The sequence below is a fragment of the Bactrocera tryoni genome, chromosome 4 (genome assembly GCF_016617805.1).
Source record: "Bactrocera tryoni isolate S06 chromosome 4, CSIRO_BtryS06_freeze2, whole genome shotgun sequence".
Classification (NCBI taxonomy): Eukaryota; Metazoa; Arthropoda; class Insecta; order Diptera; family Tephritidae; genus Bactrocera; species Bactrocera tryoni.
Window position 1 is genome coordinate 40,665,192 of NC_052502.1, and position 71,644 is coordinate 40,736,835.

General features: G+C 35.7%; 6 protein-coding genes and 1 long non-coding RNA gene across 24 annotated transcripts in view; 3 read left to right on the top strand and 4 right to left on the bottom strand.

Moving 5' to 3' along the window:
- LOC120775878 (extensin-2-like) overlaps nt 1–11,970 on the bottom strand; it is an 11,978-nt gene extending 8 nt beyond the window's left edge. Inside the window, exons 1-6 of one of the 5 annotated variants that reach the window (XM_040106254.1) lie at nt 11,860–11,970; nt 9,865–10,132; nt 7,852–8,020; nt 6,605–6,774; nt 1,895–2,918; nt 1–1,157 (exon numbers count right to left, since the gene is read on the bottom strand). The exon at nt 1–1,157 is cut by the window's left edge and continues 8 nt beyond it. In XM_040106254.1, the coding sequence (XP_039962188.1) occupies nt 274–1,157; nt 1,895–2,918; nt 6,605–6,774; nt 7,852–8,020; nt 9,865–9,888 (2,271 nt within the window). In that variant the 5' untranslated portion in view covers nt 9,889–10,132; nt 11,860–11,970 and the 3' untranslated portion in view covers nt 1–273. Of the gene's footprint in view, nt 1,158–1,894; nt 2,919–6,604; nt 6,775–7,851; nt 8,021–9,864; nt 10,307–11,614 lie in introns of those variants that run through there. The other 4 variants (XM_040106251.1, XM_040106255.1, XM_040106250.1 and 1 more) reach the window with 4 other exon arrangements.
- Nucleotides 11,971–18,256: 6,286 nt separating this feature from the next.
- Nucleotides 18,257–18,719, bottom strand: LOC120776113. Its single transcript, XM_040106615.1, has one exon. The coding sequence runs from the start codon at nt 18,629–18,631 to the stop codon at nt 18,350–18,352; it is 282 nt and encodes a 93-aa protein (XP_039962549.1). The 5' UTR covers nt 18,632–18,719; the 3' UTR covers nt 18,257–18,349.
- A 6,591-nt stretch (nt 18,720–25,310) lies between these two features.
- Nucleotides 25,311–30,351, top strand: LOC120776112 (odorant receptor 2a-like). 2 transcript variants are annotated; one of them, XM_040106614.1, is made up of 4 exons: nt 25,311–25,445; nt 25,527–26,120; nt 26,205–26,565; nt 30,023–30,351. In XM_040106614.1, the coding sequence occupies exons 1-4, from the start codon at nt 25,351–25,353 to the stop codon at nt 30,071–30,073; spliced, it is 1,101 nt and encodes a 366-aa protein (XP_039962548.1). In that variant the 5' UTR covers nt 25,311–25,350; the 3' UTR covers nt 30,074–30,351. The 2 variants fall into 2 exon arrangements, with proteins under 2 accessions (XP_039962548.1, XP_039962547.1); XM_040106613.1 differs by having other exon boundaries at nt 25,311–26,120.
- LOC120776110 (DNA-binding protein Ewg) lies at nt 30,125–48,764 on the bottom strand. Of its 10 annotated transcripts, none has more exons than XM_040106612.1 (8): nt 47,950–48,764; nt 36,703–37,706; nt 36,426–36,632; nt 35,867–36,154; nt 35,403–35,534; nt 35,191–35,335; nt 34,921–35,048; nt 30,125–31,634 (listed from the first exon to the last, which is right to left on the bottom strand). In XM_040106612.1, exons 2-8 carry the CDS (start codon nt 37,477–37,479, stop codon nt 31,437–31,439), a joined length of 1,875 nt encoding a protein of 624 aa, XP_039962546.1. In that variant the 5' UTR covers nt 37,480–37,706; nt 47,950–48,764; the 3' UTR covers nt 30,125–31,436. The 10 variants fall into 10 exon arrangements, with proteins under 10 accessions (XP_039962546.1, XP_039962542.1, XP_039962545.1 ...); XM_040106608.1 differs by having other exon boundaries at nt 36,697–37,706; XM_040106611.1 differs by lacking the exon at nt 35,867–36,154 and having other exon boundaries at nt 31,437–31,634.
- Nucleotides 48,765–49,824: 1,060 nt separating this feature from the next.
- LOC120776114 lies at nt 49,825–53,443 on the top strand. 3 transcript variants are annotated; one of them, XR_005705387.1, is made up of 5 exons: nt 49,825–50,155; nt 50,210–50,660; nt 50,727–50,959; nt 52,574–52,744; nt 52,811–53,443. It is a non-coding gene; the product is annotated as an uncharacterized LOC120776114 (long non-coding RNA). The 3 variants fall into 3 exon arrangements; XR_005705388.1 differs by having other exon boundaries at nt 52,829–53,443; XR_005705389.1 differs by having other exon boundaries at nt 50,272–50,660.
- Nucleotides 53,444–61,985: 8,542 nt separating this feature from the next.
- On the bottom strand, nt 61,986–65,229 carry LOC120775544 (cell cycle control protein 50A). The gene is made up of 7 exons (XM_040105769.1): nt 65,023–65,229; nt 64,564–64,832; nt 63,238–63,439; nt 62,970–63,169; nt 62,780–62,915; nt 62,536–62,701; nt 61,986–62,379 (listed from the first exon to the last, which is right to left on the bottom strand). The coding sequence occupies exons 1-7, from the start codon at nt 65,075–65,077 to the stop codon at nt 62,334–62,336; spliced, it is 1,074 nt and encodes a 357-aa protein (XP_039961703.1). The 5' UTR covers nt 65,078–65,229; the 3' UTR covers nt 61,986–62,333.
- A 1,106-nt stretch (nt 65,230–66,335) lies between these two features.
- Nucleotides 66,336–71,644, top strand: part of LOC120774321 (REST corepressor) — a 7,146-nt gene continuing 1,837 nt past the window's right edge. The window contains exons 1-8 of one of the 2 annotated variants that reach the window (XM_040103862.1): nt 66,336–66,724; nt 67,065–67,345; nt 67,420–67,467; nt 67,532–67,666; nt 67,995–68,209; nt 68,291–68,458; nt 70,163–70,572; nt 70,709–70,910. In XM_040103862.1, coding sequence (XP_039959796.1) covers nt 67,162–67,345; nt 67,420–67,467; nt 67,532–67,666; nt 67,995–68,209; nt 68,291–68,458; nt 70,163–70,572; nt 70,709–70,910 — 1,362 coding nt within the window. In that variant the 5' untranslated portion in view covers nt 66,336–66,724; nt 67,065–67,161. The remainder of the gene's footprint in view (nt 66,725–67,064; nt 67,346–67,419; nt 67,468–67,531; nt 67,667–67,994; nt 68,210–68,290; nt 68,459–70,162; nt 70,573–70,708; nt 70,911–71,644) is intronic. The other variant, XM_040103863.1, reaches the window with a different exon arrangement.

Genomic DNA, 71,644 nt, shown 5'->3' on the forward strand with positions numbered 1-71,644 from the left:
CACATTTACTTTATTTTCGAAATAATAAATCTTGTACGATCTCTAAAACACTAGGTCATTTATATATAGATTATAGAGTTGTGTGAGCAAATAAATAACGGTATGAATGTTATACTGAAAGGATGAGAGGTGAGTGGAAAAACATAATTTGAATAGTCCTGTTACGATCGAATTGCGATGGAATAGCAGGCAGCATCACCGTGGCAACGTAACAAAATTTCTCTGTTCTCGCCCCATTTTTCATGATCTCAACACCCTAACCTCTCTACTACCTTAAGGGTACTTAACAATGGCATTATTGTCGTCATTACCGCCACTTGTCGCTGTTGAACCTAATTGTTGTTGCTGTTGCTTCCGATCCGGTTCCGGTCGCAAATGTTGTTGATGTTGTTGCTGCTGATTATCGACATCAGCATTTGCTACATTTTCCAGCAGCTTTTGTGTTACCAAGGGTGTGCCGGGGTTATATAGGTGCGTTCCATAGTGCACACCCGCCGGATGTATAAAGTAAGGCAATCCCCCACCTGACCAAGGCACCCCGCCGATGCTGTCGACGGCATCCTGCGGTGCCACATAGACTGCAGGCCGGCCACTGAATGCCGGCAATGCTGGTGGTGGATGTTGAAGCGAAGACTGCTGCAACTGAAGAGGTGCTTTTGCAACTAAGAGGCTTTGTGGGCTTAATGCTGCTGCAAACGGTGACGGTCCACTGGGTGGTGACTGAATGTGGTAGTAGGGAGGTGCAAGAGCAGTCTGTGGCGCAAGCACTGCACTCGGCGATGACAATTTGACTAATGTTGCTGCATGCGGCGCTGGTCCGAGTTGTCCTTGAAAGTAACTGGCATAGGGAGATGGTGGTAGTGAATGCTGCTCGGGCTGCGGTGGTTGCACAAAGGTGGGGCCATAGAACAATACCGGTGGTGCTATGGGCAATGGCGATTGTATCGGCAATGCAGTCGTCAGTTGCGGTAGGGCAGGAGGTGGTGAAGCTGGAGAAGTTGCTGCGGGGGGTGGAGGTGATGACGCCTGACTCACTTTTGGTTTCGGACCGCCACGAGGCGTCCCTGGATGTGGATGTTGTTGTGGTTGCGAAGGTTTTGATAGCTGCGTGTTGCGCTCTTCGATGGCATGCGGCTGCTGTTGATCCGATGCATGACCTGCAATTGATAATTAATGAGTTTAAATTTCAGTTTTTTGACTTAAAAAAATATATATGTACGTTCATACACACGTAGCGTTAGCTGAACATAGTACACATATACAAACTCTATAAACAGAGGTAGTACTTGATAAAGCATCTTAGCAACGCGAAAGGTTTGTTTTGAAAAATTTTTTTCGAAACATGAAACGGTCTTAAATATTTTACGAATTTTCAATATTGCAACTGTACATAGGTCCGACGGCCGCCGTGGGTAGTGATTTTAGATGCGTGCTGGCGTACGCAGGGCATTTTAACGTCGGAAATACTCCTTTTGGCTTGATATTGCCAGCTGAAAACGGACCATTGTTAGAAAACAAACTTTTCAATAATTTTCAGTTTATAGTGCTCAAGTCAAGAGCACTTTATAAAAATACCAAACTAAGTCCTCAATCTTATCATACCACGTAAAATATTGCTGTAAAGGAGGCAAAGTAAAAACAAAGACACGAAACTGGAACTCCCACTGATGGGGCTTGGCTTGATCTTTCCAGATTATCTCGGATAGCCAACTTCAAATACGATTACCTAAAAGTATTTGCGGCCAATGCGAAAAAGATTTCCCCTATAATTATGTGCATATGAATGTATAATTCAGTTTACTATCGCGGAATGTCAATGCCGCGCTTCCATCTCTTTCGGATATTATGATAATGACGGAAGGCGAATATTTGAGCGGCAATGCATTTTAATTACCGTAATGTGGCAAGTGATGAGGTTGTTTGACCTGAAGTTGCAGCTGCTGCTGCTGCTGTGGTGCATGGCGAATAAGTTGCGGCTGCACGTACAACAACTGCGAAGCCGGGTACACTGCCGGTCGAGGTCGCGCCAATGCTGAAAGGACCAAATTCATCGGATAAGGCAATTGTTGTGGCGTCAACGCCGGCGGCGATTGAACATGTGGACCGGCTGCAGGGTTAACCGGCGCCGGCGCATGTGACACATAATGAATGGGCTGCTGTGTGCGATAGAGTTCGCGACTTAATGAACTGCCACTGCCGCCGCCTCCGCCTCCGCTTCCAACTGGTTGCAAAACAATGAGTGGGGGTTGGGGGGCACGCGGTGCCGCTAAGGGCACTGGCGCTGACGGCGGTGCTTGTTGTTGGAGCTGAGACAGGGGCGTTGCTCCATGCTGTGCTGCTAATTGATATTGCAGCTGTCGCACATACGATAACGGAATGGCAATGATGTAATGGATCTGTTGGCGTGAAGGTTGCTGATATTGTTGTTGTTGATGCTGTTGGGATTGTTGTTGTTGTTGCTGCTGAGACTGTTGCGGCTGCGGTTGTTTTTCTATAGCAACATATGGCTGTTGTTGTTGTTGTGAATGTTTTTGAATCACTGGTTGTTGTTGTTGAATTTGTTGACTGTGGTGTTCATTCGATTGTTGTTGTTGTGTGTGCGTGTGTTGTCGCCTGTAATGTTGCGGTGGTTGCTCCTGCTGCAAGTGCCGATCCGACGGTATAAAACCTCCTTCGGCATAACTCAGATTCGGCGGTAGCTTTGCCGCCTGTTGGTTATACTGGTGTTTAAGCTGGTACTGTTGTTGTTGTTGATGCAGTGACTGCGGTGGTGGTAGCTCAAGGTGCTGCTGATAAGGCCCTCGAAAGGAATGTATAGGTGTGCCATAATGAATGTTGTCATCAACATAATTAGAAAATTTTCCACCATTTGAGGGTCCGGAGACTGGACGACTGTTTGGAGGCCTGTCATAATATACCTGAAATGAAATTAATTTAGATCTTTTGTAATGTTGTAACTAATCATCAACAATCAACTTAAATACAAATGAAATCATAACGGCATAAGACAAATACTAGTGCGCATCTCAGGGTTAAGCAGACATACCAATATTTTACATGGGAATGATAAAATCATTTTAAGGGGGTATTCCGGTCTAGAAGCATGAATTTCAGGTAATTTTTAAAGTGTAGTAAAAAATTAATATTTTACCATCCATTTTTTTATTAGTTATTTGTTAATTTTAGAAGAGTACAGAAAAAAATTAAAAAGTAAAAAATTTCAAAAATTATGAGCTGTGAGAAAAGTGGGAAAAATTTTTTTCACAAAATGGCGACTGCCTGAAAAAAAAAGTTGTTTTGGATCACTTTTTCTGATTATTTCGAATTTTTAAAAAATAATAAAAATAAAAATTAAGAGATGGGGCTAGTTCCAACCATAGACAAGCCTATAAGGAAGACTCTATAAAAATTTGAAGTAAATCGGTCCAGTAGAACTTGAGAAATCGTGGGTATCGTTCCGAAAAAGTCAGTTTTGAGAAAAACGCGTTTAAAGTTTTGCGTAAAGTCTTTTGTTCGATAAGTTTCGGCCGAACCAGTTTGGATGCCGGGTCAAAAAAATGCCTATATCTCCGAAAATAATTTGAATTTTGAAAAATCCTCTTATACACATATTCTTGAATAGTTAAACTTTGAAAATATAAAAAAAATCGATTTATTTTAATTTCTAGACCAGAATACCCTCTTAAGGAACAGTAAAAGAGAGTAGACGAGAGCAAATCTCACAAAAGCATTGATAGTTTTATTCACTTAACAATGGTTTGTATCACCTGAAAATTATAGAGTTAGATATAAGGTTATATGTATATAACGGGTGATCCAAGTAGATGCACTTTTTTCAAGAGCCTTTTTTGAAAGGTCACACGTTAGTCGTGTTAAGCAGTCATGTTATTTTTCTACAGTATTGTTTGGTATTTCATCTTGGAAAGACTTACGCCTGAACAACGTTAACAAATCGTTCAACTTTATTACGAAAATTCACGTTCTGTGAAGAATATGACTGTTTGCAATAATAGCATTCATTATTGAATAATATTCGACAAAATGGACCACTTCCAGCAGCAGTGAAGAAAATATAGCAACCGTAGCTGAGAGTGTACACGAAAACCGTGGATAGTCGATTCGACGCCGTTCGCAGCAACTCGGAATGACGTATGGAACGACTTGGCGCATTTCACGTCGATATCATAAATTGATAGCGTTCAAAATACAGCTTGTGCGAGAACTGCAGCCGCTCGACCTTCCCAAACGGCATTGCTTTGCTCTATAAGCTCTTGAAAAGTTCCAAAAAGATCCGACGTTTTCGAGCCAAATTTTGTTCAGCGATGAGGCCCATTTCTTGCTCATGTAAACAAACAAGATTGACGCATGTGGGACTAAGAGCATTCAAGAGCTACCATGTCAGCCAGAAAAAAACAACTTTTTGGTGTGGTTTGTCGGCCATATATCTTCAAAAATGATGCCGGTGAGAACGTAACCGTCAATGGCCATGATAACCGACTAATTGATGCCTGAAATTGAAGCTCGTGATCTCGGCGACAATTAGTTTCAAAAGGATGGCGACACTTCCCACACATCGAACAAGTTCGAAGATGAGTTAACCGACCACTGCCACGCCCACAAATGGCCGTTAGCAAATGCCTATAAAATGCCATAACTAAGCACTAAATTAAGATATAGAACTGTAATTTGCCACGGGGGATCGCAGTAGCAAGAGGTACTTCAGAGCTAAAACTTTAATGTACATACATATCTCTTAAACTCTTTCCTAAATTTGTCCGAATCGAACAAGAACTGTACCTAGGTACCGAAAATGTGGACTCCAATATATTCAGTTCACTTTTTACCGAAAATATTAGTCGATGGATGAGATATATAAGGGAAATTCAAAGAAAATCCGTTCCTCATAATAGCAATTATCTGTATTAAAAATGGGCTGAATGGCGTCAATACTTCCCTGAGCCCTCATTTATCTCATATAAAGATTTTCAACCTTCCATGTGACTTGTACCGCATATATCGGCCAATATGTGAGTAATCTTAATAATACGAGAGCATGCTTTACTTATAACGGTGTATTTTTATACCTAAAATGGATAAATTTAGTAAACATTTCATTGGAATGTGGCATGCTGATACTAGAAGATATGTCTAAAAGTATATAAGTTTTATTAGTAGATATGTATATTCAAAAATTTCTTGAAACTACGTTGTCCAGTATACCTGAGCCAAAACACCCCAATAACCGTTCAAGTTGGTCTAAATATGATGTTTAAAGAAACTAAATTGAAAAGTTTCTTAAAAATTGTGTGGTTTTGCGCTGAATAAAGATGGTATTGGTCAACACTTTAGTCAAAACCTCATATCCTTAATACTTGTTTAAAGAATTTCGATTGGTTGACGTTTACGGCTCCTACTGCGTCGATACTGCGCTAGCAGCGCGATTTCCAAGCATGGCGTCACGGAAGCCATTCTCCGGAATAGTCATGAGAGTCGAGGTCGAATTTTCTTAGCACTCTTCAACTCGCCGCAATTTCTGGTCGTCAGTGAGCACTTTTGGGACCATCTTCGCGCACACCTTGCGCATATTAAAGTGCCCCGTCACAATGTCATGAACTACAGATTTTGATAAATTTAACATCTGGGCAATTAAACAAATACTTCGTCGATCGTCGGTCTGAGTTCAAAACTTTGCGCACACGAGTCTGTGTTTGTCGAAGTCACAGGTCTCCCAGCACGATCTTCATCAGCGACCTCTTCCCGGCCCTTCAAAAAGGTCTGGTGCACCGAAACACACCACTTCCTGCTAAAGAAACATCTGGGTCAAACAGGCTTAGATCATATCAAACGTCTCTGTTGCAGATTTACCAAGTTTCACCCAGAATTTAATCGCGTACCTCTGCTCTAACGAACGCTGCTTTTTCGGCTTACAGCTCTCACAGAAAAACGGCGCTCGAACACGTTTTCCTGACTCTGCAGGTGTTCGGAGACAACTGACCAGCCTCTCGTTCGTTAGCTAGGAACGCCCTTTACCGCATCCAGGCGGTGCGCGAAGTACACACCGAAGTACAGTCGCGGCGGAAGAAAATCAGTCCTATTGATGGAATTTTAAGTTATATGGGAAGCGCGTGTGTTTGTTGTCCGATTTTTTACAGTACATAATAATAATGGTTGGCTACCACATACTAATTGAGATATAGGACTTCAAAATAGGGCGGTGCCACGCCTATTGCGTAGTATCAGCTAAAGAACTATTTGAAGTTACGTCGCTATAACCAAAATAAATCGTAAATTTTCTGCTGTATTGTGTGAATAATGAAATGGTTGTGATTACCACTGTTTTATTCGATATGTTAATTCGAAAATGTTTCTTAATTTCTCTGTTAAACTATAAAATCAATAATATTTAAGTAAGCCAGTTTTTAAAGTGATATTATATATTATGGTCGACGATTTCAAAAAAAAATTCAGGAACTGGTTTTGCTCCTTCTGAACATTTGTCATTTTCGGTATTTTGTAACACTTTTGTAGGTAGTGTACGATATCCATTTTATACATATGTATGTATATCGTATTATCGAAAAAATATTTCGGGCTATCGACTTACCTGTGGAGCTGCCTCTTCGCCTATATAACGTACGGTTGTTGGTTGAAAACTAATTGGAGAAGGAGCAGGGGAGGATTGGAATGGCTGCGGCTGAGGAGGCAATTGTTGATAACTTCCACTAGTTACGGGTCTGAAAGGAGCAGCTTCTTTGTTTGTGAATGCTGTTGGCCCTGCAAATATTACAAAATTAAAGTATGTGTATTGCTTCAGTACGCTGGAATGGTGTATTCTTAGGATAACAACTAAAGTTAATTCAGGATTAACCGAACATTTCATACTCTTGCAACTTGCCAGGGAAATATTTTAAGGTGCATAAGATTTGTAAGTTATACGGTTACCATTTCAGGTACAAAGACACACTGTTATCAATAAAACACGTTCTCTCATTTTCCTGGAGATAACTCACATCTTGGCCGATATATGCGGAATAATGTCACCTCGAAGTTCGTTGTATTTGGTATATGGAAGCTAAGGGAAGTATTGACCAGATTCAACACATTTCTAACACACAGACATACTATTGTCAGGGAAGGATTATACCTGAATTTCATTTATATATTTAACACATTGACCGATATTTGCGGTAAAAAGTCAAGGACTCCAAATATTCGGTACCAAGTGGCTTGAACAGGTTTTATTGGCTTTGAAAAATGTTTTAGGCATAAGGTTTAAAACTGTGTTCATATGAAAAGATGCAACCATAAATATATTTACAAGGTCTTACACGAATATTTTCTTGTCTGAATGTCACGTACCAAATTTTGTTGAAATCGGTCTCTTTTTTTCCTAGGGAATACCTGTGTCAAGTTTCTTCAAGACATCTCAGTTTTTGCTTAAGTTACAGCTTGCACGGACGGACGAACAGACCGGTAGTCACTCGGATTTCCCTTCACCTCATCATCCTGATCATATACAAGTATAGTATATAGGGCCAAAAAGATTTGTCTTGAGCGAATTTTTCTAGCTTTAGTGCTTCAGAAGATATGTATATTCAACCTATTAGAGGGCGACGCCACACCCACTTTTACATTATTTATAACTATCTGTTGCATTAAACACTGCGTTGTTAAAAACACTTTAATATTGATAGAACTGCTGTTTACTTATTTTCGACGCTCACAGTATCTATCTCGATTACTTTTGGGTGAGACAATCAACCGTTAGGTGTATAAATCTTTTACACCACAAGCAACATGTTGCAAGAGTATAACAACAAGTCAGCCAACCAAAGCTACCACCACACTCACCAACTTGATCTGAAGAGTCGCGTTTTTCTGTTTTACTCTTTGTTGCAGGTGCTATGCTCGATGTTACTTTCACTGTGTCGACTGTTGTTTCCACCGCTAGGCTATCACTTATGTTCGCAACATTTTCGGCGAAAACGCTCGTAGAACATACAAGAAGCAGCCAAAATATCTGCGAAAAAGAAAAGGTAGAGGAACTTACAATTGAGTTATTAGATTTAACAACACATGACAATCAATATAATGTAATGTGTGGAATGGGATCATCATTAATCAAATTAGTTGTATATGTGTTCGTGCTACTATGAAAGACACAATGCATGTTGAAACTTTGAGTATCGCAAAAACAATTTATTCAATATTGTTAAAATAAAACAAAATTCAACATAAATGCAATGTATTGAAATCTAAATATCCTCTTCAATACACCAGTTGATGTAACAGTTACTTAAGCCAGCTAATGGTAGGCCCAGCAGACGTAGAGGTCAGATAATAGGAAAAGATGTGTTGGAAAAGTATTCTTAAGAGAGCATGCGAGAAAGTGGTTAGTATCATGCGAGAGTGGTTATTATCATGCAGAGACTCGACCTAATCCCGTTCTTAAACAGTGCGTCATCATAAGTCTTGCTAATGGCAATAATGACGCCGATAGTTCCGATTTAGTCTACTAGACCTTGATTTAAAATAATTTGACGGCGTCATAACCGTCACCCATCCATATGGGTGAACTTTGCTGCCGATAACCTTTATGTTCTGCCATTGACTCCGCACAGGTTTAGCTCAATTATACGCTTGTAAAGTCATAATTTCCTTATTTATAATTATCATTGTATCCTAAACGCCTAAGTAATCAAGTACCCATTTGACCATCGACTTGCATAAAATTACTAACTGGTTATATAAAAGACTTACATCCAGCGTTTTTTTATACGGATATTAACAGTTATTTTGGTTGCCTTAAGCGATTCGGTTGAGTTTAGAATAACATTCAAACATTTCTTCATTTTTCGCGTGAAACCACCAGCTTTCCCGCTTTAAATTTTCAAAGCAGATGATACCATTTCTTTTCTACCACCAAAAAATTAATTCGTTGAAAGTTCTCGGGGCAATCGCATGTGGTTAATGACTGTTGTTGTTATAAAGATTATATGGCTCAACGCTTCTTCTTAACATTTCCTTTAAAATCTCTTTAACACTTCCCTTAAAGACGTAAATATTGCATAGTGCCCACATTTTTGTGTTTTATATTTGAAGTTGTTTTTTTTTTTTTAAATAGAGCGATTTCATACCATTTTAAGGTTATGGCTGTCAACTTTACAATGTGGTAACCCAAACACTAGTGTTTTAATTTATAATTGATGACACCCAATATTTGTCTTATTCTCATCTCATCTTTGATATCGTCTCTTTAGGTTTGGTGTTCATTTTATTTCCTTTAAAAGTTTCACTTCTTTTGTGGTGTTTAACTTTCTTTATTAGGCCGACTGTCGATGATGCCAACCTTTTATTTATCAAGACTCAATCAATGCTCTGGTCAAGTCACTTTCGAAAGCGTGTTTTATAGTTTTTTTCACAAGGCTTATAGTGTATAACACAGCTCTTCTTAAACTTTTTTCCTACATTTCTAAAAGCTAGATTTCTAAAGCTTTCTTAGAGATGCTGAATATATTATGTTAGATTCAGGATTGGATTGAGTATAGCTTTGGTATTTCATCTGCATTTTCATTCATTCTTCTTCAAATTCTTTAACATATTTATCTAGAGCTCATATTCTTTATCAATAGGTAGTCCTCTCTAAATTCGTTTCTAATGAATTCAACTTTTGCATTTTTATTTACACAATTACAAGGCTAAACATGGCAGTGCAATCCATCATTGCTTTAAAAAAACACATTGTTTGAAAAAAAGGTGAAAAAAGATCACGCCCATTATTAGTTTACATTAATACAGTGACAATTGAGTACAAGCTCCAATTATGTTTGATTTTAGTATCAAAAGCAGTTAATAAATATTTACCCGTAAATAATATGTTTTGCCCATGTTTGTTCGTTACACAAAAATTTGTTCTTGTATTTGTATGCTTGTCGCGTTTGTTGTTGATTTGGACCGTTATCTCGATATATCGATTGTGGCAATACGAATATTAAATATTTCGAAAGCTTTGCCGTACCTAAAACATTTTTACTTCATCCGCTAATTTGCATATACACGTGTATTTTGTTGTTTATTCAGTTGTTGTTGTTATTATTGTTTCATTTATTGTAATGTTGTCGAATTCAATTAACTGTACAAAATTAAATTATCGCACGCCCGTTGAAACTTGTTAATTGAACACATGTACATGTCTACACATAAAGGACGAGGACGAACCACAAAACAGAAAACGAGTGGGAATAAAACATGCTAATAAGCAGAAAAAAAACCATCGATTATCCGCGTCGAACATTTATTATGTTCGAAGCGTGTTGCTCGCAAATCAACTCTAAATATTGCTAGGCCAGTGACAGAGTAAGCTCGCAGGATTATGGCATATAAAGTATGTACATATATCTATAGATTTATATGTATGTATGTATGCTTTCAACAGTGTATACAATTGAATTATTTTGGGAAGTGAATATTTGAAAAACTGTGTTTAATAAAAACCCAGAAGAATTTCACAATTATCACAGTTTTCGTCCTCGACAGTTTTCGTTTCGACAAGCTAACCAATACACTCTTTCAGATCTTCTTAAGCACACAAAATAAATTGAGAAATGTGATAGAAGAAGCAATTCGAAAATCTAACGGCCTCAACTCGGTTTTCGCATTGCATTTGCCTTTCTTCTTCTTCTTTTAAAAATACGACGAAGACCAAAACATTTCATACCTACACAAATACATAGTTCATATCAGTTTTATACCCTAGCCACCTATTGCACAGAATATAATCGTCTTTTAAGAGGATATTTTCATTTTAGAGTTGCTTTAGCCTTGGCGCGAAATCTTTATCAGTATTATATGCAAAAAGTATTTGAATGCAGCTAAAAGGTACAATGGAGGACTTAGTAGTCCCCGCTTTATTTTGGGACGCCCTTAAAATAAATATAGTATATTACATACTATATATCGTTACCTAAAGCAAAATAACGAAACAACACTTTTCATAACAAAATACAGGCGAATGAAAAACGATATAATAGAAACCACTCATATTGAAACAAATTTGAGTTTTAGTTATAAAATGGTTATACTATATGTGACCTGGTCTACGGAAAGGGAGCTAACGTGCGAAAACTAGTTTTCTGGGAAAAGCTGTTAAAAATAATCGTCAGTTTCTCGTTATCTCATTAATTGTTCTCCTTTTTTTTGACACTAAGCCCCCTTTCCGTAGACCAGGTCACATATATTGGCTAAACAAAAACTGTAATTGAAAATAGTTTTGTCCGAGCTCTAACTTCTCCAAAAAAAAAGAGAACCAAACAAACAATGTTTGCCTCACGCAACCGTAACGGATCCGATTTTCTAACCGGCGCTATCCAACATCTTCATCAATGTAAATTGAAAATAGATAAAGGCATAGAACGTCACCTCGCTAAAGCTGGTAAGGTGAGTGAAAGATGAAATTGCGAAAGCTTAGAGTGACTTGACATTTCAATTGTCGTCAGCGCCATAAAATAATTTGTACGTTGAAAATATATGATCCATAATTCCAGGTCATTAGAACACTACAGAAACTATTTTTAACACTACAATAGCCACTATTATTATTTCACTATTCTAACACCTTAATTTGCTTCCTGCCTATGGCTGAAGCATGCAACATATTTACACAAGTTCAATGTCACTGCCACACAATGGGAAGCAAAAATCGCGATCGCTGCCTTTCAACACGCCACAGCGCACAATTCGGCTCACTCATAGCCGGTGGCTGGTACCCATGCCCATAGGTATACACCTGCTCCTCGCCCTCTTACAAATGTATTTCATGAGCTGACTTTGGCAGCTTTTCCGCGTTTACACACGCGATACCTTTTAAACGCCCGCTAATCGTTTAACTTGGCGTTGCGCGCTGAGGCGTGCGGATTACTAAACCGTTTGCTGTACAAACTGCAGAGCCACTTATATAGTTGCCGCGTTCGCGTGCCGAGTACTTCGATGAAAGTGAAACTGAGGCCGCCTCTGGTATGGATTTTATACTCACTGCCAAGTGGTTTCGCTGCAGCGCCGGCATGGTCCGACAGCCAAACTCGTACATACCTAATGGGTGCACGGTGTGCGCTAAATACGACATGCGGCACACGAGCGCTTGGTTCAATCAACTACAACACAGTTTGAGTCGTTTTTCCTTAGGCTTACTTGCACAAATAATGCAGCGATTTGCCGCCTTGTCGCTTCCAAGAAGGAAGTGTGCGAATGACGAAGTTTTTTATATATTTGTTTAGTTTTAATTACATATTTTACTTTACGAGCTGTGTAAACAAATACATTTCCCTTAAAAGGTGGTAAGTAGCTTCCACCTTTTTTCTTCTTAATAGACCGAACCACTTAACGTTCTTGGGCTTTTCGCAGTTCCAACTACAGACAAATTTTTCTTGGAGCTTTTTTTGGGCAACATACAAAATCGTTATTATTCAATCAGTTTTCTTTCCTCTGAAAACCATTTTTTATACTGTGAACATTAATAAATCTATAAACTCATTTAAATTCATTGTCAAAATAACATTTGACTGTATATTTCTAATGACAGTCTGTCTTTGGATACAATTGGGTGAATACCTAATCACCACAGCTCTCATATACCTAATATGAATGTATGGATTTCCGAAATTTCAGTTGATTCTATACCATATACAATATCGTTCAATCTATGAGGTATGTTAATAAAACTCTCTGAGCATATTTTTCTGGTCTTGAGTATGTTGTGTTAATACTTATAAGAATTTTAGATTTCAGGTCCATATTTTAAATATCTTAGCAAACCAAAGAGAGCGTATTGTATAGTATTCTACATATGGTAATATATTTTAATGTCGAATATGTGTGAAATCGGTCTACGAATTGATCCATCTCCCATATTCCACCTTCGCAACTTAACACCAATTTTTGGCCAAGATGGCATTTTACTTGTATTCTCGAAAAAAGTGTGGAGAACCCTTAACATGACCGGAAATATAAATTGTATTTTTTATCTTGCAGAAAATGATGAAAACGTGGTCTTTTAGAAAACCAAGAGAAGCTTTTACTTATTCTTTATTAGTTCATTTGATTTTGATTTATTACAATCACACTCCTCCCAAAATAAGGAATTGACACTTCCAGGTGAGGAAACCATCTAGACGAGAATGGAAAAGAGGTTCAATAGGGGAGGAGAATACTATCTCAGTCTATACCGACGGGTCCAAAATGGACTGCGGAGTAGGCACGGGGATGTTCTCCGCTGATCTAGGCACATCTCTCTCTATGCGTCTACCGAACTCGGCTGGCATCTTCCAAGCTGCATAGAAAAAGCCTGCGAAGTTCTATTGGAAAACCACGAGTATATACATATAGCAACTATATTTACGGATAGCCAGGCGTCGCTCCTGGCCTTGTCTTCGCCCATGAAGAATTCCAGTATAGTCCACAACTGCAAGAAAGCACTAAGCTCAATAAAAGACAAGCTCCAACTGGACTTGATCTGGGTTCCCGGTCCCAGGAACATTTTCGGTAACGAAAAAGCAGACGAGTTGGCAGATGCAGGAGCTTTCCTTAACAAATCCGAGGCGGAGCTAATACCAAGCCCGCTAGAATCGATCAAAAGAGAGATCAATAGACAAATTCAACAAGTTGCAAATAACAGATGGAAAATTATTACAAAATGCATTATAACTAAACAATTATGGCCAACATATGACAAGAAAAGAACCAACGACTTATTAAATAGGTCAAGAAAAAGTATCTACAGAGTAACAGCTACCACAACAGGGTACTGGCCATTTAAGGAACATGCGTCCAAAATGGGTATGCCCTACAACAACATCTGCCGAGGCTGCGGAATAGCAGGGAACAAGGACACAATTTTCCACTTTCTCTGTGAATGCCCAGTCCTAGCAAAGATCCGACACAAAGCACTTGGAATCCATCAAGCACCAAACCTTGAATGTTTTTTACTAACAGACATAAGTTGCTTCATCGAAACCTCAAAATGATTTGAGAGAGAAGGTGAAACGTGATAGCAGATACAGAAGTTTCTACGAATAGTGTATCAAAATGGCACATCAAGTGCTAATTGAGCCCGATAAACAACAGGGCTGCACTCCTACCTACCTGCCTACCTCCCAAAAAGTGTCATAATTACCAAAGTTTAACTGGTAACTAGATTTTAGCTCTACAAGTATTTTTCGTGTGTCCCGGCAATGGTTCGAAAACGTGTGGATCAAGTAACTATGTCTTAAGTTTTAGTTAAGTTATATTTTGCATGAACCGATGGACGGATTATATTATAAAATATTACCGAAACAGGTGGTAGCCTGGAGTAGTAAGTGCACGCATAACTTCACAACACTGTTTTTACCAGCGTTGAAACATTAGGCAAATCGTTGTCATGATAGAAAATTATCGCCTCCTGTCTACTGGTAAAAACAGATGCATAACGGATATTTTGTTTTACCGTTGATTTTGTTAATGAATCTTTTTTCATCACCAGTCACAATCTGATGCAAAAAATACTTTTTTGTCAATTCAGATGGCACCCGATTTCTTATCTTTTAAATGTATCCGATTACTTTTAAAAGTTTTGAAATGATTTGATGAGAGACTCACACGGATTTCCGGATCCCTTCCTGTCTTCGGCAACTATCTTCATTGGTGTTTCCAATTCCTTATATACAAACTTTCTTGGTCCAAGATATTCTTCGTCTTCGAAGCCAAAATCGCTACTTTTGAACCGTGCAAACCACTTTTGGCATGACCGCCGATCTAGAGTATGTTCCCCATAAACCTCCTGCAAATACCAAACCGAAAGATTTCCGACGCAAGTCCGGGATTTTCGAACAATGGAATAATCGCCACCTTCCTCCTTCTCTTGACAAGCCACACAAATAGACCCAATGTAAATTAAAAATAATAATTAGCAAAATAAATAGAAACAAGCAAGGGTTAAGTTCGGGTGCAACGAACATTTTATACTCACGCAACTTGCAAAAATCAAAGTTTGGGAAAAACATTTCGAATTTGAAAAAGTTGACCAACACTTTCAGTAAAAAGTTCGCAATATAAACACGGGTCCATATATTCGGTATTCTGGATTGAAAAGATTCAGGTGGAATTTAAAAAGTGTTATATGGGAAACAGGCGTAGTTGTAGCCCAATTTCGTCCATATTCCTGTAGAAATGTCTCATAATACTATATTACTTACTAAATTTGGTTGCAATCGGTGGAGTAGGTTTTGAAATAGGAATTAGCCCTTAATTTGGACAGTGCCACGCCCATCGTCCAAATGTGACCCCGGTTCCTGTAAAGCCCTTTGTAACATCTCGCGTATAAAAAGGCACATTTAGTTATAGATTTATCGCACATTTAGTAGTTTTTCACCAAAGTCTTACATGTTAAGTAGACAGGGTTATAATCCGAAATAACGCATTTTCGCAGAGTTTGATTATTATAACTTAAATGGCTAAGCACATATCTCGCATTAAACTTATTGGAGGGCGAGCACCGCCAATTTCACGAAATGTTTTTTAATCCTAGATGCCACTTGTCGATCTAATTCGTTCTAGGAAATAACAATATTATATCATAATATATCAGTTAATGGCGTTTTGTGGGCGTGGTAATAGTCATTTTCCGGCCATGCATTACCAACACTCCTTGGGTGCGAAGCGAACATCTTTATCAAGTTTCGTTAATATATCTCAATTTCTACTCAAGTTATCGCTTGGCCGGATAGACAGACAGTCCCTCCGATTCAACTCGTCTCGACATCCTGATCATTTAAATATGTAACCATATACATATGTACTTGTTTAATTTTAGTTGATATAAACAACCGTTAGATGAAAAAAGTTATTAAATATTTTGGAGGTAGCCATGATCACATGAGAGGACCTCTTTTTCCTACATTCAGCCTAATAATTCTATATGCTATCCATGTTGTGGTAGCATATTTGAATGAAAATATTTACTCCACAGAATTAGTGGGTGAATATTTTATTAAATTAATATTTCTCTTTTCGTTATACTTTCCATTTTAACAGATCTTGATGCCCAATATTCTTAGCATTTCTTTCTTTAGCTACAAAATGGATTTGGCAGAAGACATAACTGTTCATGATGCAGAGCAACAACTTTCATGTGTAAGTTCTTTTATTTGTCGCATAAATCTTACTTTGAAAGTCGCTGGACACCCCCCAAAACACGCGCACTTCCGTTCAAACCGGCTCCAATCGCTGCTCTACTTTGTAAAGGAAATGTATTTTTTATTGCTTGTTACACAAGTTGCGCAATAGGTTCAATGACGAAGTCAAATGGATGGCCAGTTTCCACACAAAGACCCACTCGTACACATAACTGTACACGAATATGTTATTATGAGCCACCAACACGTACGAAGCTGACAGCGACATACTCTATTTTGTTGTTTTTTGCCAACTATTTACATGAAATGCGGAATCGGTGTTAGACAACAAAAACTAAACCATTCCCAGCCACAAACGACTATCGGCGAATCCAATGAAATATTTATTCGAAACTCAAACAAGTCCGACTGAACTCAGATGAACTGAGCTGATTGTCCGTCCCGAGCGATAGTGTAAAGCAACAACAAAGACACCAAATTAGTGCGTACACTGCGCGCCAAGCATACTTACATGCCACGGTATAGAAGTGGGTCCAGTTCAATTTGGTGCGAGCAATAAAATCAGCATTAATGCCATCGACGCAATGTGCGACCGGTTTCAAGAGCAAGACACGCGAAATGCAGCCCTCCTCTCATCTTCTGTCTGTTGCTGTTTATCTCTGTAAATAGCGCAATGAATGGCGAAAAAAATTCAAACAACAACAACAAAGTAATTTTGGGGATGAGGAAACTAATTCATTTAAATAGAGTCAAGCAACTTTTTAACGAACTTGCCGCTTCCTCATCTTCCGCGCCTGGCTACGTTGACTTCGCCTCCAAAGTTGCAAGTAACTTCAAGCGAAGGCAGTTTCGTATACGAATTGACGACTGCGGCCTGTTCGCTGTTCGCTGTTGGCTGCAAGCGAATAGCAACTTGTAAGTAAGTGGCGTGAAAGTGGAAAAGTTTTGGTTACCACTGCAAGCGATTGACTTTGGCTACTACAATTACCTTGTGTCCCGCTAATGTTGCCGACTTGTTGTTGTTTTCTTCCGTATACGAACGCAGCACTACGCGCAAGATATTATAGTTTTGTTCACATATCGCTTCTTGCACCAACATAAGGGTCTGAACATAAAGATTCAGTCTACGGGAGAAGTCTGATTTCAGAAATATTGCGGAATACTGGCTTCATACCCGATTATAAAAGATGCACCTATACACATTTCAATTATATATGAGGGACAGGGACAGGAAAATAGATACCAATACTTTCTACAACTATAAAAGCTCTAACTATTGTGACACTTAAATTTTTTGGTTTTGCTTGAAAATCGCCGTCAATTTGTGTACCTTAAAGCATCACTATGTTAGGCGGTAAGACACGCCAGCTTCGGTTGATTGATTATGATTGATAATATGACTGCGATAAATATTAGGAATATGCCTCGACTTCGTTCTGAGTAATTTTAAATTAATTAAATTTTAGTTCCACCCGCACTTTAGTCCGCCTTACTTCGTTTTAATTTTGTTTTGGTGGCGACGGTCTCTAGTATTGCAGGGGAAGTGGCATTATGCTGGGAAAAGAGGGGGCTAATTTGAAATAAAGTTGCCAAAAGTGCCCGGAACGATTCGGTAGTGCAAATGCGATTTCCATGTTGAGCCGCGAAACAGCGGAAAGGAACGAGCGCTCAGTTAACACCAAGCGCAGTCAATGCCAGACAAGCGAACTGAAATATACATTGCATATGCCGGTGTTTGTGTGGGTGTTTATGGCGACCTCCTTCTCTCTTAGAATGCAGCTACGAGGATATTCGATAATAACTTCGACTTCGCTTTGTTGCACGCCAAGCGCCATCGATAGTGGTAATTGTAATTGCACTTGTTTAAATAGTTTAATGACACCTAATTTGAGGCAGCCTGGACGGCGCATAAGACGGCGCGCAGCAGACGGATGTACGGACCTGCGCGTAGGTGTGAACGTTTAAGCACAAGGTCGAAACTACAGTTAAGCGTCTATTTATGCCGTAGGAAGGCTGATCAGGCGACCGATTAGCACGTCGTTGTGTTAGTCTACGCTCCTTGAAAACTTGATATGGTAATTGCTCGCATATGAACATATTTGGCACTTTGCACTATCAAATATTTATTATAGCACACTTACAATTAAGTAGAAGCACAAACTGATACAATAAGTTTTTTGTCTCTAAGAATAACAATGACAGCTCTCACGTCGGCACATTCCCATCCAGTGGTTGAGCTTCTTGCAATACTCCTGACAGCGTGGATAATGTGGGTGATAGCGCGAAAGTTCCCGGCAAAGGCCACGGTCCATGGCGATGGCACGTGACTTAACTGAAGCGATTCCTAGGGGCATATTTGTCGTCACATCATCGTCACTTTCGTCATTACTTCTGGACAAGCGAGTGAATGCTGAGCTATAGGCACATAACGCCAGTAAAACAAAAACAATTTTGAAATATTCCATGTTTAGCGACGTGAAGATAAGCAGCAGCGATCAAACGTCTCATTCAGCTTTTCAAATTTCGACTGGCGGGCCACCAGATTCGCCAACAACTAGTTAGGAATTATCAAAGTAATGTGTACACTAGCGAACACTCGAGGGTGCACAAAAAAGATGAGAGGATCGTTTGATTACAGTTCTAATTTGCTTGCCTAACCTTAAGAACGTAAAACGTTTTAAACTCTCTAGTTTGTATTGATGCTCTAAAGTTGTGCAATGCTTCACATAATAGCAACGCATTTTTGCTAGTCAAAATATGTCAACAAATTATTATTGCTTGTAAAAGAGATAGACTTGACGGAACTTATATACTTTAATGAAGTAGAAGTGAAGTCAATAGTTCTGAAGAATAAGGTGTCGCATAAATTTTCTAAAAATAGTTCAAGTGTAAACTATTTTCTGTCGTTTGGTGTAATTGCATTTCATTATCGCTCCAAGTGAGTAAGTAATTCACAAAACAAATTCAGTTTGATCGTTCTCGTTTTCCTATCATATTTTCTGTTTCTTAAAATTTCAAATAAATGATTTGAATCTAACCATATTAACTAATGAATGAAAAGTGCGAGCGTCTTACATATGTATGTATATGGTAGTACGGTACTCATTAAGCTTTAGGATGTGTCAGACAGCCAACAATGACTCTTTACGCCAAGTAAATGAGTTTACTTACCATAATAGTCTTGGGATAGAAGCCGTACGAGGTGAAACAACTTCTTCGAACCAATTTAAACACCATTTTTTATTGTACAAAAAATTATGTGAAATTATAATTCTCCATTTTGATCTAATGTTTTATATCATCTTTAGGGCAAGAGCTTGATTCCACGCTCAAAGAAACTGGTCAAAGTGGGTTTTAACGTCGTGATTTGAGGTGAAGCTGCTCCCATACAAAAAAAATTTCAGAGTCTAACACAAGTAATAGTTCGAAGATGCCAAGTTTGGAATATCCCATTCAAGTTACAAAACCTTTTGACGAGTCATCAAGCTTGTATGAGGTCTCGCATCATCCAATTCTGAACTCTTCTGTTCGAGAGCATCATTCAATTTGTCCAGCTGATCACAATACACTTGAGAATTAATCGTGGTATTGTTGGGCAAAAGCTCAAAATAAACGAAAATTTGAAATCCCACCAAACAGATAACTGAACTTTTTTGTGGTGACTATCGGACTTGCGGTTGATGAGTTCAGAACGCATGTTTTGGAGATACCACAATCAGAGTGGCAAAGGTGCTTCGAAAATTGGTTTGAACGCTTGCAATAGTGTCTAATAGTGTCTAGGTTTTAATCGAGAATATAAAAAATAAATCGATTTTTGATGATTAAAATGTGTTTTCGTTCTTTAATCCCGAAATATAAAAGGCAACTTATGCTTATATACTAATATTCTCAATAAGCTAAAATGTTAATTTTGCTGCTTCACCAAAGAAATATATGTGACAGAATAGTACGCCCTGTTTTTATAGTAAAAGAAATCTCACTAAAATCTAATTTTATTGATTTCTCAACTTTTTCCGATTGTGGTTGGATTCAACCCACAGCGAAAATAATTAAATAGGGTGAAGGCAAATTATTATTTGAGAAGAAGGTTTGGTTACAGTCCAATTTTCGTTATTTTCACACTGTAACAAAAGAATATTAACTATAAAAATGTTTTGTACCAATTCGGTTTAAATCGGTAGAGCAGGTCCAGACATACATATGTGAGTTCACCTAAAAGTGGCCGATGCCATGCCCATCGTCCAATTTGGTCACCGACTCCTACATATGTATATACATATTTGTATAAAACCCACTTTTGCCATCCTGGATGTAAAATTTAATGTCTCTGACGAATTTGGTTATTGATTTATCGCGCTTTACTGGTATGAAAGGAGCTTTTTTAATGAAAATGAAATACTAATTTTGAATGGGAAAGTAAAAAAAAAAATATTCAAAGTATTGGCCATTGCTTGTTACACATTTTTACCACCTTTCTGAGAATTTGTGGATATGTACCATGCCAATAGAAATGCTCGTCTTTTGAAGCAAACCAATCAGACACCCAATTTTCGACTTCTGCGTACGAATCAAGGTGCTGCTCAAGCAATGAGTGTCCCATAGATGAAAAAAATGGTAATGAAAACAAATCGGTTGTATCCTGAACCGATTTTGTATTGTGTGCAGAAACATTGTCGCATAACAAAATTACTTTGCCGTGTCTTCTGATCCATTCTGATGGTTTTTCGTTAAATGCATGGTTCAAATTGATTATTTGTTGTCTGTAGCGATTAGTTTTAACAGTTTTAACAGGGTTTAGAAGCTCATGATGTATCAAACCGATCTGTTTTTGCAGACGATGTTGATGGTAGTCCCAGATTAACCCATGATTTTCTCCGTTAAGGATTCTTTAAATAAATACAAGGTGCGTTCCAAAGTAAACAGAAAACAACTTTTAGAATCTAGCGCCCCCTGGCGGCGCCATCTATATGTCGACTGGTGCATTAGAATCTGCTATCTTTATCGATTGTCCAGTGAGAATTTCATGACATTGATTGGAAGTGAAGTCATGTTGATGTTATCGGTGCGAAAATGAGCTTCGAACAAAGAGCCAACATTAAATTTTGTTTTAAAATTGGTAAAACATTTACCGAAACGTTTCAATTGATGAAACAAGTTTATGGCGATGATTGCCTCTCCCGTAGCAGATTGCACGAGTGGTTTCAACGTTTTCAAAGTGGTTGTGAGGACAGATATGACGATCAACATGTGGGCCAATCAAAATCTGTGATCACCGGAAATTCCATCGAAACTGTGCGAGAATTCATCAAAGATCAGCCGAAATCATTATTGAAATTCATGGAAATGGAATTACGAAAGGTGTTCCGCACAAATTGACTGACGACCAAAAATTGCTCAGAATCCAACATTTGATGGACGATTATTTGACCAAAAATTACATTTTAACCATTAACCTCTCTCCGTATTCACCTGATATGGCACCGTGCGACTTTCTCCTTTTCGAAAAAATGCATTTGCCCATGAAAGGAAAGCGTTATGAAGACATAGAGGTCATTCAAAAGGCTTGCACCGGCATACTTGCGGCCATACCGGCAAATGAGCTAAAACACTCGTTCGACATGCTTTTGGACGGTGCAAAAAGCTGTATTGAAGCAGAAGGAGACTATTTTGAATAAAATAAATTGATTTTGCCGAAAAAACCATTTGTTCTGTTTTTTTAAGTCCTTTTCATTTTGGAACGCACCTTGTACATTTTTCATTGCCATTACAATTCGCAAGTGTTTTTCAGTTTTCCATTTGTGTGTCATTCAATTCATGTTATACCCCTTTTCCACACTTTTTAATATTTACCATAGCTTTCAAACGGTCTGAAATGGTTTGCTGTGCAACATTTAACCTGGCTGTCATTTGCTTTTGACTCAAAATATAATCTTTATCCAATAATGCTTGCAGTTTGGAGTATTCAAACTTGTGATTTTTCACGTTCTTCATTTCTCACATCAAAATCATTATATCTGAACCGTTGAAACCATATTTTGCATGTTTCTTCTGATAAATCATGATCATCTTATGCCTCGGCAAGCATTCGATGCGTCTCAACAGCACATTTCATCAAATGGAAACAAAAAATTAATGCTTTCCGCAAAACAGCGCTTTTCGGTACAAAATTTTACATTTTCAACACAATGAAAATACATATATGATGCTGTTTGTTAAATGACTTTAAGGTTTTTGAACATGTTTGACAGATGTCATGCCAACCAAACCAATGTTCCCTACCAGTACATTTGTATCTTAACGCTCACTTCATACTGGTACTGTAGTTTTAACAAACGCGTTGTATGGGAAGCAGGCGGCGTAATCTTCCGATTTCACCTGATCTCAAAGGACTATGCAAATAGGTTATTCTACAATAAATTGCTGCTAAAAAGGTATGTTAAAATATATCACAACAGACCTTAAAGGTAACGTTAGCCATGAATTTTATAAAAAGGTATATAACATAAGTTAGACTAAATCTTGAATTTAGTGGAATGTTCAATGTAATATTCCTTTTAGGCGATCGAAGTTTACCCTACCATACTTCATAAATATTTTATTTTAAACTAGTTCTAAGGAATGTGTTTGAAAGTTTTAAATGTCGCTCATTAAAGACAAAGTAATTTAGCATTTATAACATGCCTAATATATATCTTTTAGGTTTTTTCCAACATTAAAGCAAGTAAGGAGGTACTAATTTCAGAAAAATTAAATATACAAGCCCTACAACTATCTTATATATTAAAGGCAGATATTATGTTCAAAATATGGACAAAATATGTTATGGATAAAAAATAATATGACTTAAATAATTTACATTTCGCGAGTTAGTTAGGTTAGTATGACTGTCAGTGTCCTCTTTGCCAAATATCACATCAGAATAATCATTAGTGTTTAGTATACGCCTGTCTTTCTGAAGTACATAAAGTGCATTCGGCGATTTTTATGGTGAGTGAAATTATTCAACTGAGCTGCAGAACTTAATCGAGCAGGTACAATTTTTTATAAGAGTGTACAGCTGCTGGCGTATGCCGATGATATTGATATCATCATCGGCCTCAACACCCGCGCCGTTAGTTTTGCTTTCTCCAGACTGGATAAGGAAGCAAAGCAAATAGGTCTAGTAGTGAACGAGGGCAAGACGAAATATCTCATCATCTTGTCATTAAACAAACAGTCGTCGCACTCGCGACTTGGCACTCACGTTACTGCTGACAGTCATAACTTTGAAATTGTAGATAGTTTTGTATATTTGGGAACCAGTGTAAACACCACCAGCAATGTCAGCCTGGAAATCCAGCGCAGGATAACTCTTGCCAACAGGTGCTACTTCGGACTGAGTATGCAATTGAGAAGCAAAGTCCTCTCTCGACGAACAAAAACCAAACTCTATAAGTCACTCACAATTCCCGTCCTGCTATATGGTGCAGAGGCTTGGACGATGTCAACAACTGATGAGTCGATGTTGTGAGTTTTCGAGAGAAAAGTTCTGCGAAAGATTTATGGTCCTTTGCGCATTGGCCACGGCGAATATCGCATTCGATGGAACGATGAGCTGTACGAGATATACGACGACATTGACATAGTTCAGCGAATTAAAAGACAGCCGCTACGCTGGCTAGGCCATGTTGTCCGGATGGACGAAAACACTCCAGCTCTGAAAGTATTCGACGCAGTACCCGCCGGGGGAAGCAGAGGAAGAGGAAGACCTCCACACCGTTGGAAGGACCAGGTGGAGAAGGACGAAGCATTCGCTTGGAATATCCAATTGGCGCCATGTAGCGAAAAGAAGAAACGACTGGCGCGCTGTTGTTAACTCGGCTATAATCGCGTAAGCTGTGTCTACGCCAATTAAGAAGAAGAAGAAATTATTCAACAAAGAAGTTTCTCTAAATTTTGCGTGCGAAATCAAATTTCTGGTGCCGAAATGTTCGGAATGTTGGTCTTCGATGATTATTTTTTTGTCGCGGGCAAGTGTTCTTGATTGGTATAAATTATTCAAAGAGGGTCGAGAACGCGTTAACGGCGAACCACGTACAGAACGACCATCAGCATCAACTGATGATCAATACGTCAATAAAATAAAGGAATTGATGCTTGAGAATCGACGATTAAGAGTCACAGATCTTACTGGCATCGTTGGAGTATCAGAAGAATCATTTTGAAAAAATAATTTGGGCCTAAGAAAACACGATTGGTTTCAAAATCACTATTTTTTCGAAAAACAGCTTCGCAATAACGTACCAAGATGTCATGAAACGTATTATTACTGGTGACGAGTCTTAGATCTGTGCTTATGGCACGGAAATAGACAATCAATCGGCCGAATATCGTGCTAAAGAGGAGCCGAAGACAAAAAACCACGTCAAAGCAGGTCAAAAATCAAGGTGATATTGACATTTTTCTTTCATTATCAAGGTGGGTTGCACGCCGAACTACTTGCGAGCGACCAAACTGTCAACAAGGAATACTATTTGAGTGTTATGCGTCGTTTGCGTGAAGCTATTAGTAAAAAAAGGCCGGAACTAGGGGCCGACACGTCTGGTTTTTTTCAGCATGGTAATACACCGTCGCCTACTGCTTTGATTCTTCAAGACATTTTGGCCAAATTCTCAACCAATATCGCACCGCAACTGCCGTATTCGCCTGATTAAGCTCCGTGTGATCCCTGGCTATTTAGGAAATTCGAAATTCTGGAAATTCGACCGCTTCGTAGAAACCGTTTTGAGTCAATTGACACCATTAAACATGAATCCGTACACGCATTGAAGACTACTCCGGAAATCTGTTTCGAGAATTAGAAAAGACATAGGAACAAGTGTATTGGGCCAAAGAAGATTACTTTAAGGGAACGACATAGATTTTGAAGAAAAATTATAAACAAAATCTTAATATTTTTTGCTTATATTTGCCCATAATCACTTCCCTATGGTGAAACAAACGCTGGGTATAGAATTGCAATCGAACATAAAAATTGCAAACAACTAATTTTCTGAATGTTTGGCACCAAATTACAAGGACACTTCACTTACATATATATTCGCATACAGAATGTAGTCGAACGTAGCCGTGAGTATAAAAAGTGCTGTGCCATTGGTGTCAATGTGAGTTGAAGTATTGGCACCGTTCTTTGAAAACATTAGCAATGACATTGAAAATTAATAGCTGGGATGCTTTCAAGTACCACTGGCGCGTCTGGGACTTGAGCGGCTTTCGTGGGCCGCAGCGACAATCAGTTTGGTATATTCCGTATAAGTTGTACACAATTGCGATAACACTATTGTTTCCGATCTACTACCCTCTATGCTTTACGGTGGAAAGTTTCTTAGCAGATAATCTGAACGACTTCTGCGAAGTGATCTATATCGCCATGGCCGACATGACACTTAACATCAAGTTCCTCACATTATTTATTGTGCGTCGGCAATTGTTGGAGCTGAGACCGATACTTAAGCGCCTGGACGCACGTGCGAAAACAGAAGAAGAAATGAATGTTCTACAGGAGGGCATTGATTCGGCCAAGAAATGTTTTCTAATCATTTTACGACTATTTTATAGCGCTTTCGTCACCAGTCAGTTAATGGTTATTTTCTCAGATGAGCCACGTCTCATGTACCCAGCCTGGTATCCTTTCGATTATCAGGCATCACGAACCAAGTTTTGGATGGCGTATGGTTATCAAACCATCGGATTTCTAGTGCAATGCACACAAGCCTGCTCGGTAGACACCTATCCGCAAGCCTATATGCGTGTTCTTACCGCCCACATTCGGGCGCTATCGCTACGCATCGAACGAATCGGTCGTCAAAATTCCAGCGGCGCTGCTTCAGAGCTTATGTGCTCCAAAAAAGATGAAATGAAACGGAATTATGATGAGCTCGTGTCATGCATCAAGGATCACAAAACGATTATAGAGTCCGTATTTTACTTATTTTTGTGATTAAGCTATATATGTACATATTTGTTGTTGTCATTTGTTTCTGCTTTTTTCTTTTACAGGTTATTTTCAACCATACAAAAGCCCATCTCTGGCACATCTATGGCTCAGTTTGTTTGTACTGGTGTAGCCCAGTGCACCATAGGGGTTTATATGCTGTATGTTGGCTTTAATATTTCCATTATGTTGAATATGGCAGTCTTCTTCGTGTCAGTCACAATGGAAACTCTAATTCTTTGCTATTATGGCGATCTATTCTGTCAGGAGTGCGAGGAGCTTTCAAAGGCCATTTACAATTGCAATTGGACAGTTCAAAGCAGTGAATTTAAAAAGGTATTGTCCTTCTTTCTTTTCCGCTCACAGCGCGTGAACGTCTTAATGGCGGGCAATTGGATACCAGTAAGGCTGCCAACATTTGTAATGGTAAGTTAATAACATACAAGTATATAGGCCAAAAGTTGAACTTGATCAAACACTTCAATCATTGTATAATGGTACTACTTATTTATGAAAATATTTTTTTTTCTTATTTCTTATTGATATCATTCTGAACAATACAAATTACTTAGATTTTTTTTGACCATCTGTAGTGAATACTTTTTCATACATACATATGTAGTACTTTTCATTCATAAAAACATAAAATGACTGTATTAAATAATAATTAATATATATTATGTAAGAAGAGGCTAGCTGATCCAATACATTTTTTGGTTCAATTTGTGTTATTATCCCCTCACGGCTTACAACGAGCTAACCTATTTTTTTAGTTTTCCACCATAACCATGATTCAATGGTTATAGAGGACCAATGGTTTTTGTGATTCCAGGTTTTTCTTCGCTATTCTAGTCGCTTATACATTTTAAATCTTCTTTTTCAAAAGATTTCAGTTTAATTTACCAATAATATTATTTCGCACAGCCAATAGTCCTAACTAAGATTTTGTCACTAGTATATGGCATAATTAGAAACGTCGTGTGTATGATTATAAAGGGTGATCCATTTCGAGATTCCCCTCTTTTTTTATAGAAAAAGCAGAAAAAAACTCAAATGTAATGGGGAATGTCTACTATCATACGAAACAACATTATTATTCATTTAGTTTTTAAGATTATCTCTTTCTTGGCAGCGGTTTCGTCTCAAATGGTCCATCCGTTGCGTCCAATTTTCGATGACTCGTTCGAGTATTTCCACTGGTTACTGTCGAATGACACGCGTAATGTTTTTCCCCAAGGCCTGAATCGAAACGGGACTTTCCTTATACATAGGCTCAGCAAAAAGTCTAACGATGTGATATCACATGATATTGGTGGCCAATCGACCGGCCCAAAACGTCAAATTATCTGCTCACCGAAGTTTTCTCTCAATAAACCTATTGATGGAATGTGTGAGAAGTGACGCCGTCGTGTTGAAACCAATTGTCGCCGAGATTTAATTATTTAAAATACTTTATTTACCTGCTCTATATGCAGTAATTCAATATTTTACAGAAATAAGATGCACGAATGTTCAACTCTTAGTTCTTTTATAAACTAGTGTTGTTGTTGTAACGGATATCTAATCCCCGCATGGGTGGTTAGATTTAGGTTGATTTTCGTCGAAGTCATCTAACAACCGGCCCAGGAAACGTGCAGGTTCGACGGGGACACTAAGATGAGTGGGGTTTGCTGGTTTCTACAAAAACATCCCAGTAGAAACTGGACCGGAGACATCAATAGGCATCCCGTTATAGTCCGGAGTGCAGTCTCCTGACATGTCTAAAGCTTCCTATTCTGCATTTCACTGCATCCAGGCGACCATATCAGTGCTGCATAGTTTAAGACCGACCGGTCGATTGACTTGTATGTTGCCAACAACGTTTCTTTCTCTTTTCCCAATGAGCTGACGGTTAGCGACTTGAGGATTTTGTTGGCAGAGAAGAAGCGAAAATTGTCGAAGAGATAACGATTCCATTGCCCGTCATCAATATCATACAGTCATCACGGACGAGGGCATGGGTATTCCTTCTGATGGTTGCAGGAGTTTCGAAAAGTAGAAATTATTCAGTATCGGGGAGGGGACTCTGCAGAACCTCCTATTTAATTCTTCTCAATTTATAGTTTTTACTTCGATGATTGCCCAGGTAGTTCATTGTTCACCTCTTCAACCCTGGAGGGAACATGAATTGTTCGATGTCCTAAAGTGGCGTCGTGTGGTTAACTGTGTCAAAGGCTTCTGACAATTTCAACGCTCCGAGGATCGTCCTCTCACTGAGTGAATTTTGGTTTCGGCCATGAACTCTCTGGGCGTTTAAGTGTTGTGTTGGTGCTGTGCACTTTACGGAAGCCATGCTGGTTGTCTGCTAGACTCAGGTATTGAGTGAACGTTGGGAATAGCAAGAGCTCAAGTGTCTTCACTATAGTGGAAAGGAGAGTTATCGGACGAAAAGACTACCCTTTGTTGCTCAGTAGAGGGTGAGCAACTGGTTGAGGACCTTCGTTAGGAAACTTACTTCCGCTCAGCCGTAATGCTTTATCATCAGCATTTTACCATCTGGGCCAATGGATTTGGAAGATTTAGTCTTAATGATGAAACTCCGAATCTCCTCATTAGTGAAAGTAAGTGGTGTACAGTCTCTTGGCATTTTGCGGAGCCGTCGAGTAACACATCGTTTGCTTTGTCTGTTAAAGGGTGCAGTGTGATTTGCCGGGTAAAATAGCTCGCGAACTTCTTCGGGTCCGAGGAGGCATAGTCATCAAATTGAATATCTACTCGGTCATCACGTCTCCTCGGATTAGACAAAGCCATGGCATAAGTCCAAACCTTACTCACGCCAGTGGAGAGGTTACCCGACTTTATCCATTTTGTTCCCTTTTATTGATTTACCGTTTGCCGAATCTTGAAATCGAAAATGGCGTAAGGTGTCACGTACATTAGCTAGAACAGCTGCTTCGACTAAAAAATTGGGGCAAAGTTCCCAATGTCGCCATCGATAAAACGGTTTTGCTCGGTGTTGTGCAGTATAAAGGCTAGGCCTCCACCTTGATCTCACTAGCGACCCTTACGTATAACGTTGAAATTTGCACAACTCAGAAGATCTGAGCGGCAGTTTAATTTGGTTTCTTAGAACGCAGCTACCGATACGCATTCCAGCCCCATGCAGTTGAATTGTATCGGGTGATTTTTTAAGAGCTTGATAACTTTTTTTTTAAAAAAAACGTTTCTCGTTTATCGCGTGTGTCCGTGGGTGAACCTGAGAGTAAAGAAATGGCGTGTAGGTAGTGGTTATTGCAGCTGTCGAACCCGCAGGGGCGGTTGTCGTACTGTGGTGTTGGTTGGCGGTGTTGCGGGGGTAGACTCCTGTAAAATGGGCAGCGTACGAGACGTGAAACCAGCCAGTACAAGAATTGAATTTGACTGTTGGACGTTCTAACGTATGACGGTCTAGCCAACGGAACAGACTGTGCGAGGACTCAGGAGTTGCTGAGTGATTCTTGCACGATGTTTGGAGTCGTCTGCCCGTTCGAGCTACAACTCTCAAGATGGCTCAATCCATTGCATGTATTACACATTACCGTGTAACATGGAATTTGGACGAAGGCTTCTAGCTCAAACGCAGCAGAAAAATTCTGCCGGCCCAGGTTGGACTCAATGCCACGGATTAAGAGGATGTGCTAGACAGCACTTCAACCGATTTTTTTTTTACGGATTCAGTTGATATCGACAACCGAATTTCAAAACTTCAACCAAAATTGAGTTGAGTTGCAAACCATAACAGAAATATTATCAGTAGCTTTTAGCATTAAGTAGAATATCTTGAATTGTTAAATGACAAGTTTTTAATAATATTAGCAATAATTAGTAATTATATGTATGTCAATAATTTAAATTCTTATTTCAGGTCGTGAAATCTTCTTACTCCATATTCACTCTGCTAAGCAGTTTTAAATAAAGTCTAAAACGTTTACTGGACGCAATTTAAAAGTGAAACAATTAGTGGGAGTAATTTGGAGTTTGTATATTTTATTTGAATTATTTTTATAAAAATTATTTACTTTTATTCACATTATCTGCATAAACTATGCCACTAACATACTAAGCTTAATGAATATAATATTTATTGATTTCTTTGGGAGAATATTCAATTAGTTACAGACGTACATATTTGATTAATCGATTCCAAATTACTATAATAAAATGACTAGTTCCATTTCGATATACGCAATGTAATTTTCGACTTAATTATTTACGACTAAATTGCAATAAAGTAAAGAAAGAAACAATTGTTTTAAATTGCGATCGATAAATTGTTGACTAGAATAGATTATGGAAATTTGCACAATTTTTAAAACTGTCAAACAAACAGTTTTCCAACACTGATGTAGTTATTTACACATCAAAGCGTATATAAGTATATGCTATATATTAAATATATTTTCTTTGCGCTTATTACATATGTTTTTGGAGTATATTAGGAAGTTATTTACAAGAGGTCTTAGTTGGAATATCATAAATGTTTCAGTTATTCACTATTTAAATAAATATTGCGAAATAAATACATCTAAGTATATTTTTTGAAACGCCTGGGATAATTTTATGATGAAAAACAACTTTTTCAAAGCTTTTAATTTGATGTATAGAAAGTAACCCGCAACTGTCTACACACTTATGTAGGTATATATATGGTTTTATGCGTATTTATGTATGTATGTGTGTTTTGTACAAATGTATGTGAAATTTAACACGCTGGATTTCTTTGTGCTACTAGTTTTTCAAATATATATAATTACTTTTTTGGCATTATAAATTATGCAAATTAATTATAATAAATTTTGAAATCAAAAAACAAACTGAAATAAACAACAGGTCTGGTAAAAAACGAATTTTAATGCACCATGATGAACATAATGAGCATTCCAATAGTATATCTATTCAATAAAATATTTATAAACAAATTGTCACGTTCTCGAAAACTTTTCTTGGCTTATTGGTTTAGCTATAGTGTTTCACAAAGTTCAAAGTAAGCAACAACGTTTTTTGTGTAAAAAATATTTAAAAAAAAATTAAAATATTAACATAATATGGTGTTGTGTACAAATAGTTTAATACTACCGCTCAGGTACATTTAATTCTCTTATACATATGTATGTGTATACCAAATATAACCAAAAAGAATCGCCTCAAAAGCATACAATAACAAAATAAAATGCTTGAAAACACCTACCACAATGCAAATAAACGTACGGAATAAACATATAATTTAGACATAAAAGATGGACTACTTATTTTATCAGCACTTTTTGTTGATAAATAACTTATTGCTCCATTATTATTGTGTCCTCAGCCTTGACATTTCCCCCGGTGATTGCCTCCATTGCCTTGCTAAGAAGTGTTGCGTCTTTGAGGCTGACAACTTGCAGCACTTGCGGCTCTGTACCGGGCGCACCCTGTATCAGCATCTGCTGCATGCCTGGCGAAACAGTTATGGTCTCCAATTGATCGCCATTTTCCACCTAGAAAAGAAGTCGAAAAGTTTCAATGTAGCATAAAGAAATTATAGTAGAGTTTATATACAAGGTTCCCAAATACATAATAAGAAATACATACAATTTCAGGTTTGAAATTTGTTGTGAAAGTGTAAATGAATACCAACTGGAATAAACAAAAGAATAAATAAATAATTCAAGCTAGAAAAGAAAAAACTTACTCTGCTCTTGCAACAAAAAATAAAGAATGAAATAATTGTCGCTGTTTACATTTCAAATCAAATATATTGGTATTACCTATATATTTACAAAAATCAAAACAAAAAAAAATATTTATAATATGGTTAGAATAATTACAAACAAGCCGAACTAAATATAAATATGTAGATATGTGTATGTGTAAATATTCAACCGGAGGTATTTATAGCTACATTGCAAGTATATCCAAAAGTTTACTAAAAAAAAACAATAATCGCATGTAATACACATACATAAGTAAATTAAATGAAAAGTCGAACAAATTTGCTATTCTAAATAAATGTGTCATTATGTGTGCTCGAATCGTACACGGATTTAGAGTCGCACATGATGGCAACAAAATAAATATTAATATATACAATTGCACTTATTCTAGGCCGTTTACATTGCAATTAGGCCACAAGCAGGGTTGCGATTTGTTTTATTCAAAAATTTGGTTTAGGTAAATAAAAATAAAATTAAAAATTGAAGTTTTAATTTTTAATCCCAAAAATTTGGCTTAAAATTTATTTTTTTTAATCCCAAATTTAGTTTTTAATTTTTAATTCCAAACATAATGAATTAAAACTTGAGAACACATTTTTTATTTTAAAAATTTAAGTTAGAAATATTTTTTGTTTCTTTAAATTAAAAGCTGCAGTGAAAAGGGATAAAACTGGAAAGATTTGCATATTTCTAACTGAAATTAATATTTCTGGCTGAAAACCTTTAATTAAAAGAAATAAACAAAATTAATACTTCTAACTAAAACGCTTCAATTAAAAGAAATTAAACATTAATAAGACAAAAAGAGGGTTAAACTATGTTGATATTTTATGAAAAAGTAAGCTTTCCTTTTCAAAAGATTTCCAAAACGGTAAAACTTAAAGCACGCAAGCGCGAAAAATGTCAATTCTAAAACAATTTATTTTTTAATTTTTAATTTAATGTTTGGAACTATTTTTATTCTTTTCAATCCCATATTTAATTTTTGATTAGATTTTTGGGATTTTTTTATCCGATTTTTTTTTTTAATTTTTAGTTTAATGCTTGAGTTTATTTTTTTTTATTTTCAATCCGTTATTTGATTTTTAAATCGATTTTTGGGATTATTTATAAGCTTCGGGATTAGAAAAAAATTAATTCAAGTGGTAATTTAATTATTTTTAAGGCTTTATTTGCAACCCTGCCGCATGACACCCGACTTAAATTTGCAGTTATGCACGTCATTTCGAAATTTATAATTTATAACAATTTTAAAAACAATCTGTACTCCGATATCTTCATTGACTATTTGAAATTGTTGCCAATCTAATCGGCCTAATATTTCCTAACATATGAGATGCTGTAAAACGATTAAAATATGTTATATTTATGTATATATACATAAGTATGTAAAATACAACAATCAACTAAAGATTTTATATTTGGTTTTGTTTCGCATTAGCAAGTGGGCTCATTGACGATCAATTCGTGATTTAAAATTAATATTAGTACATATTTAAGCTAGGAACATTTCTAATTACTTATTTCAATGTGGGTTCGTTACATCAACTTTGGTTATCAATTACAAATCATACGATAAATGTACAAAAAAAATCTTAAAATATACATATGTTTTTGTTTTTGTGTATATGCGTGTGTATACATTGCATAATAATAGAATAAAGCTAAAAAGTGAAAAAATCGATAAAATATCGATTAAGCAAAGTGACTGCATATATGTAAACAAACAATAAAATAATTAAAGTGAATTAAACTATCCAGCAAATAAAAATATTACTAACAAATAAAGTTTAACAACAATGGCAAGTATGTTTCACAAACATTTACGAATTAGAAACGAATTAAGGCGCTTCTAGAGTTTTCTTATATGATTCCAAGTAAAGCTTCATTTTCAAAGCGCAACTCTCACTACGTTCAAATCTTTAAAGGCACTTGGTGGTTCACTACACATCCCCCATTAATCATTGGGTATTATTGAGGGAGTTTACAACTCCCCAAACATAAACATATTTGAATGTGCTTTTACTCAGCGTTTGCGATTTGTTAATTATGTATGTATGTTGACTAGAAACAAAAACACCGTTGTGAGATTGTAAATTGTGGATTACTTTGGCTAAGTTTTAAATCAACGAGATATGTACACATACATAAGCACCTATGTATGTGTATAGAAATATATAATAATAATTTGTATTATGAATTTCTACGCGATCCTTTAGTTTTCTACGTTTTCAGTTTTTATAATTTTCCCTGGCATGCCTACTCCTAACATATTTATATTTGCCTCTGAGCCTCTACCGTCACCAGCACCACCATCGTCGTCATCATTGATCACATTATCATTGACGTGCGAACCGTTAGCCTGGCCATCCACATCATCGTCTACAAAACTTATATTGCCCTGAAGCAGGGTTTCGGCTGCACACCTCTCCAGTTTAACGGGTGGCGCTTTGCCAATAGTTTGTTTGCGCCGTTTATGTGCACCCCTTTTGCCCGTCGTTTTTGTGGTAGTTGCATTCGCACCACTTGCACCAGCTCCTGTTTCAGCGCTGGTCGAACCGTTAGAACTTGCACTGCTGGTGGCCGTAGGCACTCCGGCGGTGGCCACCATAATTGGCAGCGACAACGGCACTACCGCAGGAGCATTGGCTAAATTCCCGAACTTATTGTTGTTATTCGTGTTTAATGAGTTGTTATTGTTTATGGTTGCGAAGCTAGCGGTATTAATGAATATTTTCGCTGCGCTGGGAATGGCTTGCAATTGTTGTTGCCTCTGTTGATGGTGCTGGCTGTGGTCGGCGCGGCTAATTTGACTAGATGTATTATTACTTAAATTACACTGATTAAATATTTGGCAATTCGTAGCATTATTATTGGCTAAATTTGTTTGGCTTTCATTCGCTGTCGAAGGCAAGGCTGAAGTTGGCGCTGTTGCAATTAGTCGGGCGCCCAGCCCACCTGGTGCTGCTGTTAAGGTATAACATTGAAAATGGTTTCTACTATTGTTGGTAATGTTGTTGGTATTGTGGCTGTTGCTTCTACTATTACTACTATTGGGACGAGAATCTACCTGCATCGGTGTGATGCACACTGTGCCGTCACCGTTCGTGTGGATCTGTTGTATGTTGGCCATCATGGACTGGTACATGGATGCGGAGACCGGTACTGTTATCATGTTGCTCACCGAAACAGGATAACCTGCAAAATATAGCGTTTTAATAATGATATAAGATGTATATACTAATATTGAAAAAAGATTGAAAATTAAGTGTACATATATTCTCAAAATAAAAATTAAGTGGTGCACTCTCTGAGTATCAAGCTTAAATAAGTTTCTTACCCTGTCCATCTTCAGCAGTTATATAAATTTGACCATCTTGAGCTACAGTCGCCTCTGTCAAATCCACAGTCATATTTTCATGACCATTGACATCGCCCAAACTTTGCACAGTCTGTATAGTAGCACCACCCTCGCCTTGATGCAGCTACATAACAAACAATTGAGTTAAAAAAATGTCGAAAGACAGTTTTCAATTAAAAATTTACACTTACGGTGGCTACACCTTGCACCTGCGCCGTTGTGCCATCGGGTAACGTGATTATAGGGTTATTCGGGTCCACTTGAATCAGAGACACTGTGCCGTCAGCATTTTGTATTGTCGATAGCACCGTTTGTGTGGTATACTGAAAATAGGGATGAAAACAAAATATATATGATTATTTGTAATAATTATTTGCATCTCATCAAATATATGTAAATTAAATGCAAATAATAAAAGTAATAAGCAAAGTAACGCAACCAAAAATAATTGAAAATCGTAAACATGCTTAGTAAGCAGTCAAAAATATACATAGATACAAACAAATCAATTGTTAAATTTTGCAAAAAAAATAAAATAAAAAAAATATGCATTTGTAAAAATCATATTGAAGAAATCAATCAAATACGGTGAACATAAGCGCACAACATCAAAAATTGTATTTGTAGAAATTGCTACTTCATTGTTAGTACGAACATCAACATCGCCCAAAGTCAGCGGCTCGATGCAAACCTGCGCGTTTGCAATACTCTGTGCGGCAGCGGCATTGGCCTGTTGCTGTACCTGTGACGCCTGACTAGCCGTTTGTACCGGTGCTGTGCAAATTTCGATCTTAGTCGAGGCTGGAAGCGTTGCGGTGGTTGTTATGTGTTGGTTGTTGGTGCTTTGGATAATCGTAGGCACAGCGTTGCCTTGTGCTTGAGCGTTGGCCGTGTGCGTAGAGATAACTGTGCCGGCGCTGTTGATCTTTACGACATTCACTTGCTATGGGAGCATCGATTGATTGTGCATTAGTCGGGGTTCAGTTTAGTTTTTCATAAAAAGATGAACATTTAGTGTTCGCAGTAGGAACAGTTTAACTATTGTATATTCAACTATAACTAGATATGAACTTACACCGTAGAAATATATATTTTACATACATACAAATACTACATAATTTTACTATAGTATTTCACATAAATCGCTTTGATATTTTGATATTTTTTTTTTTTTGAATTCTTAGTCAAATCAGTAATATAATAACGCTACTTACGTTTGTTGTATTTGTTGAGGCATTAGCAACCGTCTGTATAGTTGTTGATGTTGTCGTGGGTTCGTGCTCATCCATCTCATCGTCCTCCTCGCCTTCCAGCATTTCAATCTTGTCTTCATCGTCGGCAAAAGTTGGCAATAAATCCTCTCTTCCATGGTATTTGTAACAATTGATGACGATTTTTCGCAGAGCATGAGTCCAGCTGATCTGTAGGTAAAAGGCGAGTATTATAATTCATGATGTCTATTTAGTATACGATGGGATGACGCACTCTCACCTTCTGCTTGTCATCTTCGGAGCGCGCGTCCATGCGTACATTTGCCCAAGGCAGCTCTTTGGGCCACCAAGGCGGTCGAGTAGATTCACGTCCCCAACCAGGCTTACCGCGACCGGTCGAGTATTTCAACATGAGCGGAATGAACGCGCGCAGCTGAGCTTGTGTCATTTTCTCCACTGGTGTTGGTATGCCATCAATAATCAAGGGTGGTAGCTCAAAAAGTGAGGGATCGTCTTGCGGTGGCGGCGGCGCTTGCTGTGCGAGTGCATTTTCCAACTCATCCATTACAATGTTCTTCAGGTTTCGCACCACATCCTCCAACGGTTTGGCACCAAAAACTTTGTAACTGGTATTTGGCTTACCGGGTGTAGCCACCAGCACCACGGCCTGTTTGCCCACACGCCCAGTAAACTCATAAATTATACCGCGCAGTTTTCGCAATAAACGATTTTGTTGTCGTTTACGCACCGATGGATTCGTCTCGAACGAGTGTGCGCGTTTTCGTTTTTTCGACGATGCAATCGCCGCTGCAGCAGCCACACCCACTGGACCGGCTGCGGCCAATTGGTTGGCCACATCATCTTGCACCGTTATATGTGCCAGATCGGCGTCATCGTAAATACTATCATCACTGTTTATCAAATCATCGTCGTCGTCATCTGAGGCCATGCTAAGTTGACCATCATCCAGCATTTCGATTTTGTATGTTTTGGTTGTCTGTTGGGTAGCGTTGATACTGCCAGTGCTGGTGCCGGTTGAAACGGTGGTCACATTCATTTTATACTTTGTTTTTGTCGATTTCTTATTTAACCAGTTACTGGATTACTTTAAAATTCTTACAGTTATACTTAATTTATAGCTATTTTAATTTACTGGGCTCCCGGCCCTATCTTTGGTTAGGTTTCCACTGTTTCACAGAGCGACTATACGTGGAGTGACATTTGTATGTCATACCCGCAGTAAGGAATCGCGGTTTAAATTATTTCTTCAAGGACGTGCTGGATCTAAAAATAATTGAAAAAGTTAGAGATGATAGCAATCAGGAGTTCAATAAAATATATATGCTAATATTTAACAGGAGGAGCTGTTAGTAAGAGCTAAGCTCAGACGAAGTCGAAATTTTAGAAATTATAATTAACCGAAATCATTCTTTTTGCTGCCGACTCATAATATGCAAAGTGAAATGTTCGCTTTTATAGGGTATAAAATCATATCAGGAGTTGGCTCTTAATTTTGTTTATATTTCGTCTGAAGTAGGCGTGGTCATGGTTTGATTAAGCGATTTTTCAAACTGCGCTAATGGCATGATAATGCAAAGTTTCAAATTTAACCCAAAAAAAAACTTGAACTGATTATTAAGCCTAATATATCTGTTCCACTATCTTATTTGCAGTTTCAGAGAGTTGTCGTACAAATATATCTTAAGGTAAATATTTACTCAGCCGCTGCGATGTTGTAATCGCAATTACCTGATTGGATTGCGCTGTTAGTTTCGGCATGGACCTATTTGCAGTATCCGCATGCTTATCATTTGGTCAGTCACGTCTCAACTCAATTTGTCTCTTCATTTGGCTATACCCAATTCCATATTTACAGTGTTTTAGTATTATTTTCTCCTGCATATTTACTTAAAATTATTAATCGGATGGAAATATAGTACTCAATCAGTCGCTTTCAAACTTCTCTCACGGTGGGTCGCTACTTTATATGTGTATATGTATGTATATCACTCGTAACAGCATATGTAATTTTGCTAGCAGAGCGGTGCGCAAGTTAAAGGCGGCGAAAATGCGCTGATATCTCATTTATCGTGGCAAATATTTCTGATTACGTTTCAAAATACACCGGACTAGAAACAAGCAGTGCTGCTTGTCGGCAAATACGTAGATGTACTTAATACAGTGTGCCACTAAAGTCATAATACAGCAGATGATTTAATTTTTATATATAAAATACCCAATTTTTTATTACTTAAAAGGACGCGCATCCAAAACCTATTTTCACAACAAAAAAAAAATTGGGTTGTTTAATAAACATCAAAGAAAAAACCTCAAGTGTCCAAAAAGTAGATCCCAAAAGCTTGAGTTTGCCAAAAAATATAAAAATATACAGATGAGTTTTGGCGCCAAGAATAATAACCAACGAATCTAAATACAAAAAATTGATCGGCAAAAATTCCTCCTCGCGGGTGTTGACCGAAGGAGGCAAGCAAGTTGGCAGCTTTACAGGAGGGATGGAAGAAAATTTAAGAAAGGAATTTGGAACAATTAATTTCACTTAACGAGCTTATGAAACTAAATACAACTTGAAAACTGTTATCCAACTAAAAATTAAAATTAAAATGATACTTGATAATTTAAGAAAATAAAGAAAAAAATGGCGTAATCGAGTTTGGTATTATTTAAGTTTTTTCTATAATTTTTTTTTTATTTTTAATTTTTTTATTATTTTTTGTTTTTAATATTTTTTTAATTTTTTAAATTTTTTTTATTTATTTTTATTATTTATTTTTTAAAATTTAAATCTTATTATTATTGTTTTTCACTTTATTTATTATTTTTATAATTTTTTTAAATAAACTATACCCACGCGAAATTAGAGATTTATATTATATTTTCATTAACATTGATGCTGAGAAAATCATGTGACAGTTTTTTTTTATTGTGAAGTTAATAAAACAAACTGTGTATTTTACATAAGAATTAAAAAGCACCTGCTATACCATGACTTAAATAGCACACTGTACATACGTAGTTACATATATGTATGTACATACATATGTATGTATATGGGTGTACATACATACATATGTTCTGTTTCAGCTATGCGCAAGCTTTAGGCTTAATATACGCATATGTAAATAAATATGTAATGTCCATATATGCAAGGTGTAAGTAATTTGTAGTTGTTTCTAATATGTATATACATAAATGCTTATATACAAGTATGTATGTATATACATACATATGTACATACAAACAAGTATCATAGATAAGAGAATGAGGTCAATGCTCAGTGTGAGGAGCTTCATTATATAAACATTTGCGCTTGCGTGAATCGCCCGTAAAAGTAACAACAACAACAAATAATACAAAAACATAAACAATTTATAACAAATGCAACACTTTGCATAACATGCGTACATATGTATGTCCATATGTAAATATATAAAAAATATGTATGAATGTACATATGTGAGCAGAACTTTATAAGCTTTCATGTTCATGTTCATTAAAACATATGCTTTTACATTCGGATTGTAAATTTATAGAAATCTGTTTTTAGATTCATATTAATACGAGTATATATGTACATATGTAGATATGTATGTATTTCTTAAGCTACAATAACATCGAAAAATAGTTGGAACAAAACAAAGCAAAAACCGAATGAAAAAAACACTATAAAGTTAAATACATACAATCATACATACATACTTAAGTATATTTATACATACGCGCCAGTCTATTTTATTTTAGCAACGAACACTGGCAGCCACAATAAGCTGCTTGACTTTGTAAAAATTGTGAATTTAAAAATAGTGGCATTTCGTTTCACAAATTTATTAAATGTGCTTTTGAACTGCGCACAAAGTCATTTCACTATTGTTTTAACATTTCACACAAATCTTTAACGCAAACGCACTAGCGTGACAACCGAATTTCAAAGACTTCCACACAACGACGAACCACCCCACAGACTGAGCGACGGCGCATACAAGCGCACAAAACCAACTGGAAAAGGTGGAAAAATCAATATTGCCATGCGTCAGCACAGAACTCAGTCGGTCGCGCTCTCACCGCACGGCTGCTGTCTCTGCTGCTGACGACTCCGTACGGTATGAAATGTTTGTAATGTAGCAGCGCTGTCAGCGACTACTTGTATTCTACCACCCACCCCATTTTAGCAACCCTCACAACATAAGGCGATGGCGCATGCACTGCACCCTTAAGGCACTCGTGCGGCTGACCGCTCCGTTCCATCCACTCCCGCTGGGTGTCACATGTGCTTTAAGCTTGCGCGACGCGTTGCTCGGTGGTAGGTGAGAATCACACACACATGCACATGTCGGTGTGTATGTGTGCTGCGGTTACAAGTGCCTTATGAGCGAGGCATGCAGCAATTATTCTCTGGACACGAGCCAAATGTAGATACATACATGCATGTATAGTATACTGGAGAGTAATCAAAATCGGCTTATGCAACTTGCATGGCACACGAAGGTCCACACTTACATATCAATATGTACATACATATGTACATATATTGAGGCAGACACATGGCCAGTAGCTATAATATGCACATTGCGCAAAAGCTATGCCAGAAACTCTTCCAGCCAATTAATACGGTCTGCGCCGAATACTGAGCTATTATATTAGAATATTTTCGTAGTTGTGATATTTTTGTATGCTGTTTCTTTAATTTACGTCAAGAATTGTTTAGTAGTTTCTATTTTAAGACATCTGAAATGATTTAAATGAAATATTTAGCAGTTGTGAGAACGTTAGTCTCTTTGTGCTTGCTGCTTTTGACTTGCACTGCTCATGTGCGCCGCTCCTGGTATTCTTTTTGAAAATTGTAAACAAAAAACATCTCAAACATGCTCCCATGCAATACAAACATACGGAACTTAACTACATACATACATACATATGTACATTTTTACAAGCAAGAAACGAACGGGGGACAGGGCATGTGGAGAGCGTCTCCCACAGCGCCAACGCACTGCCTGACGCAGAGCTATTCAAACGGCTAAGTATCTAGCCCACTCGCCGGAAAAATAATTTAAATATGTGCATATGCATGTATACCTATGTATGTGTGTGTGTGTGTGCGTATGGCTGATTTTTATTTAGACGCGTTTTTATGCTTATTTGTAGATTGGTGCGTATGTGTGTATGGATGTGTTCATTTATGAGCACCGAAAAAGTGAAGTAACCACGCGCAGACGAAAAATCAATATCTAGAACACTTGCAGCGCAGCGAGGCACAGAGTCTTACAGCGCCGGTCGAGTCAGCGTTGGTGCGAGCTCTACGGCGCATGGGTTTCAGGGTGAATGACTCAATTGCACTCACTTGGCCACGGACACACACGGCAGAGGCAGAGGCTTGTGTGTTTATTGGTGCGCCGTTTTCCTGCCGCCACCAATTTTTGGCTGACACAGCGCAGCACTGCATGCGTTTGCGTGGCGCGGTTGAGGTTGAAGTTGTTTTCGACATAAAATATCAAATGCACACGCATATGTACACATGTCGTGCATTGCACTACCTTGCGTGTGGAATTTCCAATTGGAAAACTGTACTGGACTGAGAGCGACTTTCTTCCACCAGCTAGCATTCCTTGATAAGGGGGTAAACATTTGAGGCTGTGTAGCTACCCTTCAAAACTCATGGATATCGTACATGCATATATGTATGTATGTGTATGTACATACATATCTACGTATGTTTGCATACATACACACATACGAAAATATGATGAATATATAAAAATATAAATAAAATATATAATTTTTACAAATTCTAAGTCATGAAAATCTTAAATGAAAATCGATTTACAAAAAAAGTTCAATATTAACGAAAAAATAGTATTGTCAGTGATAAATATTATTGTTGTTGCGTTAAAAAAATTCTTCAAATATTTTTAACAGAATGCTGTCGAGTTACATTCGCCATACATAGACCCGATTGTGGCGGGTACTTTAATTATACGTTTCTTTTGATTATATTTTCATATTTAAATTGCTGCTATTTGGTTATGCCAATTTTTGTTTTTAATTTACGGATTTATTTTAAAAACAAAAAGTTTTAAATACACGAATGTTACTTTTTCTCTGTTAAAAGCCCAAAATAGATATAGAGATATATATTTTTTCGCTGAGAAGGAACGATTTTATTCCAAACTTTGGCCACTTATTGCATAACTTTGAAGAATAGCTTGTATTCCGTGGTTTTATATATTTTTACCAGTGTACCAAACTTTTTCTTTCTACAATTTCATTTCAATGGAATGAAAGCCACGAAATCTTCATTGTATATCTCTGCATGTGAGTATGTACATACGTAAGTAACCTTGTTTGCTTGAAAAGCGCTGTCAAAAGGGTAGCTTTCTCTCTCTGTTTCACCCTCTCACTGGAAAAATTTTCTACCCCTGTCTAAATCTAACTGGAAATAGAAGAATCACAAAAGAACTACATACACTCATACAAAAGACATCTATATCAATAATTAATACTCCAATAAGCAAATACTTGATATCAAATAAGAATTTTTTGGATGTACTTTTATATGCATTTGTATGTTGTATGTATGTATATGATAATATCAGTTTGCAAATAGAATTTCTTGTCTAAATTCAAACTAATAAGAAAAGTATCAACTTTGCACAAATTTTTCAGAGTTTGCTCAGAAAGAAAATGATTGCAGCTTTCAATTATATTTTTTGCTCTAAGCCACGAGGGACCTGAAAAAAGGCCCTTTATAAAATATAGATTATATTAAAAAGTGTACGAGTATAACTAATATTGGATGTGGTATATTTCTGACCAAAATCTGACAATTGCCAATTCGTCGATCATGAAAACCAGCGTGGGAATCGCGCTTTATAAAAGTTGTAAAGAGTAGGATTTGGTGGAAGGTATCCTTAGATTTCTAAAAAAGTACTTAGGCACACATCTAAATCTATATTAAATAATAAAAATAACAGAGATCGGATAATAGCTGACGGGCTGAGTCGAAGCAAGTCAACTTTTTTTTTGCAAAAATTTTCTTTTGTAATTTCAAGCTGATTCAAGAAAATTTTTTATACCTGTCTTCTGAACATTTTACAGCATATTTCAAACGTACTACATCGATGCCTTTAAAACTTTGTAAACTGTATCTCTACTTATTTTACCATGTAACGCCGAAGATTCATTTTCAAAATTTATAAGAATTTTTATCTTATAATAAAAAATTCTCTAAACTCTTCCTCACAAATCGCTTTTTTCCCTTTAAAGGGAATTATTCGGCAAAACTATTAGCTAACGAATGAACCTTGATTTTTTGATTGTGGCTGATCCAACGCTAAGTTGTGAGGGGCACTGCAATTCTATGTTTCTCCGAGACACATTCGAATTGCCGAATTATTAAATACTTCTTTGTGAACAATTTATACAACACTCCTCGAATGAAATGGAAGCATGCGCGTTTTTCTCGAATTAACTAGACCACCCCCACCGCCTCAAAACAAGACTCGCACTCCAAAAAAACTACAAGTACAATTAAGAGTATCAAATAAATAGAAATATGCAATTTAAGTATGTAATAATAAAGGCTCTGATTACAATTTAAAGATTGGCCATGGAATAACTGCCGTAAATTGCAAATGTAATGCCAACTTGGACTACCATTGGAATACCATTTATGCTACTACAAAAACATCAGAGTACTCAGTGAAGCACAAATGAATTTATTTATGTACAATTTGACTAGTGACATACATAAATATGTATTTATAGATGGCCTATTTAGAAAGCTTTTCAAGGTCATGAAAATTGCTTGTGTCTAAGAGACAATTTTATGAATTTCGTTTGTAGGAAATTTTTTGGTCAGATTGTAACTTTTTATTTAATATAAATATGTATATGTATATTTCAACTCATCCGTGGGTTGTAGTAATTGTTTATTTTCAGTTGGACCACCGCTTTCCAAAAATCCAGTTCTTCGAATTGTTATTTTATTGCTAAACAATAAATACTTTTTCTAAATTAGTTCCTTAGTTTGGCATAACTTGTGGTAATTAGCAGTGACCAAAAAATGTATAAAGAATTAAAGTGTTAAAATCGTGATTTTTAATGGATTTAACAAACATGAATGTATTTAGTAAAAACAATGAATGTACATACATACATATGTACATACTCACAACTAATAGTTTTAAAGTTCAGTCAAATTAAGACTGCACAATAGGTGTTTTTATATTGCGCCTTCCAAACATCTGCAATGACGTCTAAAGTAAACTAAAACAGCAGTGCTTCCACAATTTAAATTATAAAACTGCTGTAGAATTAATCTCATTGTTTTTAGTAAAAATAAATTAATTAAACGAATTAATAAAAGTTGAATTTTTTTTTGAAAAATCGATAAAAAAAGGGTTCACATATTTTGACTTTAAATTTATTGTATTAATAGTTCTATTAATCAGAATGTCAATGTAAAAAACAACAATAATATGTCAGACGAAAGAATTCGATGTTTTGTTTGAAAAACTTTTTTTATTTACTCTAGTATTTTGTTGGAGACCTTTTCTGCAAAATCACTATTGGTCAAGGGTATTTTGCTCCATTCGTCCTTTAGAGTTTGCCACAATATAGCCTTATTAGAATGTTTTGTCGCTGCAACATTCTCTTTTAAAAGTCCTAATTAGATTATCAATGGGGACAAGCAATTGATGCGGTCCATTGCAAGCCAGTCCTTAACGGCCTTAGAGCAGTGCGTTAGGTTACACTACTAAAACAATACAACCTAAGTAAAACATCGGCGAAATTTCCATTCAAATGTTCTGATAAAATGTCTCTGTGAATAATGTCAGTCATTTTGCTTCAACATGTACATGTGGTCCTACCTCGAATGGAGTGGACCACCACCATGCCATGACTGATGATACAACAAATTTACAGATTATTTTGTATATCGTAAGTTTAATTCTTGTAATGGTGTTCGCCTGGCATTGGGTCTGCCATCATTTCATAAGACATTAAACTCGCAAACGATAGCCTTCGTTTGATATTCTTGTGTGATACGCTCCGTTTGCGTAGTCCAATTGGCCTAATTAAGGAGTTTTCCTGCAATCTACGGCGGACATTTATATTCAGATAGATGTACCCCTTGTTTATGCTCCATTTTTGCTCTACTTTATGTCAAAAAAAGGATCCACCTGGCTCATCCGCCTGTTGTATTTCTCGATTTTTTCAGGACAAATTTTCAATGATCTTATGTTTCCGAAAATATTGCAAAGCATTTTTACCCTTCCCCAAGAAAAATATAAATATTCCGTTATTACAATAATTTTATACTTTTGGTCACAATCCCATATAATTTTTCATTCAGATGGAGCTGAGCTTTTATGACTGCATATTTTTTAGAAAACTTCAAAAAAAGTTTTTAAATTAGTGAAGACAATACCCGGCTGCCATTTAGAATAGCATCCCCCGATTTCAGGGTTAAAATGGGTATGTAAGGATATGGAATTAAAGTTATTATTGCACTATTTAATATAAAATAAATGGTTAGAAACGAATTAGTGAAGTGTTAGTGGATATAAAAGTTAAAAAAAATAACTATAAAATTCATTATAAATTGGAGAAACACGCATTTTAAATAGTTGAATTTTTGAACTTTATATACGGCAACTATATATATACATATGTATATATTTTCTTAATCTGGAGGATCTCCTCTATCCATACATACCCATTTTAACCCAGAAATCGGGGGATGCTATTCTAAACTGTACCCCAATACCCTATTAACTTTCTTAATTTTTTATACCCTGAACAGGGTATATTAAGTTTGTCACGAAGTTTGTAACACCCAGAAGGAAGCGTCGGAGACCCTATAAAGTATATATATAAATGATCAGTATGTTGAGCTGAGTCGATTTAGCCATGTCCGTCTGTCTGTCCGTCCGTTTGCCTGTATATATACGAACTAGTCCCTCAGGTTTTAAGATATCCTTTTGAATTTTTGCCTACGTCGTTTTCTCTTCAAGAAGCTGCTCATTTGTCGGAACGGCCGATATCGGACCACTTTAACATATAGCTGCCATATAAACTGAACGATCGGAATCAAGTTCTTGTATGGAAAACTTTCACATTTTACAACGTATCTTCACGAAATTTGGTATGAGTTATTGTTTGTAAAAATAATGTAATATCTGAAGAAATTGTTCAGATCGGCTTACTATAGCATATAGCTGCCATACAAACTGAATGATCGGAATCAAATGCTGGTATGAAAAACTTTTGCATTTGACAAGATATATTTACGAAATTTGGTGTAAATTATTTTCTAAGGCACCAATGTAATCTGTGAAGGGTATATTAGCTTCGGTGCAGCCGAAGTTAACGTTTTTTCTTGTTTTTGCTTTCGTTTATCGTTGCAAAGCGAAATAATTTTAATTTTTTCTACCAACCAAATTAGTTATTTCTCTGAATATGTTCTTAACTAATTCGACGCAGATAACAGAACCTTTTGCAATATCATTAGAAATGAAAAACTACTTGCATGATTTTATATTCTGAAACGTGATTTTGCCATGCACTGTGTTAATTATGTGAGCATAAGTGTACTTCTGGTGTATCAGATATACTATTAATTTCCTACAGGGTATTAGTTACACCAATATAATCGTACGTATATTTGCTGTACATATTTCCTCACATTGACACTTGATAAGCACACGCAGATGTGTAGAAATATTTATATACTACATATTATTATGTATAAATTTACTATACGTACTAATTTTTTTTATCAAATTTATTTCAATTTTAAACTAGACTATAAAGTTTATCGTTGAGCCATGCATTATTACTACGAGCATAATTTTTCGAATGCAAATACATAAATATTTATATATGTATATTAACATGTATGTAATTAATTGTGAGTCTTCATTGAGCATGCATGAATTCCGGACATTCGCAGAAGCGCCAAGCGGTGCCGCGCCGGACCAAACATAAAACACAGCGCACCTAGAGCAACGCGGATAGCGCTCTATGGCAGTCTTAGAATAACAGTCACAACAATAGCAACGACCACTAAATATACTTAACAATAACTATTATAAATGCTGACACGGTGTAAATTGTTAAAATTTCTGTGCAAACAACAACAAACGTGTGCGAACCCAGCGTCCACTAAGCATAACAAAATTGGAATACACAACAAGTGCATCGGTTATCTAACCAGAAAAATATACTACCGCACCGCGCTGTGTTTGTGCTTTGGACGAAGCCTGTCGAACTGTATGCTCAAGCATCCCTGACAATTCGTGCCCATACAGAATTTTTTCATTCACCAAAAACACAAACGGCATAATATTCATTACTTCTATTAATCACAGACAGCAATTTTTAAACATATTAATTTATATACATATACTTAAATGTATATGTGTAGTTTTGCTCCCTTTTTCCGTGGGAGCAGAGAAAACTCAATGGGGAAAATCGAAACGTCTATCACGTCTGCGTGCAATATACGCACCTGCGTGTAATTTTGTTGACAATATTTCGTAGGTTTATTCATCATATTACACTTCAAATCACTGTACTGCACTTCTCTCACATTGTACTCAATATATTGAGTAATTTTGGCACAAATTGCAAATTATTTCAACGTTTTCTACTAGAAAAATCAACATTTCCGAGCAGATGAAAAACTATGTTCAGAAAATTATCCGAAGACTCGACAATACGAACCCCACAAAAATACGCCACAGCGAGATGGGCGATTGGGGCTGTATTACATACAGTGTTGTTGTTGCAATTGTTGTTTGTGTATTTAAGATACTGCAGGGTGGTGGCGGGTGGCAGACACAGAATACAGAACGTATATACGAGCAGTGTGGCCCAATTTCGGCACACTATTGTCAGAATGAAAACAGAGTTGTGTTCTGAAATGCAAAAATATTACATTGTGAGATTATACAAATACTGTTTATACAATGCATATTATAGTAAAACTGAGTTGATTTAAGTAATCTTACAGAATTTTTATTTTCCCGTACGCACAAAATTAAATTTTTTATTACTCATCTTCTTTGTCACCCGGTAGTTGATACCCGGTGACGCTACTAACAGGGCGTATTCACTTAATGTGCTTATAATTTCTTCAAACAAACTACACACATGAATTTAAATCATCGTTACCAATTCTGTTCCAATCTATTTACTTTATTGGCTGAAATGTAACAATTTTGTGGTACTTTGAGAATGTCTACGAAGTTATAAATTTATAATCGTATATGTATATATATATCACATATACATATATAATATCAATATATGTATACTTTAGCATTCGGTCAAGGAAGCAGTACTATCTTATAACCACTAGGAAATAAATTGTGCTAAAAATGATTAGGCATTATAGCCCTGACAGACGACAGCGCTAATATGCATTATCGGGCTTAATTTACATTTACTTGCGCATTTGACCCATGTTAATTCAAGTTTGTAATGCACAAGAATTTCATGCATTTAGCTGAATTTTCTGCTCAGAAATGGCCGATTTTTGCTATTTCTGGACAGATGTCGCTAGGAGTCTGCTGCCACCTTTGCGTTTACAGCATCAGAGGTAACAGTTTTATATTTCTAATTAAACTATGTGCAAGTATATTAACAAAAACAAAGTTTAATATATTTAGATGGCAGAAAATTAACAACGCAAAGTTTGCTATCCATTTTTCCAATATTCTTAACTTTTTCGCACACTTTTTATACCCTGAACAGGGTATATTAAGTTTGTCACGAAATTTGTAACACCCAGAAGGAAGCGTCTGAGATCCTATAAGGTATAAGTATATGTATGTATATAAATGATCAGTATGTTGAGCTGAGTCGATTTAGCCATGTCCGTCTGTCTGTCTGTTCATCTGTCCCTCCGTATGTCTGTCTCTATATATACGAACTAGTCCCTCAGTTTTCAAGATATTGTTTTGAAATTTTGTAAACGTCTTTTTCTCTTCAAGAAGCTGCTCATTTATCGGAACTGCCGATATCGAACCACTATAGCTGAACGATCGGAGTCAAGTTCTGGTATGTACGGAAAACTTTCACATTTTACAATGTATCTTCACAAAAGTTGGCACAGGTTATTTTCTAAAGCAACAATGTTATCTCCGAAGAAATTGTTGAGATCGGTTAACTATAGCGTATAGCTGCCATACAAACTGAACGATCGGAAAAAAGTTCTTGTATGGAAAACTTTTGCATTTGAAAAGATATATTCACGAAATTTGGTATAGATTATTTTCTAAAGCAACAATGTTATTTCCGAAGAAATTGTTGAGATCGAATAACTATAGCATATAGCTGCCATACAAACTGAACGACCGGAAAAAAGTTCTTGTATGGAAAACTTTTGCATTTGCAAATATATATTCACGAAACTTTGTATAGAAATGTGGGAAATAATTAATTCAAATTCAGAAGTATTTAGGGAGTAAAATCAGTATTAAAATATGTTGAAAGGAAAAACACTCTCAGAAAGGATTTCTGGATCCTCTACTGGCTGTAACTTAGCTTAGTGCTCAAATGCCACTGGAAGTGATAAACTCCAGCAAAAAAAAGCAAAGAATCCACGCTGTTTTAAAAATTTTCTGTGTTCCATTGAGTACAAGTAATCAAATTCTGTCTGGATGACGTCGGCTGTTATTAAAGAATGGCTTCAGAAATCATTCGTTCCGCAGGTACAAGTTTCTTTTGAATTTTGTTAACATTTCTACAATCCAGTGTTTTTAAAGGAGAGAAACTTGCCAATTAAAGACCTATTAAAGACCTAATCGGCAACGCCCCTTTCTTCTAGATGAGCTGAACTGATACTGGGAAATGAAAAAAAAATCGCAATGTTTATGCCACCAAACGTAAATCATTCATCCGATGGATCAGAATGCAATAAAAATTACGAAGCTGCACTACAAAAACAGCCTTCTAGCTTCAGCAGCATCTACGAAATCTGATTTGCTCATTGACTGGAGAAGCTAACATTAAAAGCTGCAATAAATCTTTAGGAAGGTGCTTAAAGTCGTGCCATTGAAGAAACCCTAGCTAATTGCTGGAAGAATATTTTAAATTTTGCGGAAAACGATGATAATCCTGAAGATGGTATGCCATTGGCAGTTTTAAAAATGGGAAGCTGAACTTCGCTCCTTCATGAGCAACTCCAACAATCTCCTTCACAGTTTAAATACTGAGGTTTGTTTGTGTTCGCAGAATTTCCAAAAGTTATACAAGTTATTACGAATTTATTTTTTATCAAAGATTTTAGAATGAATGTACGTTAGCAACCCTTCGTGAATGGAGCAAAGACATTAAAGTAGATAATGCGGACGACGATATTGAATCAGCGGACGAATCAGACGAAACTGCGTCTCAAAGACACCGGAGAACATCAAACCAAATGAAACAATTGAAAGCTATAAAGCGCTACAGTTGGCTAGTCATGAAGGCGTCGATCAAAACGATGTGTATTTCAATTATTAGAATAACAGAAAGTAAAAAAAAACACTGATTTTTTTAAATAACAGTTCTCTACAACCTACATTTCCTATCATATTCTTTGAATTTAAATGTATAAACATACTACATACATATATTTATTAACTTATCATTTTTGGGTATTCGAACACGTGTACATTTCGCAAATGTGATTGTCTTGCTTTTAATTTGTTCACGTTTTCGAGCGTGCGCTGTATTATTATTTTAGAAATTTGTAAATATTTCCTTTTTAAAACCATTCAATTCCACCTTATAACTTGAAAAAGTATCCTTTTTATATGATATTAAAATTTTTATATTAAAAAAATAATTTATCAACTTTTAATTCTGATTTTTGGATTCAAATTAAATTTTCAATTTTTATTTCCGAGTTTGCAATTAAAAATAAAATTTTAGAATTTTAACCCCACAATTGGAATTATTTTATTCTATATTTGAGTAAGTTTTTTGAGCAATTGTTATTGCATATCGTTCGAATAATGTGGTAGGGTGATTGCAGGATTGCCTTTTGAAGGCTGTAGCGCTGGATTTATTTGATCTATCTATGTATCTTAAAAAGGGGAAGAAATCTAGCTTAAAATTGATCGTTCATGGTTCCAATTCTGAAATAAAAACTTCCAATTTACAAAAAAACTAATTAATATATGTGACCTGGTCTACGAAAAGGGAGCTAACGTGCGAAAACTAGTTTTCTGGGAAAAGCTGTTAAAAATAATCGTCAGTTATCTCATTAATTGTTCTCCTTTTTTTTGACACCTAAGCCCCCCTTCCGTAGACCAGGTCACATATACTCATTTTTTATACGAACATAAGTAAAAACCAAAATTTTAATTATAACTAGAACCTTAATTTAGATCGTTGAGATCACGGTCCACTACATTAGATCCTTTCCAACTTTATTCTTCCCCAAACGGAGTATATTACGCTTACCACAAAGTTTGCAACACTCAGAAGGAAACATAGAAGACCATATAAAATATATATAAATGATCAACGCGACGAGCTGAATCGGTTTAGATCTGTGTGTATACCTCAGTTTGTGAGATATCGCTCTAAAATTTTGCACAGGTCCTTTCTCTGTAAAAATTCAGAAACGATCAACGATGAACGATCAAATAATATAAATTCTAATATGGAAATCTTCCCTCTTCAGCTTTCGATTTCTTGATTCTTTTCTCGCCGCAAAAATCCTCTTACAAAGATTGAAAAATTGCTTCTTCAAGGCGAATAGAGCAAGATAAAAGCTTGTCAAAAAATGTTATTTTTTTAATTTTTCTATAAGCATAACCGGCATACTTAAAATACTATATTCTGACTATACTGAAAGCATATTTTCATAACTTTTATTTCGTTAATATTTTTTTCATTAAATTATTTATAATGTCATAGTTTCTTATTGTCAATAATATGTTATTAAGGATGCACATTCGTACCACAAGAAATAAAAAATATACTTATACATTTACAATGCAACTAATAAATAAATAAAATATCACACTTTAGTCCTTCAGTTTTGCAAAAAATTTTCAATTTAATTATTATTCTCACTATAATTGCCATATTAATGCACTTTTTTACAAAATAATGTTAAGGAATTTATTTATTTTCAGTTGTATTTCAACTACAAGGAAGCCCTTCACAAGGCAGCTAACAAGCGAACTCAGTTAGATTGCCATATGACGGACCGGCTTGTAATTTACTTGCAGTTTTTTAAGCACCTTGAACACTTCCTTTCAACTCCGACTTAAAAACACGAATGAGTATAAGCTGTTCCTTATATGGTGAGTTTTATAGAAAAAAATCCATTTCGAGACGGTTTAGTGATTCAATATGACTGTTAAACTTAGATTAAAAACTCTTTGCAGTGTTTCTTGTTGTAAAGGTCTATGTACAGAGGAGGCGGCGATTTATCAGCAAAACCACGCCTGCGCACTTTGCCGAAGTCTGGCTGTGTGCGCATTGGCTTATCGGCTAAGTGCTAACCACAAGCGCAGATGCTACGAATTCCCTCGGCGAATGCACACTTACATGTGTATGTATGCGCAAGTATAACTGTGCATACCAAGAAGTATGGATGATAAAATGGAGCTAAATGTTTTAAATCAAAACCTATAGAAATTATTCCAAATACGGTATATGTGTATTTATGTATGTAATTACAGAAACAATAAAGAATATATACTGATATCTTAAGGCTTAAGTCACATGCATTCACATTCCGCACATGTGTATGTATGTATGTATGCCCGCCAAAAAACCCTGTTACGCATACGGTCTGGAGCTTATCAAGAGTGCCCAACACAGAATTTAATAAAGTTATACCTAAAAAATTATACCTAAAAATAAAATGTATATATACGGTATATAATGTGAACGTTTATGCGAATAATCTTGCATTTAAGATTGTTAGTTATAACATTCTTTTACACTTCAAGTTAATAAATTTTGAAAAGTTAAAATACATATTTCTAGAACATCGATTCGCATTTTTTATACTATTGCAACATCTTGCTAAATAGGTTGTTTGTATCACCTAAAACTAATCGAGGCAAGTATAGCGTTACATATACAGTGAAATTCCCCAATACGAATAGTCCTCATAACCGCACAGCTCGCATAACTGGACAGGTTTCATGAACACAACGTTTTCACTTTCTTTATACATATATCAAAATTACTTTTATATATCAATAACTCTTTTTAAGTATATCAAAATAACGTGTCACGTTGTTTGTCCGCGATGGACTGCTTAACTGCTGAACCGATTTTAGCAAAATTTAGCACACTTTGTCCAGTTCGAACCAACTTAGAAGATAGGATAGTTAAAACAATTCATAAATAAAGAATACAGTGAAAGTGGATGACTTATTATTCCGGCATCACCATTAAACATGCTTTGTTGTTGTTTATTAAATACAGTCAGACAACTACAGGCGGACAACTCTATTAACTGGACAGAAACGCTGGTAACCAGATCTATTTTATTTGTATGAACATATTCAAAATTAAACCTCAAGTACAAACTCTCGGATTCTTATACTGGCAAAAACGTTTTCGCCTTTATTCGTAAATAATATTTTCACTGCATTGAATAGTTTATTATACTATATATGTGACCTGGTCTACGAAAAGGGGGCTTAGGTGTCAAAAAAAAGGAGAACAATTAATGAGATAACGAGAAACTGACAGAAAACTAGTTTTCGCACCTAAGCCCCCTTTTCGTAGACCAGGTCACATATACAATAATTAATAATGTAAAATGTAAACCACAGCAACGCGTGCCCGGATCCCCTAATATTTTTATACAAAAGCAATTACTATAACCGGACATGAGTACTTTCCAATAACCGGACACAGACACTACTTTGGTAATATTTCGTTCAATTATCTCTGATAAACAGACGAGGTCTAATTAAATATGTCAAGAAAACTGCGTATAATTTATAGTTCCCGCTTTTCAAATTCGTATTAGTTTTTGATGTTTTACGATCATTTTTTAAGAACAAAGGATGACAGCAAAGAAATTGTCTTACGCTGGTGCCGTCTGTTTCGCGGTGGCTGAAGGCAAACCAATGGTATAATTGTCATTTATTCACTCCTGGCTGACATTGGCATTTGTTTTTGTCACGCCGCCATATATGAACAGCTCCCATAACCGTGCTTTCCATGCTCTAGTGCGAAAACTACAACCACACCTACTTCCCATATAACCCAATTGTCCGACTATGCTGAGGTTTGAATAGCATTTACCCGCCTGAAGAACAACAAAGCGGCAGGGGCCGACGGATTACCGGCCGAACTATTTCAATACGGCGGCGAAGAACTAACAATATGTATGCATCAGCTTCTTTACAAAATATGGTCGGTTGAAAGCATGCACGCTCATTGGAACCTTAATGTGCTCTGCCCAATCCACAAAGCGGCGCACCCCACAATCTGCGCCAGTTATCGTGGGATAAGCCTCTTTAATATCGCATATAATTTCTTATCGAAATTATCGATGAGTGAAAGTCTGGAGCCCACCGTCAACAAACTGATTGCACCTTATCAGTATGGCTTTAGACTTGGAAAATCTACAATCAACCAGATTTTCACCATGCGCGAAAACTTGAAAAAGACACGTGAAATCAAGATCGTCATATGACACCTCTTCGTCGATTTTAAAGATGTCTTCGACAACACGGAAAGATACTACCTCTATGCCGCTATGTCTGAACTTGGTATCCCCGCAAATCTAATGCGGCTGTGTAAGTCGGAAAGGACCTCTCTCAGTGAGGTTTCAGACAACGAGACCAAGCGTCTTTAACGAATAACTTTCTTCCGCGATCACGCAGGTCTTCCGGTTATAATTGTGGATAACCATATATCGGGTTTAAATGCAGTTTCGTAAAGTGAATAGGTTTGTGATATTTATTTTACTTGTAGTCTTTAGCGTGTAATCAATGTCTGTTTGAATCCTTGACGTAACGGCAGATTTTTATTTTAAGCTGCAAAGACACTAAAATGAATTCTCTCTCAAATATAAATTATAGCTATTATACATACATATGTATGTGTAAAATTTTCAAATAATTAACTGCGCAATAGAAATGATAAAACCAATGAAATGATAAAACAAGAAAGAATTGCAGAAAAGGTTACAACTCATCGGAAACGAAAGATAAAATAACAAACATTAAAGGAAAAATAATTTATCGGCGATCTTAGGTCAGGAAAAGAAAGAGGTGGGTGGTGGTTGAATCTCTGAGAGTTAAAATTGTTTATCTCGATTTCTGGCGAAACTACGAGTCCTACAGAACAGGTTATATGGTAATGTTGAAGGTAATGAAAGCTCTATAACTTTCGTATATAGACTGTTTTGACACAACCTGAAAAAGTTCAATATGTTTTGGGTTTTTATCACCTAAAACCAAACAAGTTAGATATGTTTAAGGTTATATAGTATATACTGTGCCACATATTGCATCCTTCTCTCGCTTTTATCAATGGATTTCTTAAAAAAAATTCTTTGGCATATTGCTTACCAAGTTAACGCGAATTTGTTTTTAATACAAAAATTTGTTTTTGTTGTAGTTGTTATATTTAATTCAATTCCGTTTAATAATATGATGAAGCAGAGGTACATATTCGTTTGAACGCACCAAATTAAATGTTGCTATGTTCATATTAATTAAGCTTTCAATAATTAATGCATTCTCCATTTTAATTAACAACTTAACAAATGCGATTACGCATCGAGTTCACTAAATTTTGCTGTTTCGTTTGATCAAACTCTTCCTAAGCTTCTTGAATGCACAACTTGAGCTCTTATACAGTCCTATAAATGTGCTTTTAAGCTTTAAAGCCTCAAAGGTTCTCCACCGGATTCAAATGAAAACTGCAGGCAGGCAACTTTTGAGTGTGGCCTTGGGTTCCACAAACCAGTTTAGAAACGTGCATGGCAGCGTTATTCTCTTGAAAAATGGCGTTTTTATCAATTTTTTTTATCAATTAAACTGGGAACTGGACGAGGAGCTCACTTTTAGGTGAAAACTCATATCTCGCTACTTGCTCGATTGATTTCAACCAAATTCGGTGTATATAACATTCTTTTGACATTCCTATTTTGCCATTTAATACAATTTTAAATTGTATCTCATTGTTTTCCTTCCAGTGTAAAAATCCAGAAGCAATTAATATAACGGAATAAAACTTTGCACGCACAATGCCTTTGAAACACCTTATGACCAAAAATTGTCCAAATGGCACCAAAACTGTTCAAGCTCCTGGATACCGAATATGTGGACCCCAAAGCCTATAGTTGACTTTTTACAGGAAATATCGGTCAATGGTGTGAGATATATAAATGAAATTTCGAAAGAATCCTAATAGTATCTCTGTGTATGAAAAATGGTTTGAATCGGGTCAATACTTCCCTTAGCTCCCATATACCTAATAAAAAGATTTTTGAACTTCAGGGTGACTTCATACTGCACATATCGGCCAACATTTGAGTTATCTTAATAAAATTGAGAGTGTGTGTTTTTGTAATAACGGTGCATTTTTGTGCTTAGAATGAATATAACTAGCAAGTCTTATGTACATATCTGAAGGTATTGCCCCGGTTTTAAGCCTTGCAACTTACAAGAATATGAAATGTTCGGTTATACCCGAACTTAGTGCTTACTAATTGTTTTTGTAAATATTTCTTCTACCTAACCAACTTACATATATATGTTTTATAATTAATAATAATGTTTTACAACAATCAATCCAACACCTGTTCCATGTCCGAGCTGACTTACAGCGATACGAGAAGTAACTATCATAAAGGATTTTTTTTAGAAAATTGCCTTATAAATACATCTATGTATAATAAGAAATTTCCGGGTAATACACTTTTAAGCTGCTGTTTGCTGAGACTCTTATGGCTCTTGTCAAAATTTGGTTGAATAAATTCCAAATTTCGGATTTGACGTGACCGTCAACAAAGTATGGATATATTTATATTCCTTCGAAGATACAAAATTACAAACAAGTACTAGATTTATTCCCCAAAACATTAAAATTATTCTCGTTGGAGAACGGAGATAGATATACGTGTATGTATGTATGTATGTATATATGTACATATATAGATGATAAAAAATGATACGAGCATATGCTATTATAATTTCAATAAAATCATGAAATAATGAGTATCCAAAAGAATATTTTTCCACCTTTTATTTTTACTTTCAAGAAATAAGTTATTAATACAATAACAATTACACTAGTTTTTACTTATCTATGATCGATTCACCAAAAATAACTGTAACCAGAAAATATTATAAAAAATTATTTCGGCCGTCACCGTGAAACTTTAGAACAAGAACGAACCCTTTACCGATAGACTTTTGGTTTTTCATTCACAAAAAAAAACTATTCGGAATTGATTTTTAGCAGAATGTTTACCATACTCAAATAAAAGCTTTGTAGACCAGCAAAGATAATTTTGGAAAACAAGAAATAGTCTGATGACACTTATTTTGAACGAAGGATAAAATAACAAACTTTACGGAATAGTTATTTACAAGCGATATGAGGTGAGGAAAAGGAAGAGAGGGGACGTGGTTGCATATTTAAGGGTTAAATACGATTAATCACGATTTCCAGCAAGCTTTTGTAAGTAGACTTTTTTCACATAACCTCAAAATGTATATGAACAACTCAAAAATCCAATTGTTTGGGTTTTTATTGTACTATATATTTATCTTGTTCAAAAAAAAAACTATTCTTTCACAAAACTTGAAGTAAACTTACCTTTTAATGTTCTAAATACCTTTTTTTTTAGTTTAAAATATTGATATTGTTAACAAAACAAACCAAAACTCATGTGTAAATGATACCGTTAATCGCTTTCTTACTCATAGTGTTAAGCTTGTTTCAATATTTGTTAACGTGAAAATTCTCTCAAAGTATTTAAATTTCAGGTGCGACTTGCTTGGAAGCTGTTAAAAATCATTTCTATTTGACACCGGAATATTATATTGTTTTTGTAAAATATGAAAGCTCTAACCTTATGCATTTTGGAATGGCAATGAAATGGAATATTATGGAATGCAAAATGATATCGCTAAAATTGTATTCAAAGAATTTACTTTCCTTATATTCACTTCAATTTCAAGCTGATTTTTGGCAAAAACCAAAATATAATAATAAAAGTTGTGTGTCGCCAACCGCATTAAATATTTGTTTTTTGGTATGATCGAGCAAAATATGCTTCAGATAAAAGAAAACATTCATACAGTCTTGACCAAAACTAATGCACCCACAGTACACTTTTTATGCTCTTGCAACATGTTGCTACAGGGTATAATAATTGTATTCACATAAAGATTGTACGTATCACCTAAAACTAGTCAAGATAAATATAAGGTTATAGAAGTGTAGAAAAATGTTAATTAAGGAGATATAATAAAAAAAATATATATTTGATTTTGATTTTGATCGAAGCTTATCGTCTTGGCATATCTAATTTTCTAACAACTCATGCAATGGAAACCCAAGACTATCTAACATTTTGTAAAATTTATTTGAAATGCATTTAGAAGAGATTACATTGTGTGGAATAACGGTTGAAATGAGAAAATATAGATAGATAGATAGATATTGTTAGTGAGGTATTGCGCCGCGACCTAAGTTCTATTGTGCCCTCTCCTATATCACATACATATATTCACCAAGTTCCAGCAGCCTGAATAATTCCAGGAGCCTGCTGGGCGCTACTGAGGTGACGTGAGCCCTGTCAATGTATGTGGAACCCAGGGCCTTAAGCATTCTACTGCAAATTGCTGTACAATCCAGAATTAGGTGTGCTGGTGTGTCTTGTTCCAAGTCGCAGAACCGGCAGTTAGCGCAGGAAACTATGCCCTTGTTGGACAAGTGCAACCTGAGCCTGCAGTGCCCTATTTAGAGCGCGACGAGGAGGCGGAATTTGTCACGAGGAGGTTAATTAGTTCTTTGAAGAAAATAATAACTATTATATAGTTTTATTATAAGTGAATATATAACCTAATATTTTATGCAGAAAGTGCTTATTTCCGCTTTCCTTGTTTTGAGAAAGAACGCACTAGAGGGTGCTTCAGGTTTCGCATGAATGTATGTGTCCTCTTAGTATATGTTTTGCTGGGTTTACTATCAAGTTATATATCCATGTAGATTTAAATATATTATGTATTAGATTATCTGAATTGATTTGTTTGTAAATTACTTAAAACCTTGTAGTAGTAATAGACTCCAATAACCGCTTATATAATCGTTTAGTGAATTTACAATAAACAAAAATATTTTAGGTCACGTGCAAATTTTGTATACAAAAGCATAACGAACTACATACATACATATACATCAATAGATAATATGTACATATACATACATATGTATTTATATACCAAAATATACATGCATTTGTATATATCAATATTGTATATAAATACATGTATGTATCTATCAGAGTATCAATATCCTCATATACATATACATATATATATATATATATATATATATATATATATATACATATGTATATGTATACATATATATACATATGTATATATGCATATAATACATACTGCCTAACATACTAGTAGATATGTATGTACATATGTACAAAACATATACTTCATATTATCTGCATTTCAACCTTGCACAATTTACATACATTTGTATGCATTATATAGCACAACCGTTTTTCCCTATCTACTATGTACTGTTTTTCTTGTACATAGTATGTGAATACTTTTCTGGAATGGAACGTGCCATGGCATCTTTTAAAATGTGCTTTTAACGCACATATTTACTATTTGTTTGTTTTTAATGTTAGTAAATAAATAATCAGCCATTAACACATATGCACTGCACTAGTATATACTTTAAGTAAATGATAAGTATGTACATATTAACTCTGGTTTTGAACCTTTGCGTAGCCGTGTAGTAATAAATCCATCTAATTATACAAAAATTACCCAAACTGAACTGACCAACATGACTCACAAATGCTGAACACTTGATAATTTCATAAATATATTTATATTTTTTGTTTTTGTTGCTTTTAGTTAAAGTGGCAATTACACAATATCCAAGCTTTTGAACTAGTTATTTGTATATATGTTGATATAATATTATTGTTTCAGTCACTTTGTCATGCTGCACCGAAGGTTTGTTGTCGCTACTGTTTTACTGCTCTTCACACTCTGTGTGCTCGTAGCCACGGTCCAAATCAAAACACTACATCGCGTAAAATCCACGAGCGTATATTAAAATAACAATACGAGAAATACTCATGCATATATGCCTATATGTTTATGTCTATAAGTAAATGTATATATCCCGTGCATATAAGGCTGTGCTCTGTGAAGGCAGCGCCACCCTTTCACCAAATATTTCATCCTGTTTAACGTAGAACTTTGGGGCACATGCATAGCGTGGTGTCTTCTGCGTCTGCGCCTGTTTGGGTAGACGTTGTCCTTTTTTCCGCTGCCGTTACTCCACCATTGACGCTCCCCCCTCGTGTCGTGCTCTGAAATTGGGGTACTGGCATTTCTTTTGAAATCGATACTCACAGCACATTCGCTTTGATATAATGTTTACAGCAAGGCGGCACTCAAATGGATGAGCGCGGCGTGGCGCCACAAAGCCAAAAGGCTGTGCCACAAAGCGTCCTTCAAAATCTGTGGTCAGGAGTGCAAGAGTCGAGGGTCCAATATAACCGTGTTGGTAAGTGACAGTTTGCATGACCGCAGACATACATATGTATGTATGTATGTATACTAATATGGTTACAAATATCGGTCTATATACTACCGCAACTTAAAAGCATTTTCTGGAAAATTTATTCACAAAAATTTTAGTTCTCTTGATAGTACTGTTATAGTTTCTAAGGATGTAAGTTAAGCAAATGTTAAGGAGTGCTAATTCCATCTGTATGGCACATATGGTATAACTCTTATCCACACCGTTACTAAATTCAGTACTAATGAGACCGGCTAACAGACCAGGTTATACTTATTTCACGGAGCCAAGTTTCTGAAATTTATTATACACATGTACATATGTACATATATCATAGTGAATTATACGAAACTGCTTATAAAGTGACTATGGGGAATATGAATACCCCAGAAAATTATACGAAGTATAGGTTGCAATAATCAATACTGAAGGGAATATATTACCCATATAAGGTCAGCTAATGAAAACAGTGGCAAGAAGTTGATTCAGTTCTTATATCGACACATAGCGCCACTGTCCCAGAAAAAGCCATCACCATCCAACCTTTCATATCTCCTATTGCCGTTGTAGAATATATTAATTTCGACTTAATAGGCAATTCCAAAAAAAACCGTTTCTCCACGAACAAACGCAACATCTTATATTTTCTTGATTAGAAAATTTTTATTTTAAACCGTATACATTACAGTACTTTCCTCCCTCTCTGCCAATTTGCGAAAAGTGAAAACGACTAGTTTAATTCGCACCTGAACATATGGAAATAGGGATACATATTTTTATTTCGTTAATTATTTTATTAAAATATTTTAAGCGAGGACTACATTGGTAAACAGGTACAATTAAAAACAAAAACAAAATCGTCGTGTAAAGAATAATTTAGGTAAAGATATTTAGAAAATTCTACATATGTATGTAGTTTGAAAATAAATGAAAGTGAAAGAATGAATAAATATTAACAAATTTCGCAAACTTGAATGTTCTACAGTTATGCTAATTATAGCTTTAAACCATTTATATTAACTATGTATTGCCTTTTAAAGCCTCAAACTACGTCCATACATCAAAATTAATTTGAGATAAGCATTACAGCGACCTCAGGCTCGCTCAATTGTGCTGCGATTACGAATAGGGTGTGCGCGGATTAACGTTGATCATTTCCGTAGTGCTGAAATACAAAATGTTTAATAAGTTATTGTGAATAATGCATTTTACTTTATCTGAAAAGCTTTTATTTTTTTTGTTTATTTTTACATGTTAACTAAATAGAATGGATAAGAGGTCAACATCTCTACCTAGAGTGGTTTTGTGTATTTATATTTACCTCTTGCTGCATTTGATATGTATGAATAACAATGCTACACCAAGCACTAGACATATGGATCCGACAACAATGTATGCAATGCCAAGGAATGGATTTTTACCGCCAAGTAGAGACGTCGTCGATAAAATCATTTTCTTAGAACCATCAAATGACGTCACAGGGTATTCTAACCACGATAAAAAAAATTAAATAAATATACTTATTATATCACATATACTTAAGGGAATTGGTATTTAGTACATACGATAAACTACTTCAAGTGTATAGGAACCCTTATTCAAACCATTTTGATAACCTGATTTGGAATGGTCAACTCGTCGATAAAGTTTACGAAAACTGGGCAAAGCTGCTGTACGCATCCAAACGATTAAATCTTCATTCTATAAGCAAATGTATGTAGATATATTATTATCATAATAGGAATTGTAACAAACTTGGAATCCATTATTGTCAGGGTTTTTAGGGTCCAGTTCCCAAAGTTCTTTTTGCCAAAACTTTGGCTTACTAAAGTGTTGTAGTGCCACAGTTAAATTTCCTGGTGGATTTTTAAATTTAATGTTTTTATCGGAGGGCCAGGCAATGCCGGTATTAAGTAGTGGCACTTCTTTTCCATCGAATTTCAGTTTTAAGGTATCTAGGTATGAAAATAAAAAATCAATTTTAGCAAATATTTAAAATAAAGAAGACATGCCTACTACTAACCGTTGAAAAGCGAATTAGCGATGGCTCCACACGGCGCAATAGGTATATCTCCACCATTTTCTTCAACATAAGCGAATGGTATGCAATCTGACGATGGACTTGACGACAAGCGGCCCAATAACTGTTCATCATCCCTAGACTTTACATAACGGCGATGATTCTGATAATAATTACTAAGGCCGTAATACATATAAACGTTTCCCTGAAAGTTATTAAATCATACAATTAGTTAATAACTTTCGGCTTTTAAACAAATCTAAAAAAATTTAAAATTAAATGGGTCTAAAGCTTTGATTTCTTAAAACAAAAACGATTTTCGGTACAACACCACCGTAAAATTGCGGCCAATGAATTACAATCAGGTTTGATATCTTATTCACTTATGTAGGTATTTTAGGTCATAAACACACTGGTTTCATTAGTACATTTTACTTCATGTCCGAAATATTTATAATGAAATCAACATAATTTACTGATATGAGAAATATATCATATAAAATCAAGCCATAGCAGCAAAATTTAATATTGTGGGTAAACCAGGAAAAGGTCAAACAGATTCAGATCAAGGTGTACACCGATTTGATTCATATTCGGCGATAAAGCACATTACGTTTAAGAAAAGGTGTCCACTTAACTTCTTTAAAATAATATATCAAAAATGTTGATATGGTTAATTTAAAGGATTAAATATATTTAAAAAATTTGTTATAGAAGAAGTAGTTGTAGTCTTGTCGTTCCTGAAGTATGAAACTTCACCAACTTTTAGTTGCTGATTTCTTGGCTGTACAATTAATTCAATAGTTTTAAACTTAAACGATATATTTTGGTACTGTCGTTGTTACAATCCGATTTCACCTATTTTCTCACCGAGTTTTGATTGATATTGCTTTAGGGAGTTTGTGAGATATATACATTAAAACTAATAAGAAGTCCAATGGTGACCCCTACTATTCCGACCCTCTAAAGTACATTACAGTTTAGTCTTATTTTGGAACTTTGTTATAGCACTTTATAGGTGCTTGCATAAAGACATTTTCCTATAGCGTTAAGGACAAACATTTTTTAATTTTTACTCTAGTTATTGCTTGCACAGACTGACGGGCAGATAAACAGTATGATTTCTTCGTCTTGTCATCCTCCTCATTTATATATAACGATATAACTATCTTCATTGGCATTAGGTGCTACAAAAACATTAAGTGTGCAAAACTATTACATATATTTTGTAACAACCTCCCAACTAATTATAATTGGTATTGTAACTCTTTAGATTGTTTATTCCTAATTGTAGAAGCATTAATTTAATTCAGAGTTCTGAATACTTACTGTAAATTGCTTTGGTAGTTCAAATTCAATTTCACAATTACAAGATCCATTGTAATTAGTAGTCAAATATTCTGCACAGGTCATGTTATATCCAACCCTTTTGCAGTTGGTATAGTCGTAAACAAATTCGCTAACTTCATCTGAAAAGTATAGCAATGCCACTCCTACAGGTATGAACAGAATTCCAATTACGAAAAATGTTGGCAATACAGTGCCAGCCGTTAGCACTGGCTGCCATGCAGGAAGCCGCTGCTGCTTAAAAGCCGAATCTAATATGGAAGAATATTTATTTTCATGTGAATAAGTCTTTTAATTCTTATTAACCAAATTTTAAATATCTACATACATATGTATGTACAGTTGTAGTCATTATTGATCCAAGTAATCAATAGAATTAGTCATTGCTTAGCGTTACAAAACCCTTCCAATTTCTTATTTTTTATATTCTTAGGGGCTTACCTGAAGGCTTTTTAGATTTCTCTTGCACTTCTGGAGTTTCAACTTCTGAGGCCATTTCTTCAAAACTTGCAGATATTCGCAAGACGCTTAAATATTAAATTAACTCGCTCTGTATACTTTTAATAAATTGTTTTAATATTTTAATAAAATACTGATTTGATATTCATATCACAATAAAAAACCAAACATCTTACGACCACTTTTACAAATGTCAAATTATCACAAAATATTTGTCACATTTGCGAATGTCAGTGAATGAAGATTAATAAACTTGTACCTTATGGAAGGCATACACACAACAATTAGTTGGTTGATTGAGTTGGGCTAGAAATCGCTACATACGACACAACTTTTAATACAATTTTGAGGCCAACTTCATTTTGAATATTCACTTCGTTGCTTAAACATGAGTTCGGAAGTTGTTGCTTTACTTATTATATATGCCGCGCTCTCTTCGACAGCCGAAATAAAATGGCGAAATCGTTTGAAATCGCACAACCAACCCAAACACGATCCAACTAATACAACCAACTTGACAAAATATCAAAAAATGTTGATTTTCAACAAATCAGTTGGTACAACTCATACAACTGCCCCATATACGTAACAATCAGTTGTACAATTCGATGAAATTGGTACAATAATTGGTGCGTGTATGCCTTCCATTATGGTTATTACAAAGCTATTCGAACCTTTAATTCTACACTTTTTTCAGTAAAGATGTTATGGTAAATAATAGAGATATAAAACTAGAGTTTTATTAAATAATCGGAAAAATATCTTCAACACCAAATGATATCTTCTGAAATGAATTTCAACAGTTATTTATATTTTACCTATATGTGATACAAACATTGCTTTTACTGACTTTAAATCAATTATTATAATTTATTATTAATGTTTAATTTTTTCGTTATCGTGTTTCGTTATGGTTTTATATAAATTTTTTTATTTTGTATGAACACACATTTGTTATATTTCATTTTGAAGGAATTGTATTAGTGAAAATTCTTTAAATAATGTGTGAAATATCTTTCGAATATTTAATACCATTTAAAGTTTTTATTTCATTTATATAAATTACATAATTTTATGTTAATTGTTGAACACCTCTATTCATAATGTCAACTCATAATCTTACTGAACATAGCAAAGAGTGATGCCTAGCTGAATGACAAAACTATATTATACATTGAACATACCTTGGAAAGATATCGTAAATTCAAAATATGTCATTTATGAATTAAATGGCATATTATTTACATATTACAGACTTAAATTCTTCTTGTTTTTAGTAAACCCTCAATATTGATTGTGATTTTGTCAAATATTACTTATTACAGGGAATGCGTTTGTTTAATTAACGGGGTTACGTACACATTTACTACGGTCGTTTTTAAAAGTGAGCTGTTAATTCAGCAATGCGCTTACAAAGCAGCGGCTGAGAAATTTACCTGCCCATTCATTGTGATTGTGGCAAGAAGCGAGGTTGTTGCAGTTGTTTCTTAGGACGCTCTCGCATTTTAAATAGTTTGACTACTATTGCCGGAGATAGTAGTATCTGAAAGGCTGTAGGATCTAAGATAATATAAGAGTCACGGTGGAACGCATTACAGGTGCTAAAGGAGTATTTAATAAATTGCTAAGCAAACGTACCAAGTCTTAGCGAAATCAACGTTGTCACACTAGGGGAACAGAAAAGGTAAACTTTTAAGTTGTGTGGCTTATTTGTGTTGAAAAGAAGTGCAGAGAACTGAATTTTTGAAAATATGAAAAAACAGCAGCTAAGCTGGGAAACTGTCGCTTTTGTTTCAGCTTGTTTGGAGAATTTACGATCTACGGTTGTTTAAAAGTGAGCTGTGAAAGTGGTAAATGACACTGGGCGAAACCACTGAATGGCCTTTTTGTCGCATAGTTTGCATGCTTCTTCTTATTCACTTTCTTTGCTCTGTGCTGAAACGACTACTCAGTTTATTTCAATTTGCAAATGCAGTGTGTAAAATTTGAAAAAGTAAGCCTGTTATCTTATTAATATTTTGTAGAACGAAATATCCCATTTAATTGCTTGGGATACGGAAACAATTACACAAAAGCTCAAAACTGGAGAAACAAAATCGTGTGAAGTTGATTCGAGACAAAATGGTCCTGGCTGAAAGAAATTCAGAGCTGGTGCGTAATGGGAGACGATCACGCGGTCCAAGTCCAAATGGGCACGGAGGAGGCGTTGCTGGGGGTGGTACAGTGGGGGCAAGTACTAATATTGGGAACAGTGGAGGTGCTGGTGGTACTGGAACTCCGGAAACTAGTTCCGATGATGACAATTGTGAGTTAAAAGTTTATATAAAGTATTTAATCCTCAGAGAACAAATTCGAATCCCTGTTCTTTTTTCCCCTCAGCAATTAAACGAAATGGAAAATCCAAAGCAAAACAGAGTGAATATGAAGGTTAGTTAAAAAATATATAGGCGTGGAATTTTTTATAATTAAAAAAATATAATAATAATTTCAGAGAAAATTCGTGTTGGTCGAGACTACCAGGCAGTATGTCCACCGTTAATACCTGAAAATGACCGTAAACCAGAGGGCTTAAATGATCGAGCACTTCTGGTATGGTCGCCCACTAGAGAAATACCAGATGCAAAACGTGAGTACGATATTGATATAAAATAACATATACATTTTAATGTATGGTATTAACTAAACCTAAATGAAAAGATTCAGGTTCAACATTCAAAAACTTTAGTTATGTATGTATTTTATTTATTTATTTTTTGGTGGAATGACTCATTTTTAATTACAGTAATATGATGCTTTTACTTTTTGTTGAAAAATTGTAGTTTGTTTTATGTAGGAAAGTTGTAATGAGTAGTTATTATTATTATCGAAAATTCTAATATCTGAAAGTATGATAGTTATATATAAGTAGATAGAGTGTAAGCTAATAAAGTAAAATTTTGTAATGTATATTTCAGTTGAAGAATATATATCAGTAGCTAAAGAAAAATACGGTTATAATGGCGAACAGGCATTGGGTATGCTATTCTGGCACAAACATGATTTGGAACGTGCCGTAATGGATTTAGCTAACTTTACACCTTTCCCCGATGAGTGGACAGTAGAAGACAAAGTGTTATTCGAACAGGCTTTTCAATTTCACGGCAAAAGTTTTCATCGCATTCGTCAAATGGTAATTTTAATATCTGGCCAAACAAATCTATTCTGGAGCGTAATGTTTCAATTTTATATGTTCCAAATATATGCTTTATAGTTGCCCGACAAATCAATAGCTAGTTTGGTGAAATATTATTACTCCTGGAAGAAGACGCGCCACAGACAAAGCGTTATGGACCGTCAGGAGAAAGCAAAAGCAAGTAAAGAAGGTTCAGAGAACGGTAGTGAGAATGGCAGCAATGAAGAATCTGATACAGATGACAAGGTAATTATTAGTTAAAAATATTCGTATTTTAGGCATGAGTCAGATTCAAATTGAAATTGGTTTCTCTAGTTTTACAGTGGTTTAACAATAAATGCAAATTTTTATATTTAGTAAATAAAAATAATACAAAATATACAAATGTTAGTTGTATTTAGTTAGATATTAAATTTTTATTTCGTTTTTAAATTATGTTTTACACTAACATTTATTTATAACTGTATTTATATAACTACCATAAAGTATCACTGATTATGCTTTTAAATAGAGGCAATCAATTCATAGTACCACATAAGCAGATTAATTCAGGGAGCTTAATGCAGCTGATGTTAACATTTTTCCAAATCAAAAAATTCAACTCGTCAAGATATTACCTAAATATACTCATACACAAATCATAAAAATTATTTATTCATGTTCAAAGCAAATTACGTTTCGACCACCACATTGTATCGAAAAAAACACTCAGATATATTATTAGTAGTAGTTTTGAAACAGACATTATGAAGACCATGGGTATTCCTTACTCAAGTAAATGGTCTAAGCCCTCGACTCATCGCATCCAAAATTTTATGATAAATTTATCACGCATAGTACACTATACTTAATTGTATGTATTTATTGTTAGTTAATTTTAGATTGTAAGACCTTATCCATAATGAAAGACTGTTTATAGAACTTCTACTAACAGTAAATGATAGAATAGTATATACATAGTACATAAATAATTGTCAATAAATCATTTATTGTCTGCGAGAAGATTAAACAAAATTCATGTGTTTCTTTCATTTTCAAATATTTTCGTTAAACTCTTTATAGTACATACGTTTACATTGTATTACTTGCCTTATAATTTTAATGTATTTTTTTTTTAAGTTGGACAGCATAACTTTGTCGCGAAAGTTTGGTTTATAATTAAGAGTTCAAATTAATTCAACCAGTTTGCTTATGAATAGATATCCAATGCAGGTTTTGAAATAATTTAACGCTTATCAGGCTCGTGAACTACATATCTATGAATGAGTTTATTTGACAAATGATTTTGCTTCTTGCATACCCAATATTTAACTTTATGTACTATGAGACATACAACCTATTTTTCATTCATGTTTAAAATTTGGAGCTAGCAAAAAATTACCCCATTTATTTTCAGAAATCATATTTAATGCAAGTCTATTCTTTATAATAATATTTATACTTTTCACTGACAATTTTCATTCCCATATCAATCATTATGTATCATTCCATTACATTTTACATTTACTTTTATTGAAACTTGTTTCTTTCGAAAATCTATTTCGCCATTCTTGCAAAATCTTTTTTTTAAATGTATCAATAAAATTCGAATGCCCAAAGTGTGGTAGAAAATTTGTTTCGCTGTGTTTAGGTCAGATCTATGCAAATGTATGTATGTATATCGATGCCGCGTCGAGTCCTTGTCTGATTGTTGTTGCTCGTGGCGTGCCATAATTTAGCCATGCCCTTTGGGCTGGCCTTTTGTTTTCGGACACATGCAATAATTTTGTTTGATAACTTCTTTATGACCTTAGTAGCTTTATATTTGATGCAAATAATAGTTAAATTTAAATTATGTCAAAGTTAACCGGCCGTTCTCTTTATCTCTCTTTCCTTTATCGCAACACGCACACTCGTGACACACAATACCTACCAACAACATTTCAACAAATTATCTAAAATTGCCTTTAGGATCAAGCATTGGCTACAACTTCCGGGTTTCAAGATCAAATGAAAATAGGCTGTGCCACTTCTGCCGATTTACCGAACAAATTAAATAAATTAAGCGAAAACGGTGGTGTTTCTGGTAGCAGCATTGGCGGTGGCGACGCCGACAGTGAGAACACAGCGGCTTCTGTTTCGTTAAATATGATCGCCCAAGGACGAGACAGTGGTCTAGTTGCCAATGTTGGTGCTCTGGCAGTTGGTATCAAACATCAACGCCAACAAACGCCGCCCAATACGGCGAATACCGATTCGTCATGTTCCAATGCAGACTCAGCAGGCTTGAGCGGTTGTTGCACCAATTGTGGAGTTCCATGTAGTGTGCTTAATGCATCGCCACACGGTAAACTATGTTCAAGTTGCCACCACCATTGGAGGTACATATACATATATAAAACAATAACAATTACGTTCTTGAATTTAAAACGTGTTAAATTCCTTCTTTATCATTGTATGTCATCGTTGTTGCGTGCCAAATAAAACAAAAAACCGAAACCCAATGGCGTGCTGTAGACGTACCGGTAATAAGCGTCCCACTTCCGGTCCATATTTTGGTAAGCGGTCGCGCGATCGCAATGCTGAAAGACATAAACGTAAACCACCTCGCGGCATGTACATCAATCACGACGATATTGTGGCGCTGGCCAGAGCCAATGACAATCAAGACGAACTGCTCGCTAACACAGACAGGGAAATCGTTTCGCTATTGAGCCAAGTAAGAAATCGGAATTTGCAATTTCCATTTGAAAACTATTGCTAATAAAACCACATACTTCATGCATACATTCAAATATATTCACCACTTTTTCGTGTTGCTAATAGTTAAAACCCACAAGTTTATGGTTATGACAACACTACCAATCTAATCGTAATCCCAAGTGAACCTTGTGTTTTTGTAGTAGCAACAGAACATAGTCCTCAATTACGAGTTTACAGTCTTGGATGGAAGAAGATGCGAGCCCGTTCCAAACGTAGACCCGACAGTTTTTTTTTATTGTTTTCTAAGCTAACTGATTTAATAGTTGTGAACAGAAGATTGTCAAGCCATGGAACAAAAAGTCGTATAGCATCATTTGATAACTAAGCAACTTTTCATAATAATAGCGCGTATAAGCTTAGTTCAGACCATTTTTCTTTTGCTACAACTATATTTACATATACATATATTTCTCTTTGAAGCATGTGCAAGACAATATTAGAAATAGTTAAATTTTCAGTTATTGTGTGAATATTTCGCTACATAGGAAGCTGCAACTCAAATACAGTGTAACCTTTCAGAACGGTAAAACATATCTTGTGAAAAGCCTGGCATCCTTTGAATATATATGTAGGTCTATAAAACAGGGAGATGTAGGTTCATATATTCAAATTCATTTCATGAGCATAGATCACATGTGGACGCATAGCCAGATTCATCTCATCATTCAGCTTCATTCATTGGCCGCAATA

Excerpts from the sequence above, each read along its gene's own strand:
- LOC120776113 (XM_040106615.1), bottom strand. The coding sequence starts at position 18,631 with ATGGAATATTTCAAAATTGTTTTTGTTTTACTGGCGTTATGTGCCTAT.
- LOC120776112 (XM_040106613.1), top strand. The coding sequence starts at position 25,351 with ATGACATTGAAAATTAATAGCTGGGATGCTTTCAAGTACCACTGGCGC. Across the intron at positions 26,121-26,204 it reads GATCACAAAACGATTATAGA|GTTATTTTCAACCATACAAA; the intron begins GTCCGTATTTTA and ends TTTCTTTTACAG. Across the intron at positions 26,566-30,022 it reads GGCTGCCAACATTTGTAATG|GTCGTGAAATCTTCTTACTC; the intron begins GTAAGTTAATAA and ends TTCTTATTTCAG.
- LOC120776110 (XM_040106602.1), bottom strand. The coding sequence starts at position 37,479 with ATGAATGTGACCACCGTTTCAACCGGCACCAGCACTGGCAGTATCAAC. Across the intron at positions 36,633-36,696 it reads ATGACAAGCAGAAGGTGAGA|ATCAGCTGGACTCATGCTCT; the intron begins GTGCGTCATCCC and ends TTTTACCTACAG. Across the intron at positions 35,049-35,190 it reads AACTGCTGAAGATGGACAGG|GTTATCCTGTTTCGGTGAGC; the intron begins GTAAGAAACTTA and ends TATATTTTGCAG.
- LOC120775544 (XM_040105769.1), bottom strand. The coding sequence starts at position 65,077 with ATGGCCTCAGAAGTTGAAACTCCAGAAGTGCAAGAGAAATCTAAAAAG. Across the intron at positions 64,833-65,022 it reads GAAATCTAAAAAGCCTTCAG|ATTCGGCTTTTAAGCAGCAG; the intron begins GTAAGCCCCTAA and ends CTTCCATATTAG. Across the intron at positions 62,702-62,779 it reads TACACTTGAAGTAGTTTATC|AATACCCTGTGACGTCATTT; the intron begins GTATGTACTAAA and ends TATCGTGGTTAG.